The sequence below is a fragment of the Aegilops tauschii genome, chromosome 1 (genome assembly GCF_002575655.3).
Source record: "Aegilops tauschii subsp. strangulata cultivar AL8/78 chromosome 1, Aet v6.0, whole genome shotgun sequence".
NCBI lineage: Eukaryota > Viridiplantae > Streptophyta > Magnoliopsida > Poales > Poaceae > Aegilops > Aegilops tauschii.
The window spans coordinates 118,482,040-118,553,607 of record NC_053035.3 but is presented as its reverse complement, the minus strand read 5'-3'; the positions used below and the strand labels follow the sequence as shown (position 1 = coordinate 118,553,607).

The window sequence follows — 71,568 nt, the reverse complement described above, 5'->3', positions numbered from 1 at the left end:
TTCTCCTCAAGCAAGCCACTCCGACTTCACCGTGGACTACTCGTGAAGACCTCTACAAACAAATGGCACACGTTTGCCAAGTCGGCCTATGCCAAGCAGTCGGTCAAACGCGTCGAGGATTAGCCAGCTTCGACTTCAGGCACGTACTCATAGAAGTAAGAAGCACGCCTTGCACCAACATAGCCACACCGGCTTGGCATGTTCTAAATGAAAGAAACTCGAGGATCTTACTGTATGTCTTGATTATATTCTTGAGGATAAAAGATAAAGGCGATAATTGACAAATTGCGCCAAACACTTGAGTAGTCTAAGAGAGAGTAATCCTCTAGACGTTGCCCATATTGGTTTGTGTTCTTTCCTACTGTTTAGTCTGGTTAGGATTTCTGTATAGTTTCACACCTTATTAAAAGGAGGACAAAGATTTTGCCTTTTTTCAGAAAAAACTTTGTGTAGTCCCTTCAAGACACTTCTTATTCTAATAATTCCTTTATTATTGACTTACAACGACGTGCTCCACAGAGTCACTCGCTATCTTCATAGATGCCCATACAGTTTGCCATCAATCCATTGTTACCTCGAAATCCTAGTTATTTGCTTTCAGGGAAAAATAAAAAACCAAGTTGTCTCTGTTTTTAAGTTATTGTTTTCCACATTCACATGAAGGTTGCAAACTACTCCCTCCGTAAGGAAACATAAGAGCGTTTAGATCACTAAAATAGTTACCTAAACACTCGTATATTTGTTTACAGAGGGAGTAGATGGGAGGAGGAAGGGAGATTAACATGATCATCAACTTCTGGTCCATAAGCGGGTCGAGCCCTCGTCTGCATTGCCCCATGTTACTGGCCTAAATAGACTCCGCATGGGCGGTCTGGACTCACGTTGGCAGCGGCGATGGCAGGCGTCCCTAGACGCTGCTCGGCTGCATGTGTTGCGCAAACATGATTCTAGTGTGGCTAGGTCCAATTCACGACTATGCATGTGTGTGTCTGTGCAATGGTGGATCAACAGGTGACGTCAGCATAGAGCGACGTTGGCTACGTGGTGCTCTTTGAGTGTGAGGTCTCATTTTTTCGGGGCGAAAACTCTAGGTCCGACCTTCATTGTTTGAACCTAGCAATGTTGTGTTAATCTTTTTTCTTGGAGGCATTACATGGAGTTTGAAGATATTTCTCTTTAGTGTGAAAACTCATGATCTGACTAAAATGGTTGAGTTCAGCGATGACGACACTCATGCACCGCCCTTGTGCATCCTTGTCTACCGTGTTTATTCCGTTGATCGCTCTCTTTTTTTGCAATATTTTCATGTGCGTGCCCTTGATTCCTTGAGTGGCTTTTGAGATTGTGTTTTTCTTAAATAAAATCCTACACTTTATTCATTAGAAATAACCAATACATCATTTATGAGGATCAATACAATTTCATTTATAGGCTCCTCAAACTAGTCAGAAATCAAAAAAAATTCTAGCCAATCTAGCGAGCTCATGAGCAACTTTATTTGCTTCTATATTACAATGTTCTCATGAGCAACCCTTGAGTGGCTTTTGAGATCGTGTTAGTGTAGAGGTGGGGTGCAAAAGAAATAATGTTTAGGGTACAAGGGTATCTCTAACGGGCCCCCTAAAATGGACATGGTATTCGTCCGCGGATAATGATACAGGAGTCGTCCATCCAACCGTGCCTGCAAACATTTTAAACAGGAATTGAACGATTTTCATGCAAACTGAATGATTTTCATTCATATCAGAGCAAAATCATTATATTTTTGCATATTTCAACTAAAAAAACGAGGTGAGACTTTTTTTAACCAATCTAAATGATTGTTGGCCATGGCGGCGTTCGTATCCCCGTGTCCAGCAACCTCACAGACGGCGCTGACTGCTTTTCCGCCATGACGGCGTTGGGCTCTGGTAGGATCGTCGTGTACATTCAGCGAATGTTTCGATGCTCATTTTCCAATGCTGGTAGATCTCTCTGTTGATTTATAAAAAATGGTGAGCAACAGCTGGTGGAGGGGATCGAGGACACGGTGGGCGTCGGCAAAGGCGCGAGCAAGCTCTACGCCACCGTCGGCCTTGGCAAGGCCCGCATCGGCCGCACTCGCACGCTGAACGACGAGTCGTCGACCCCGCGCTGGTTCGAGTCCTTCCACATCTACTGCGCGCACCTCGCCACCGACGTGCTCTTCACCATCAAGGGCAGCAGCACCATCGGCGCCTCCGTCGTGGGCACGGGCTACCTCCCCGTCCGCGACATCTACGGCGGCGACGAGGTCGAGCGCTGGCTCCCGCTCTGCGACGACAGCCGCAACCCCGTCGAGGGCGGCGGCAAGATCCACGTCAAGCTCCAGTACTTCGACATCTCCAAGGACCGGGCCTGGGGCCGCGGCATCCGCTCCGGGAAGAACCCCGGCGTGCCCTACACCTTCTTCTCCCAGCGCCAGGGGTGCAAGGTGACGCTGTACCAGGACGCCCACATCCCCGACGGCTTCATCCCCAGGATCCCGCTCGACGACGGCCGCTGCTACGAGCCGCACCGCTGCTGGGAGGACATCTTCGCCGCCATCAGCAATGCCAAGCACCTCATCTACATCACGGGATGGTCCGTGTACACGGAGATCGCGCTGCTCAGGGACGCCAACCGGCCCAAGCCGGCCGGCGGCGGCGTCACGCTCGGCGAGCTGCTCAAGAAGAAGGCCGGCGAGGGCGTCAGGGTCCTCATGCTGGTCTGGGACGACCGGACCTCGGTTGGGGTGCTCAAGAAGGACGGCCTCATGGCGACGCACGACGAGGAGACGATGAACTACTTCCAGGACACCGACGTGCACTGCGTGCTCTGCCCCCGGGACCCCGACGACTCCGGCAGCTTCGTCCAGGACCTGCAGATCTCCACCATGTTCACGCACCACCAGAAGACCGTCATCGTGGACCACGACATGCCCCAGAGCGGCGGCGGCCGGCGCCGGCGGATCCTCAGCTTCGTGGGCGGGCTTGACCTCTGCGACGGTCGCTACGACACGCCGTTCCACCCCCTGTTCGGGACGCTGGACGGCCCCCACCACGACGACTTCCACCAGCCCAACTTCGCGACGGCGGCGATCGCCAAGGGCGGGCCGAGGGAGCCGTGGCACGACATCCACTGCCGCCTCGAGGGCCCCGTGGCGTGGGACGTGCTCTACAACTTCGAGCAGCGGTGGCGCAAGCAGGGCGGCAAGGACCTGCTCGTCCAGCTCAGGGACCTCGCCGACGACATCATCCCGCCGTCGCCGGTGATGCACGCCGAGGACAGGGAGGCGTGGAACGTGCAGCTGTTCCGGTCCATCGACGGCGGCGCCGCCTTCGGGTTCCCGGACAACCCCGAGGACGCGGCGAAGGCGGGCCTGGTGAGCGGCAAGGACCAGATCATCGACCGGAGCATCCAGGACGCGTACATCTGCGCCATCCGGAGGGCCAAGAGCTTCATCTACATCGAGAACCAGTACTTCCTGGGGAGCTCCTACTGCTGGAAGCGCGACGGCATCGACCCCGACGACGTCGGCGCGCTGCACCTCCTCCCCAAGGAGCTGTCCATGAAGGTGGTGAGCAAGATCGAGGCCGGGGAGCGGTTCACCGTGTACGTGGTGGTGCCCATGTGGCCGGAGGGCATCCCAGCGAGCGGGTCCGTGCAGGCCATCCTGGACTGGCAGAGGAGGACCATGGAGATGATGTACAGCGACATCGCGCAGGCCATCCAGGCCAAGGGGATCGACGCCAAACCCAAGGACTACCTCACCTTCTTCTGCCTCGGCAACCGGGAGGCCAAGAAGTCCGGCGAGTACGAGCCGCCAGAGCAGGCCGAGCCCGACAGCGACTACCTCAAGGCGCAGCAGAACCGCCGGTTCATGATCTACGTCCACACCAAGATGATGATCGGTACGTTCGTACGACACATTCAGTTTGCTCTCCATGTTGGTAGACACATTTGGGCTGTTCTTGATCGTTCGTGTGTTTGATTGCCAGTGGACGACGAGTACATCATCGTGGGGTCGGCGAACATCAACCAGAGGTCCATGGACGGGGCGCGCGACTCGGAGATCGCCATGGGCGGGTACCAGCCGGGCCACCTGGCGACGAGCCGGCCGGCGAGGGGGCAGGTGCACGGGTTCAGGATGGCGCTGTGGTACGAGCACCTCGGCATGATGGACGAGGCGTTCCAGCGGCCGGAGAGCCTCGAGTGCGTGCACAAGGTGAACGCCATGGCCGAAAGGTACTGGGACCTCTACGCGGCCGACGGCCCAGAGCGCGACCTCCCCGGCCACCTCCTCACCTACCCTGTCAGCGTCACCGGCGACGGCTCGGTGACGCAGCTGCCCGGGGTGGAGTTCTTCCCGGACACCGAGGCGCGGATCCTCGGCGGCAAGTCCGACTACCTCCCGCCCATCCTTACCACGTAGAGGCACCTCTGTCTGCATCACGTTGCACCGATCAAATTCTTCCTTCTGTTTGGTTTTTCCTCTGAAGATTTGGTGTTTCTTCTGAAAACTCTGAATAAGAACAGCCCTAGATTGTGGTTTTCCTTTTTTTTTAGTGAATATAAGAAATGCACTACTTGCATGGTGCATGGTGATGGGTTTATCGTGATTGTAGGTTAATTTGTTAGTGCTAAATATTGGTGAGCTTAACTTGGTTTAATTCGTGCATTAGTGTCTGCCTGTTTTCTTTTGACAGTTCAGTGTTTGTGCCACAGCTTGTCAGATAACTAACCATCTTCACGCCTATATGAGATCATGGGAATTACTCCCTCCGTCCCATAATATAAGAGCGTTTTTGACATCCATAATATTAAAAACGCTACCCATAATATAAGAGCGTTTTTAAAACTAGTTTAGTGTCAAAAACGCTCTTATATTATGGGACAGAGGGAGTACTAGCTAGCAATACTCTGCTACAACTACTTTGTTTTTTGCTAGATTTTACTGTCATATCTTCAACCATATGGACTCTCAAATTTCACGAATCGGGTGAAGAAAGATACATTTCCCCCATTAGTTCAACACTTGTTTTCAAACTATGCAAATATGTAAATTCTGTCTCCACTGGTGAAGCTACAGTGTTTGTGATGTTAACTGACATCGCAGACTTCGGAAAATGCTCACAAAAATTACACAAGTACTACGAGTTTATGTGGATTGATATCGCAGGTTTTTATGTCAAGCACCGCCACTGACTGTTTCTATCTCCAGAGCTATATGTGGTGCAAGGTAAATTTAATTGAATGGTTGCAGTATGAGCTAATCTACTGAAAGTTCTTTCTCGCCTCACCTGGAACATGAAGTTGTGGGAACAGATCCACTCTGAATTCACATATATTTCCTGTGATGTGTAAAATTTCTATTATTTTTTTATGGTGAATGTGTTCTCAACTCCTCATCCACAGGTTAGTATGGCTATCGATGGCCACCTGTCAATACCATCAGTTTCACTTTCACTCAGTCTATCCAGAATGTTCTATTCTTTTAAGCAAACAAAAGGAAATGATATTTATTTTTTTCTATTTGGTGAGGAATTGAATTGACCTGAATGTTTTTATCATCCATTACCGGCCTTTTTGTAGTGAATAAAATTCCCTCAGAAGTGAAAAGGCAATCTCGAACAAAATTGAAGTTTTCCACAAGACACGCAGTTTTTTAATGTATATTTGGCTAAAGGAAACCACACATGCACATGCAAATGATTAACCTATCTCGAATTTTTGTTTTCCATTTCCTGAATTTTTTCATTCCACTGATAGTGATCTTCAGGGAAAAAATAAGTAGTTCAGAAACTAGATCTGTTGGTTTTTCAAATGATAACACTACCCCTTGTTGAGATTTAATATTTATCTTTTCACTATGGAAGTTAGAATCTTGAACGTTATAGCACTGCGGTGCTTAAACAATATTTAGCAGAAGTCATGAAATGAATAAAGAAAAATGTACTAGAAGCTGACCAATAATGCATCTGGATGCACTTGACTTGAAAACAACAGCGACGTTGCATGCAGAGTGCACCAGAGGTATAAGTTTCATCAACATGTCAAGAGAATCACTGCAAAAAGGCTAATATTCTGTATCAGAACTTTCAGGAGTACATGCCAAAATTCTTATTCTCTTGAAAAGAGTTTTGACAGTGCTATTTCTTTGTCAGTCCACCACAACCTTCAGAAAAATCTTCTATACAAGGTACAAACAGCCAAATAAGAAGATGAGAGAACATGGTGGAGACAAACTGGGGGAAAGCCAAGTGTATGCTATCGGTGAAAGCAGTACATTCCCCTGATCCTGATCCTTCTGAAGCTAATTGTTGCTATATAAGCGGTCTTTATGCAGCCTTTGCCTTTGGTTTTGCCTTCTTAAATCTAGAGTACAGGAAAACACCGAGCAGAGCCAGACCAGTTCCTGCAGGCAAGGTAAGAATATATTTCAGAGAAACAAATTTTAAAGTGAATTGTTAGAACTTGCTGGTAAAATAGGATTGGTTAGTCATGAAGTTACCAAGTGCATTTATAGGTGAAATTGGAGTTCTGAAGAAGATAACGGATGACACAATGACAACAACTCGTTTGACAGAGTTTGCAACAGAATGGGTCACAGGTGATATTCTGGCCAATAAACTATATGAAACCTGCCTCGGCAACAAACAGAAACTTTGTTACAGGCAATCAGGGACAAAATTGAATAGAACTCATGGTAAATATCAAAGAGAAAAGAAAAAACAGATAAGTGGTAGAAGTTGAATTTCAGATCATGAAACCTATTATGCAGGACCACTCATCTAACATCACTGAAGGTAAAATAACATGTACACTGAAAGCAGTTGACCATAGTAATATAATATAAAATGGGCAAAGTCCAGCCCCTAGAGCTACTAAGTGACAATCCTTGGAACCTTTGTAGAACCTCCAAAACTTCTAAAAATATATTTCTGAAGGGAACTGATTCTTAGTGAAGATTAGCACACCTGTTGATAAAAATGGAAACAAGTGCCAGCAATGGCTGCTTTCACGCATAGTTCTTGAAGATTTACGCCCTACATAAAAGGTACAATGTTCGAAAAAGTTATGATTAGCTAAAAAAAGGGAGGCAAACCAATCCATTTCTACTTTTGGGAACTGGCAATACTCACAGTGCTCTGTACGTATGATGGGCTAAACTTGATGCCCTCTAAATATAGCATTAATGGGACCGACAACAAAAATGACATGACAGTCATAATTGAGAAGAGATTTATATCGTCCAACGTTTCCTGTAGGAAACGAAATGCGTAAGGGGAAGTGGTTCAGGATAGTTATCATGTTTGTACGGTGTGAATGCCCAATGGAACAAAATAAAGTAGTAAATCACCTCTTTGTCAGCAAGAAGTTTCTTGCTGAAAACATTTCGCGACTGATTTGTAACATTAGAAGCCATGGCACTCCAAAATCCAATCCTGTTTCCCCAAAGTACATATGCAGTCAGTATATATGATGGCAGATGGTTCTCAATAAGACCACAGGAAATAAACCAGTTGGGGGAGACTGAAGTACAACCAATGTTTTGGATTGCAAAATAAAATAAAATATATTTTGCTGCATTATTTTAGCTAAATAACTGGAAAACCAATATTATTATTATTTGCATTTTCGGTAATGTATACAGTTATAACCTAACCAGAGTCTATTCATAATTGACACCTCACTTCCCATTTTAGCAAGTTTTGAGTGATACAAGCATATAAGGCTAACTGGATTGCCAACAATGTGAACTACTGGTTTCTTTCTTTCTAGAGTGGTAGTGATAAGCTTGACTGAACTAATGGATAGTGTGATACATTCCATATTTATATAGCTTATAGCATCTATAGCTGGGCTCCTCAAACGTCCCCTATACGCCCGGGTGGACGGCCCGGTCAGTGAGTGGTCACAAAAACATGACCCAGCCGGGCTCCTCAAACTGGCCCTATATGTCTGGGCTGACCGGCATCCCTCGTATCCAGCCCAAATCTAGGGCGTATATGAGGAGGCCCAGACGCGCCTGGGCGCATCCGCCACATCGGATTGATGCCCGAGGGGTCAAATCTGGCTATTTAAGCAGGACGGTGACCCCTAACCCTAGCTGCACTCACATTTCCTTCCCCTCCGCGCCGCCACTCCCCATTCACTCGCAGCTCGGAGCTCGCCATCCGCCTGTAGCCATGGCTCGGCAGCGGATCACCACCTATGCAATGCTCACTCCGGAGCGTCGGTTCGAGCTCCTTGAGGAGATCCGGGCCCGACGCGAAGCTCGGATTGCAGCCGGCCTGCCTCCAGACTCGCCGGAGCAACAGGAGGAGGAGGAGGAGCAGGAGGAGGAGGATGCGGAGCAGCAGGCGCTGGACGCGGCCATGGAGGACGCAGAGCCAGAGGAGGAGGAAGACAAGGCAGATCCGGCACCTCCGGCTGCCGGATTCGGCATGGCCGATGCGCCCGGCGAGTTTGAGGTCGCCCAAGCGGAGGAGGCGGCGGAGCAGCAGGCCATCCTCGACTCCATCCGCTCAGAGGCAGAGGTGGGGGCAAACCTCCACAAGGCACAGGTGGAGGTGGAGTCCGACGGGGAACCGAAGCAGCGGGAGGCGGCCATCCACCAGGAGGCAGGTCCGTCCGGCACTACCGGCACGGAGGTCGTCTACATCTCTGACGACAAGTAGAAGTAGGCTAGGTGTTAGAGTACGTAATGGGCCTAATGGCCTGGGCTGGCAGTATAGCCCGTTAGTCTTAGGGTTAATTAGAGATAAGGGTCGCTTGCTTAGGGGTCAAGTAAGCCTTGCTTGGGAGTCAAGTAAACCTCTCTATATAAAGAGAGGAGATGTATCAATCTAATCAAGCAAGAATTAAGAAGGAAATCCCTTCCCTCTTGCCCGGCCGTGGGCGAGAAGGCCCCCGGCCGGCCCTCTCGCGCCCTCCTTCTAGCAGCCACATAACAATCTGGTATCAAAGCCCCGCATCGACCGCGCCGGCGGGAGTCCCGATCCACCAGATCAAGTTCCCGCCGTCGCCGTCACCGCTTCCGGCTTGGATCACTACCCGCCACGTGTCGGCGGCGGTGAGGCTGCAGGCTGCTGCGCGCGGCCTCCTAGCGCGTCGGTGTGTGCGGGAGATGCATGGTCTGCAGCTGCCGCCCTCCTTCTAGCAGCCACATAACACTAGGTTTATCTATGTGGTACTACGTAGCTTTTGTGTTGGATATGTAGTATGGATTTGAGGTGTGATATTTGAGGTACTCGGTTGCACCGGACGCAAAATGAGGGGTGACCAGGCCCTCTCCACGGACATGCCCGGAAACGTCCGCGAACCTATGAGGGGCTGGATTTGCTATATCCGGATGTAGATGATCTTACAAATATCTGAAGAGGTAATCAAAAAGTCAATGTTTCCCCAATCCTTTGACATTTGGAATATTAACTAATGGCAATATTACAACTAACCAGTTGAAAGAAACTTCAGTCATAGATGCCAACACAACTCCACCGACAACCGGCACGAGAGAACCTACTGCCAGTAAAGAAGGTGTCTGCAAGAACAGCACAATTAAGAACAACATATTCATCTGTTTCTGTACATTTCATTTGTCAGGACGGACCACTTAAGATGAAATAAAATACCTGCCCGAGGAGCAAGACTGAGAACAGAACAGAGAAGAAGGGCTCCATGGCCTTGATGGTGTGCGTGAAGGAGACAGCCACCTTGCCCAAACTCATGTTGGTGAAGACGTTGCCCATCATGTGTATTAAGGCCAAAGGCAGGATCTTTGCGTACTGCATCGATAATTAAAAGATTAATCCATTCATCTCAAAATTGAATTACTATACAATTTCACATGAATCATGAACGTGTTACCGAAAAGGAAAATTCATTTTTTTAGACGATCAGGGTATAATAAGAACTTTGCTTCGGTACACCCCCTAGAAAAGCTTACAGATTCCGATGCAGATTAAAAGTGAGGATTAGGAGTACACCCCTTCAATAAAAAATGGTAATATAGTCTTTTGTATCCAAATCAATCGATTGATACGCTTTGATCTGCCGGCTAATATGGCAATAGCTTTTTCAAGTAATTTTAAGATCCGTGCAAACTTTTAAGGGTAATAAAAGATCAGTGTTTATCCTTGTTGTTACCTGTTGAAGGGAGAGCCTTGGCTTGGGATGCAGATTGAGCAGCCACATGAGAGTGATGAAGAAGGAGCCGGATGCGAACTGGAAGGTGGTGATGGTGTAGGGGAAGGGCACTGCTTTCAGAACCTGTGTAGTAGCATCATCAATCATCATCAGTCACATGCAAAGGAAGATTGGATTAGGAGGATCAAGAATCGATTTGTATGTGTAATGATCCTATAAAGGAAGAAAGCGGAAATAAATGTCGATTAGGACTGACCAGCTTGTTGTAGATGTTGAAGTAGATGTTGAGGAGGTACCAGACGAGGATCATGGCGCCGAGCTGCAGCGTCCGCGGAATGCCGCCGGCCTCCGGCTTCCCGTCTCCCTCCGCCGACGGCGCGGCGGCCGCCGTCGCCCTTCTCGCCGAAGCGCCGTTCTTGCCGCCGGGCGGGAGCAGGGGGCAGGGGAGCGGCAGGCGGCCCCCGCGAATGCCGAGCGGCAGCACGGGCGCGCCGGCGCCCGCGACGGGGCAGCGGGAAGAGGACGAGGAGGAGAAGGCGACGTGCCGCGCGGACAAGGAAGGGGAGGGGCAACGTCGCACCGCCGCCCAGCCTCTCGAAGACGAGGAGGACGCCGCCATGCTCTGCATCTCGCGGCCCTGACTCCTCCGTCCGGTTCTTGGACTCTCACACGGGCGCCGCGCTAACTAACGGACCGCGGCGAGGAAATCTACTCGCGCGGCGGATCTCCTCTCTCTCCCTCCCGCTGTGCCGTCGTTGGAAATGCGGAGGGAAGGTGGTAGAGGCAGGCGCCGCCGCTGCCCGCCGAGCCGGCGCTATTTATGGAGGGGGGAGGAGGAGCTCACAATCGCGCGGTTGGCGTGCTCCTCTCGCTGCGCGGCTGCGCGACGACAGAAACGGAAGGTAATCAAAGCAGACGCTGGTGGAGGGAGGGAGCGGGCCGCCATCTCCCTCTCGTCGAGCGGCGGCGCTTTCTTACTTGTGCGGGTGCGGAAAGGAGCAGAATTAAACGGTACACTCGCTTTTTCTGGCCGTCGTCGCTCCGGTTTTCTCCGACGACGACAGCCCTTTCTTGGAACTTTCTGCTGCTCCTTTTTTGATAAAAACTGAAATTCCACCATGGAAAAGCCAAATCTGGCCGTTCGTGAGCATGTCTATTCCGCATGTTTTCGTCCACTCCGTGGTCACGTGGAGTGTTTTTTTATACTAATAAATGTGTACGTGCATTGCACGTTGGTATTACTAGGTAATATATTAATTACACGTAAATATTATGTACTAGGATATTATTTGCATATTAATTATATGATTAGCATTGGCATTAATATTTGATATTATATTAACTGCACACGAAGCGTGTTGAGCGCTCATCATTAGAGCAGGCTGACTCGTCGGATTGACCTGATTTGATGGCCGGGATTTGTTTGATCTGCCCCTTTAAATCTTTTTATATTGGTATGGATAAACCACGTGTATCATTAATCAACAATCAGAGTAACACATGTCTGAAAACTATGAAGAGAGGACCCTAAGACAGCTTGAAAACCGTTCTTATGTTATGGAACAGAGGGAGTAAAAAATTCAAAAAGGTCCATAGAGATCCCTGCACACCCCGAAACTAACGGTTGCTGCTAACATCCAACGCCGCCGAGGCGCTCGTCAGAGAAGAAGCACAACCTCCACCATTGCCCAATCTAAGGGGACACCATCACTATAAAGGCTTTCTGAGTCGATGAACATGCCTGCTGCAAAGCAGGAAGGCACTGGTCGTTGTGGCATGTTGACCGGTCAATATCCCCATGCTAACCTGGATACGAATAGCAAGCGCCAGAGAGAAAAGGAAAACCTAATCTCACCACCTCGACCAACGGTGAGAAGGCGAGGCCATCGGCTCTCGATGCCACCATGAAGAGCATCGTTGTGGTGAGGAGGAAGCCAAAGCAACTTTATTCCACGCGATGTCTTCCTCATCCTTCCAACGTCACCACACGAAAGACTAACTCCACATGAAAAAGTGCGGGAAAGAAACGGGACCCCTTCCCCCCATCCACCCGCCACCGAAGCAACGAGTAGAGGAGGAGGAACCAACCTCATCGGCTTTCAGCAATAGGAGAAACCGCCTACCCACGACCGCTTTTTTTCTGAAGTAGACAAGGTACGGGCAACTGACGTGATCACGTGGAGTGTTGTGCAATCTCAGATCTACTAATCAACATTTCTGATCCACATGCGTTAATGTGTTAGTTATGTCAGGATTAGAATTAACACGTATGGTTTTATCAATTAATACGTGTTACTTAAGAAACATCATTACGATAATGTGCGTGTCCAACACTAACTGTCGTCTAGTACGGACACATCTATTCGTACGGACGCGTCCCTCCCCTCTCTCGCAAAATCTGCAACTGACATCCCTACAAGGCATCTCTTCACAATGTATACATACATTCGTCAATCAATGAATTTGGTCACAGATTCATTCACCTATCCTCTTTACTTTTGTTAGGGATTCATTCATCTATCCTCTTTACTTTTGCCTGTAACAAGTTACACGAGAGCCCATCAATCATGCCCAATCAAAGAGCAACACGAACTTATAAGGGCATGAATTATGTTACACCGTGGACAGCTGCACCATGGATCCACGTCAGAAAAACTACTTATGTGGAAGAGAGGTGTTAGGTCATTTCCCATCTTTGTGTTTTGGATGATGATGACAACTCTCTGTTGGTCTAATCGTGTGATATGTGCTTCGGGTTCTCGGTGTTTAGGTATGCATCAATTAGTCATTCTCTCTGGAAGGAAAAGATCGAAGACGGTGTTTTTCTACATGTTTATCTTGTTGGTCGTAGGAAACCCGTACTATTAAGAGGGAATCCACATCGGAAGGATTTGGGGGAATCATTGCACGTACACATTTCTCTCTCCCACTCTTTTCTTCTGTTCCTCGTTTGAGAGAGAGGTCCCTTCTTTCCATACTGTTGTTGTGGCCCTTCCTTTCAGCGGTTATACCGCTCACTTGAGCGGTTGTACCGCTGGCCCAGTTATACCAGCCCAACCACCGCCCCAGGGGTGATACCCTGGGTTGGACCTCCCAGTATCTTGCCAAGCAGTTGTACCGCCGCCATGCTTGAAGATCTGGGTGTTGCATCCTTGGCGGTTGTACCGGCCAGGTACCGCTCTACAACCGGACTAGCTTCTGTTTTGGACCGGTACTTGGGTGGTGGTGGCCCGGTTTTTCCGGTCGTGCTTTGCACACTGGTACTACCAGTGCTCTAAGCGGTTCTACCGCTTAGGACTTAGCCATGCCCGGTGCCAGGGCCAGGCGGTAGTTCCGACGCACTACCGCTCGACCACCGCTCACAGGGGTGACTCCCTTCTGTTTCAAAGCGGTTATTGAGCGGTAGAGGAGCGGTTGTTCCGGTTGAACTTGTTTACCGGTACTACCGCTCGGGTGTCCGGTTGTACCGCCTATCAGGTTTTCTGCAGTGTAACCGTGAATCCCAGTTGTACCGGGATATGGAGCGGTTGTACTGTTGCAGTGCAATAACTGCGGTAACGGTTGGATTTTAGGGTTTCCTATATAAAGGAGGTTCTTCCACCTACCTCTTTCACTTCTTGCCTCTCTCTCTCCACCATTAATGCCTTTCAAGCTTTCTTGCCCGATCTCTCTCTCTCTCTAGCCACTCAAACTAGTTGATTTGCTAGGGATTGAAGGGGGAGACCTAGATCTACACTTCCACCAAAGGATATTTGATTCCCCCATACTTTCTTGTGTGGATTTTGTTACTCTTGGGTGTTTGAGCACCCTAGACGGTTGAGGTCACCTCGGAGCCACATTCCATTGTGGTTAAGCTCCATGGTTTCGTTGGGAGCCTCCAATTCGGTTGTGGAGAGAGCCCCAACCTTGTTTGTAAAGGTTCGGTCGCCGCCTTCAAGGGCACCAATAGTGGAATCACGGCATCTCGCATTGTGTGAGGGCGTGAGGAGAATACGGTGGCCCTAGTGGCTTCTTGGGGAGCATTGTGCCTACACACCGCTCCAACGGAGACATACTTCCTCTCAAAGGGAAGGAACTTCGGTAACACACCCTCGTCTCCATCGGCTCCACTCTTGTTTATCTCTCACCTTTACTTGTGCAAGCTTGTATTGAGTTGTATCCTTGCTTGCTTGTGTGCTTGTTGTTGTTGCATCATATAGGTTGCCCACCTAGTTGCATATCTAGACAACCTACTTTGATCCAAAGTTTAATTTGGTAAAGAAAAGCCAAAAATTGTTAGTTGCCTATTCTCATCCCCCTCTAGTCAACTATATCGATCCTTTCAATTGGTACCAGAGCCTCGTCTCTTTTTAAGGACTTTACCGTCCGAAGAGTATGGTTGACACCGTAAACGGTGGGGAGGAGCACCCCGGTGTGATTCTGTCCTCGTCTATGGTCGATGGGGGATCCTCGGTCTCTCGTGAGGAGTTCAATGCGGCTTTGGACACATTGAAAACCTCCATGACGACCGAGGTTGAAGGCATGTTCAACAAGTTTTTAGAAGGCCTTAAATTATCCACCGCACCAATGAAAGTGTGTGATCCCGCTAACAAGGTGACGGATGCTAACTCCGACAAGGGGGAAGCTACTAGTGACAAAGTTCCTTTATCTAGTGGTAGAAGTGGAAATGGCATCTTTGCCCATGTTGAACCTCCACTTACTTATGGAGGACCGGTTCCCTCCACTCATTTGAATCATGTTGGTCCTCCTCCTAAGTTTGTGAAAAATGAGGATTTTGCCTCTTGGGTCTATCGCTTTAAACGTCATTTAAATCATAGTAATACTAATTTTTGGAGAATTATTGAGCAAGGTTTCTACCCGCATGACCCAAGAAACTTCACCCCTAGAGAAGCCGCGGATAATCAATTCAACGAGCCCGCTCTCTTCATCATCCAAGATGCAATTCCATCCGAAGATATTGCGCATCTCTGACCTTTCACTGTGGCCAAGGAAGAACATGTTGTTTCCATTTACAAGGGAAGCGCAAGCATTCAATGCCCCAACTATGAAGTGGTGCAAGATGAAGTCGATGAGTTTGCAATGAATGAAGATGAAGAACCTCGTGAGCTTTACCGGAGATTAACCACTCTCGCGGTCTCACTCCGAGATCATGGGAGCAAGGATACATATGACAATTGGATCAAGCGCAAGTTTCTCAAGGCCATGATGCCTTACAATAAGGCCATGTCCTCCGTCATCCGTCAAAGGCCGGACTTCCACACCTTGTCCTCAAGTGAAGTGTTGGATGAGTTTGTGGCAATGAGGATCTTGGACAAGACCGCCGACAATGCGGTGTTGCGTTCTCAATGAGCAAAGAAGCCCAACCTTGCCTTGAAGGCCAAGGCTAGTGTGGAAGAAGAGGGCGAAGAGGAAGAAGAGGAGTGTTGCCCCGAAGATACCAAGTATGCATATCATGAGCACATGGCTCTTGCTTCACGGCAATTTTGGAGCAAGAAGAACTCAAGGCCCAACTTCGACAAGAACAACTCAAGTGGCGCCAAGGGCAAGCAACATGTGAGGACATGCTATAATTGTGGCAATGTGAGCCACTTTGTTGCGGATTGCCCATACGAGAAGAGGGACGACAATGGTGGCAAGCTTATCTGAAAAGACAAGGCCAAGTCCTTCCCCAACAAGAACAACTTCACCAAGAAGACTCCTCCCAAGGGGTTGGTGGCACAATAAGAGTACAATGAGGATGATGATGATGATGAAGACGGTGAGACGGTTGCCATGGCCTCCGTTGCCATTGCCTCAACTCCACGGGTGTCCCTCTTCGATTCACCCAATGAGAACATCACTGCCAAGTGCCTCATGGCCAAAGCCACCAACAAGGTAACCCCCAACATCAAAACTACCATCACTACGAATCCTTCTTTGACGGATTGCATAGATGAATGTGAGGGGTCAAATGAGGAAGAAAATGAATTTGAGTCTTTTATGAGTAAGCTCAAGTGTAAATCCAAGAAGCACTTTGTTGCTCTCTTGGAACAACTTGGTGAAGCCAATGACATGATCGAGGCTCACGAAGAAACCATCTCTAAGATGGAAGGGCATAGTCGTGACTATGCCGATGAGATATCGGATCTCTCTAATGCGCTTGAGGAAGAGCGTGGTCATCGTTTGGCTCTTGAGGAGTCACACAACAATGATCATGCTAAATTAAAGAAAGGTCTTGATCATGCTCTTGTTGTATCATGTGTGCTAAATTCCGAGAAGGCCAAACTTGGGATTGACCATGCTAGACTCAAGGAGGAGTTTGATATACTTGACAAGGCTCACAAGGCCTTGAAGGGTGCTCATGCTAGCCTCAAAGAGTCTCATGATCAACTCCAAGTGAAGCTAACCAAGGAGAAAGCCACATTTCCTCATATGGTTTTAATTGATAATGCAAATGCTACTAACCCGTGTTGTGAGCATGTGCATCTTGTGGAGGAGAATGCAAAGTTGAAGGAGCAACTTGAGAAAGGCCTTGTGTCTTGCATACAAGGTGAGAAGAACCTCAACGACCTTTTAAGCAATCAAAAGGAAGTTGTGGGAAAGGAGGGAATTGGGTTTGCACCCAAGTCCAAGAACAAGAGAAGAATGACAAGGCCAAACGACCTCCCCCTCTCAAGCAAACTTTTGTGAAGGAGGGAGAGGGTGCTCCTAAGGAGAAGAAGAACAATGTGAAGGGTGGTGGTGTCAAGAAGGGCAATGCCACCCCTTCCAACAAAGCCGGCGATGATGCGGCTGGAAGCTACGTCGGTATTTCGCCAAAGAGGAAGGGATGATGCAGCACAGCAGCAGTAGGTATTTCCCTCAGTGATGAAACCAAGGTTATCGAACCAGTAGGAGAACCAAGCAACACAACGTAAACAACACCTGCACACAAATAACAACTTCTCGCAACCCGACGTGTAAAAGGGGCTGTCAATCCCTTTCGGGTAGCGGCGCCCGAGATGGGCAAACGGACATGAGATAAAATTGTAGTAGATTGATAGATCGAACGCCAAATAAAATAAATAAGAATAAATTGCAACAAGGTATTTTTGTATTTTTGGTTTAATAGATCTGAAAATAAAAGCAAAGGGAAATAGATCGCAAAGGCAAATAATATGAGAAAGAGATCCGGGGGCCGTAGGTTTCACTAGTGGCTTCTCTCGGGAAAAATAGCAAACGGTGGGTGAACAAATTACTGTTGGGCAATTGATAGAACTTCAAATAATCATGATGATATCCAGGCAATGATCATTACATAGGCATCACATCCAAGATTAGTAGACCGACTCCTGCCTGCATCTACTACTATTACTCCACACATTGACCGCTATCCAGCATGCATCTAGTGTAATAAGTTCATGGAGAAACGGGTTAATGCAATAAGAACGATGACATGATGTAGACAAGATATATCTATGTAGAGATAGACCCCGTCGTTTTATCCTTAGTAGCAACGATACATACGTGTCGGTTCCCTTTCTGTCACTGGTGAAAGAACATGCGGTGCCCCCATGTTTGGTTTTGGTAATTGATGACAATCTCTATGGACTAATGGTTGCTTTGAGTTATATTTGAAGGATTTGTCCATAGTCATTTCTTGAAGTCCATGTGTTGGTTTCAAGGAGTTTATGTGGTGACCAAGGTGTTATTAAGGAATTATCCAAAGATTGGTCATGTGAGAGTTGAGCTTATTGCAAGCATGTCTTGAAGAAGAAGATTGTGTGATCATTCATGTTTACCTTCAAGACATCATCCAAATGAAGAGAGTTGGAAAGAGTCAAGGTTGATCAAAACTAAGTCAAGAGTGAATCAAGTTGATCAACACACAAAGCGACAAGATGTACCGAGGGATCAAGCGATCCCATGGTATGGTAAGCATTGTCAATTACGCTTTGTGTACTAACCCATGGCCTTCGTGAGAGTTCTTTGTGGGGTTAGGTTGTGGTGTGCAAGTTCAAGTGAAGCGGGCAAGTTCAAGTAAAGCATCACGAAGAGATCAAATGCTTGAAGCCATTGTGGTGACAATGGACTTGTGAAGATGTGCGGAAGGGTGGCTCACCCATAGTGGAGTATGGGGGAGCAATCAATTAGTCTTCATCGAGCCAACGCAATCAAGAAAGGTGGTCCATCTTGAGGGAGTCAAGATCGTCATCATCTAGCTCAAGTGGACCATGTGCAAGGCGAAGGTTTGCTCTTGATAGGTTTTCTATTTTACCGGTCTCATGATGGTAGTTGGGAGACCGGGTTATAGGATCGATTGCCGTACTATCAAGGGGGGCTCTCGATGAGTAGCTTGATCGTATCGTTCATAGAGAGCTCAAACCATTGCATCCTTGCATCATCTTTATTGGTTCTTGTTTGGTTCTTCTCTTTGTGAGTTTTGGAGCTTATGGTCATCTTGATGACAAGCTCGAGTTCATCGAAAATGGAGTTCACTCGCATCTTCTATGATGTTTTCGATGTTGGGGGTTATGCCGGTTCTTCTCGGTTGGAGGTTTCACTCCTCTATTTGTTGGAATACCTCCCCTGCCTCTTCTTACTATAACCAGTCGCTGTTTTGATGCTACTCGTCGTCTTGTATCCAACAAGCTTGAGTTTGCTCAATTTGGAGCTCATATGAAGAAGTTTTGGCAGTTCTGTTTTTCTCCCTGCGGTAGTACCGCGGTGGCAGCGGTAGTACCGCTTGTAGCGTCAAGCGGTAGTACCGCTCTACTACCGCCTCGATTTTGGGTCTGCTCTTTTTGTGTCGGGTTCAGCGGTAGTCGCGCGGCAGTAAGGCACGGTAGTACCGCCTATAAGCGGTAGTACCGCTCCGGTCGAGCGGTAGTACCGCTACTGCACTACTGCCACCGTATTCTGCTCTGTCCTGCCTCCTTTTGTCCCGTGTTCTGCTCCTCCAGCGGTAGTACCGCTGGGGTGAGCGGTAGTACCGCTTATCGGCGGTACTACCGCCCCAAGGTTCTTGTGTTGTTGCTCCTTTTCACTGCTTCTTCCGCCCGAGCGGTAGTACCGCTAGTGGAGCGGTAGTACCGCTCGTGTGCGAGCTGAGCACATAACAGGTGGATTTTCCCCCTCCTATAAAAGGGGGTCTTCTTCCCCAATGAACCTTATCCTTTGAGCTCGTGTTCTTCCCATTGTTGACCTTCTTCGAGCTTGCTAACTCTCAATCCCTCCATGGATTCTTGCTAGTTTTTGAGGGAAAAGAGAGAGGAGATCTAGATCCACATTTCCACCAATCACTTTCTCCTCTATGTGAGGGGAACCCCTTGGATCTAGATCTTGGAGTTCTTGGTGTTCTCCTTCTTGTTCTTCCTCTCATTTCCTCCCTAGCATTAGTTGCTTCGATGGGATTTGAGAGAGAAGGACTTGGGCACTCCGTGTGCCCTTGCCATTGCATTTGGTGCATCGGTTTGAGTTCTCCACGATGATACGTGGAAGTTACAAGTTGAGAAGCTTATTACTCTTGGGTGCTTGGTACCCTTGAGCTTGTTCCTCTTGGGTGCTTGGGCGCCCTAGACGGTTGGTGGTGTTCGGAGCTCAATCATTGTGGTGTAAAGCTCCGGGCAAGCGTCGAGGTCTCCAATTAGGTTGTGGAGATCGCCCCGAGCAATTTGACGGGTTCCGGTGACCGCCCCCAAGGGTTGCCAAAGTGTACGGGTTCGGTGACCGCCCCCAAGGGTTGCCATTTGTACGGGTTCGGTGACCGCCCTCAAGGGTCCCTTAGTGGAATCACGGCATCTTGCATTGTGCGAGGGCGTGAGGAGATTACGATGGCCCTAGTGGCTTCTTGGGGAGCATTGTGCCTCCACACCGATCCAAACGGAGATTAGCATCCGCAAGGGTGTGAACTTCGGGATACATCGTCGTCTCCGCGTGCCTCGGTTATCTCTTACCCGAGCCCTTTACTTATGCACTTTACTTTGTGATAGCCATATTGTTTCTTGTCATATATCTTGCTATCACCTAAGTAGTTTTTCTTGCTTAGCATAAGTTGTTGGTGCACATAGGTGAGCCTAGTTGTTGTAGGTTTTGTGCTTGACAAATTAACCGCTAGGTTTATTCCGCATTTGTTCAAGCCTCAACAGTAATTATTTTAAAGCGCCTATTCACCCCCCTCTAGGCGACATCCACGATCTTTCAACTGGGATCAAGCACCGTGAGATCGAACCCACTACAAAGCACCTCTTCCCATTGCAAGATAAATAGATCAAGTTGGCCAAACAAAACCTAAATATCGGAGAAGAAATACGAGGCTATAAGCAATTATGCATAAAAGAGATCAAAGAAACTCAAATACTTTCATGGATATAAAAAGATAGATCTGATCATAAACTCAAAGTTCATCGATCCCAACAAACACACCGCAAAAGAGTTACATCATATGGATCTCCAAGAGACCATTTTATTGAGAATTCAGCGAGAGAGAGGAAGCCATCTAGCTACTAATTACGGACCCAAAGGTCTACAAAGAACTACTCACGCATCATCAGAGAGGCACCAATGGAGGTGGTGAACCCCGTCTGAGATGGTGTCTAGATTGGATCTGGTGGTTCTGGACTCTGCGGCGGCTGGAATTGATTTTCATCAATTGCTTTAGGGTTTATGGAATATTGGGGTATTTATAGGGCAAAGAGGCGATCCGGGGGGCACCCGAGGTGGGCACAGGTTGTGCTCTCCTAGGAGCACCCCCAGGCATAGCCAGGGCCCATTATGTGTCTTCTGGTCCAAAAAAAATCTCCGTAAAGTTTTGTTGCATTTGGACTCCGTTTGGTATTGATTTCCTGCGATGTGAAAAACATGTAGAAAACAACAACTAGCACTTGGCACTATGTCAATAGGTTAGTATCAAAAAATGATATAAAATGACTATAAAATGATTATAAAACATCCAAGATTGATAATATAACAGCATGGAACAATAAAAAATTATAGATACGTGTGACGCCCCCGATTCAACCGTACACTAATCATACACGCAAATGTGTACGATCAAGATTAGGGACCCACGGGAAGATATCACAACGCAACTCTAAAAGTAAAAAAAAGTCATACAAGCATCATAATACAAGGCAGGGGCCTCGAGGGCTCGAATACTAGTGCTCGATCATAGACGAGTCAGCGGAAGCAACAATATCTGAGTACAGACATAAGTTAAACAAGTTTGCCTTAAGAAGGCTAGCACAAACTGGGATACAGATCGAAAGAGGCGCAGGCCTCCTGCCTGGGATCCTCCTAAACTAGTCCTGGTCGTCGTCAGTGGCCTGCACGTAGTAGTAGGCACCTCCAGTGTAGTAGGAGTCATCGTCGACGGTGGCGTCAGGCTCCTGGGCTCCAGCATCTGGTTGCGACAACCGAGAGGAAAGGAAAGGGGGAAAAGAGGGAGAAAAGCAACCGTGAGTACTCATCCAAAGTACTCGCAAGCAAGGATCTATGCTACATATGCATGGGTATCTGTGTAAAGGGGCAATATCGGTGGACTGAACTGCAGAATGCCAGAATAAGAGGGGGATAGCTAGTCCTGTCGAAGACTACGCTTCTGGCAGCCTCCATCTTGCAGCATGTAAAAGAGAGTAGATGGTAAGTTCACCAAGTATCATCGCATAGCATAATCCTACCCGTCGATCCTCCCCTCGTCGCCCTGTGCGAGAGCGATCACCGGGTTATATCTGGCACTTGGAAGGGTGTGTTTTATTAAGTATCCGGTTCTAGTTGTCATAAGGTCAAGGTACAACTCCAAGTCGTCCTGTTACCGAAGATCACGGCTATTCGAATAGATAAACTTCCCTGCAGGGGTGCACCACATTACCCGACACGCTCGATCCCCTTTGGCCGGACACACTTTCCTGGGTCATGCCCAGCCTTGGAAGATCAACACGTCGCAGCCCTACCTAGGCACAACAGAGAGGTCAGCACGTCGGTCTAAATCCTATGGTGCAGGGGTCTGGGCCCATCACCCATTGCACACCTGCATGTTGCGAGGGCGGCCGGAAGCAGACCTAGCCCCTTAATACAAGCGCAGGCTTACAGTCCAATCCGGCGCACGCCGCTCAGTCACTGACGTCACGAAGGCTTTGGCTGATACCACGACACCGGTTGCCCATATCTTGTCCCACGTGGTGGTTAGTGCGTATAAGGTCAATGACCCAACTCAGATCAAATACCAAGATCTCGTTAAGCGTGTTATTATGAAGTAACCGCGGACGCCGACCAGGGCCAGGCCCACCTCTCTCCTAGGTGGTCCCAACCTGCCCTGTCGCTCCGCCACAAAGTAACAGTCGGGGGCCTTCGGGAACCCAGGCCCACCTCTACCGGGATGGAGCCACCTGTCCTTCCAGCCCCCCACATCAGAATCACTTGCGGGTACTCTACGAGCCGACCCGACTTTAGCCACCACATGTATCATATAATATGTATGGTAGTATATACCCGTGACCACCTCCCGAGTGATCACGGCCCGGTAGTATAGCATGGCAGACGGACAAGAATGTAGGGCCATTGATGGAATACTAGCATCCTATACTAAGCATGTAGGATTGCAGGTAAAGGTAACAACAGTAGTAGCAAGGACAGGCTATGCATCATGATAGGATTAACGGAAAGCAGTAACATGCTACACAACTCTAATGCAAGCAGTAGAGAGAAGAATAGGCGATATCTGGTGATCAAGGGGGGGGGCTTGCCTGGTTGCTCTGGCAAGTAGGAGGGGTCGTCAACACCGTAGTCGTACTGGGTAGCAGCGGCGTCGGTCTCGATGTCTAGCGAGAGAAGAGTGGGAAGAAACAATAAATATAATGCAAACATATGCATGACGATGCATGACATGACAATGAGCATTGCTAGGTGTGCCCTAACGCGGTAGTAGGTGATACCGGCGAAGGGGGGAAACATCCGGGAAAGTATTCCCGGTGTTTCGTGTTTTCAGACAGATGAACCGGAGGTGAAATGTTGCATGTTTGCTATGCTAGGGATGTGCGGCAGAAGACACTACAAGAAATATGTCAACTAGTGACCTTCTGTCAGTGACCCTGGAAGAATTGGTCATAGATCTATGACCATTTCAGACCAATTGGTCAAAAGCTGTTCAGGGGGCTCGAAACCCTAAACTATAACGACTATTTTGGTCAGAAAGGTCGTAATTTCCTTACACGAAATGGTCATAAAGCAGATAGCACTGGTCCGATGCCTTATTTCTAGCTGATCATGACCAATATAGATGGTCATAACCTTGTAAATTGTGGTGGGTTGCTATGACTAGGCGCCACCTCATCAGTTTTGCCTATGTGTCATGTCCATGTGGCAGTTTTTGCCCTAGGTTGTGAAGCAACCTATATTTCTGTCATTCCCAAAATTCCCAAAAAAATCTCAAAAATTCTTTGGGTCATATCTTCGTCAAATATGTAAAAAACCATCCTTGCCTAGTTCAAAAATAATTCAAAAATATTCATTTTCCTATTCCGTTCAGAAAAACATTTTATGAAGGAAGTACCACTTTGGCATGTCCAAATGGTATCCATTTTCTACAGTGCTTTCCTATGCCCAAATAACCATCCTCCACCAAATGCCAGCTCAATCCCTTCATTATTTTGAGCCCAGCTTCAACATTTGTATTTATGTCCAGTGTGGTACTTTGCAAAGCAAGTACCACCTAGGCTCCTCCTTTTGAGCTAAAAATTTGTGAAGACGGTCTTCTTAGTAACTGATCATCCTCAGCCAAAACTCACGGCCATTAGCCATGTGCATTTCCCGTACCACTAATCAAACACTTGGCTGCTTATTCATGTTTGAGCATCGATCCGTCTCCTCGTGAGAATCTTATGTTGTGATTTTCTTCCTAGCACCTACCTGGGGAGTGCCCAACCCACTAGACATGCCTAGGCCGCCCAGAACACATGGCAACGCCACGGTCACGCGGTGACCACGCGGCGGGCATGCGAGTTTACGCGCTCTAGAGTTGGGGCCCTCGGCCAGTGTCCAAACCTCGACGTATCGCCACCAAACCATGTATTTATGATTAAATAGGTACTTATGTAACTAGAAATGATTTTTGGAAAAAATAAATAGCAAATTATGAGGCAGCTGCAGTTCAAATTTGACCCGCTTCCTACTGAATCAGCAGGAATTTGTCTTTTTCACCAGAGGTGGATCAAAACTTTTGACACCCAACCATTTTGTCAATTGTGCGTTAAATATGTCCTAGTATTTTAGAAAATTGATTTGGTCCAATTTTGCAACAAATATATGGTAGGTCCTTCACAAAAAAACTCATTTCAGGCACTCGGAAAATGGAAAATGATTTTTCCGTTCAAAGAAAATGAAAACTCCCTTATGCAACATTGTTTGGAATTCCAAGATGCACCCTCGTGCACAATATGAGATCATTTGAACAAACTATGCCATTAATGTGGCCATAAGATTGATCATTTGGCTTGAAAGTCATGAATCTTCACGCATGATAGCTCATTTCTGAGAACACTTTTCTTAAAATAATTGCCGTATTACAAGTTTATTATTTTTCCTGGAAACTTGGTCACATATAATGACACAATGCGAAGGTTTTCCAATTTTTTATTTTTTTATTTTTTATGCCCGTTTCAAAATGCGGTCAAAACGGCGGGCTTGACCGTTCCTAGCTAGTGGTTGAATCTTGAATTTTTTTGGTGTTTCTCTGATAAAATAGATACTTATGTACCTAGAAATGATTTTTGGAAAAAATAAAGAGCAAACTACGAGGTAGCTACAGTTAAAATTTGACCCGCTTCCAGCTGAATCGGCGGAAATTTGTCTTTTTCACAAGAGGTGGATCAAAACTTTTTACACCCAACCATTTGGTCCATTGTGAATTAAATATGTCCTAGTATTTTATAAAATTGACTTGATACAATTTTGCAACAAATATATGGTAGGTCCTTCACAAAAAAAAACTCATTTCAGGCACTCGGAAAATGGAAAATGATTTTTCCGTGCAAAGAAAATGAAAACTCCCTTAGGCAACATTGTTTGGAATTCCAAGATGCACCCTTGTGCACAATATGAGATCATTTGAACAAAATATGCCATGAATGTGGCCATAAGATTGATCATTTGGCTTGAAAGTCATGAATCTTCACGCATGATAGCTCATTTCTGAGAACACTTTTTTAAAATAATTGCCGTATTACAAGTTTATTATTTTTCCTGGAAACTTGGTCACATATAATGACACAATGCGAAGGTTTTCCAATTTTTTGATTTTTTTAAAAAAAATTATGCCCGTTTCAAAATGCGGTCAAACCGGCGGGCTTGACCGTTCCTAGCTAGTGGTTGAATCTTAATTTTTTTTGGTGTTTCTCTGATAAAATAGATACTTATGTACCTAGAAATGATTTTTGGAAAAAATAAAGAGCAAACTACGAGGTAGCTACAGTTCAAATTTGACCCGCTTCCAACTGAATCGGCGGAAATTTGTCTTTTTCACGAGAGGTGGATCAAAACTTTTTACACCCAACCATTTGGTCAATTGTGCATTAAATATGTCCTAGTATTTTAGAAAATTGACTTGGTACAATTTTGCAACAAATATATGGTAGGTCCTTCACAAAAAAACTCATTTTGGGCACTCAGAAAATGGAAAATGAATTTTTCGTCCAAAGAAAATGAAAACTTCCTTAAGCAACATTGTTTTTCATTCCAATATGCACCCTTGTGCACAATATGAGATCATTTGAACAAACTATGCCATGAATGTGGCCATAAGATTGATCATTTGCCTTGAAATCCATGAATCTTCACACGTGATAGCTCATTTCTGAGAACACTTTTTAAAAATAAGTACCGTATTACAAGTTTATTATCTTTTCTGGCAACTTGGTCACATGTAATGACACAATGCGGAGGTTTTCCAATTTTTTGATTTTTTTTGAATTTTTCATGCCCGTTTCAAAATGTGGTCAAAACCACGGGCATGACCGTTCCTAGCTACTAGTTGAATCTTGGAATTTTTTGTGTGTTTCTCTGATTAAATAGATACTTATGTACCTAGAAATAATTTTTGGAAAAAATAAAGAGTAAACTATGAGGCAGCTGCAGTTCAAATTTGACCCACTTCCTGCTAAATCGGCGGAAACTTATCTTTTTCATGATAGGTCCACAATATTCATTCATTTTAACAAACTATACATGGTTAATATGTTGAATGTTTGCCCTAAATAAGAGGATAAAAACTATAAGAAAAACATAAGCTGAATTCTGATTGGTGGAATCCGTTGTGGCATGGATCGATGAAGTGGCAAACATCCATCCATCCGTCCATCCATACATCCATCCATCCGTCCATCCAACCCGCTGCAGCCTCTCTCTCACACGCGCGTGAACCCTAGCCGATCTAGATCCCTTCCCGCCCCCACTCCTCTCCCCCGATCCAGATCCCTCCGCCGCCGCCCCGTCCTCCCCTTCCTTCCGCCTCCCACCTCTCCCCTCGCCTCCGCCACCCACCTCTCCCCTCGCCGCCGGTCTACAGCTGTCTGCACCCTCCCCTCCCCACCACTCATCACAAGACAAGAGAAGAAGAAAGGGAGGGAGCTCTATCACCGGCGGCCATGGCACGCCTCTTCCCCGTCCCAGATCAGATCCAGCACGCCCCCAACCGCATCCACAACCCACGTCGCCGCGGCTCCCAATCCCTCCCATGCAGCCGCCGCGGATGCCTCCTGGACCGCCACCTCAAAGGGACGACGACGGCGACTAGGACGTCTTCCTCCCCCAGCGACGGCGACGTTCTTCGCCACCGCCGTGGTCGGGCTGCGGCGACCAGCAGAGGAACTCCTCCGGCAGAGGGGGAGTCCTCCCTTGCTTCCTTGTCCACCACGAAGCACGCACAGGCAGGGGAGGAGCCGCGCCATCCAACCTCCACTGCCGCCCGAAGCCAACAAATCATCTGACGCGTGAGTGCCTTCTCTCCTTCTCCCTCCTCTGCTTCTTCCTTCTTCCCCCGAACTGATGCGTGATGTGCACGCAGAGGCAGTTGAAGGGGCTAGGCCATGGAGAGGCTGCAGGGCCATGGACATGCCGGAGAGGAGGACATTCTTGGCCGATGTAGAAGCTGCGGGAGAGGAGAGCAGTTTCAGTCATGCAGCCCTCCTCCCCTCCCCTTATCTTCTTCTTCTGGATTTGTTCTGATCCGTGCGTTTGGTTTGTGCAGGCCATCACCAAGCTGCTGCCGGTGTGCCCGCCAAGGTGCCTAATTTGGGCAGCTCGACAGCGGCAAGCAACCCCAGCCCGCTCCACCGAGCGCACCAAGGTGCCTGATTTGGCACCTCGACGACGACGAGCAATCCCACCCTTCTCCACCGAGCCCACCAAGGTGCCTGATTTGGCAGCTATGGAGGTTCAACACTATGCCCTTGTTCATCCATCTTCCCCTTGTCTTCTAATTCTGTAGTATTTGTTCATGGAGGTGCGGTTTGTGCAGGCCATCACCAAGGTCCTGCGAGTTTGAAGGAGCAGAAGGTCCAAGGGCCTGCCCACCAAGGCCGCCAATGTGGTGACTCCCCTCTCTCCCACTCTGTTGGTCCGTTTCCATCAAGTATTGCATTAGATGTTACTGATTTATTATGTCAAAGTGAATGTGATTTGGTCAAAAAATAAATAATAATCATGTCATACTGAATGTTGCTCTATGTGCACTCTGAAAACACCATGTACCAACGGATACAAAACCACAATTAGCCTCTCTTTATGCATAGTTCTGATGTTGAGCGTGTTCTGGGTAAAAAAAAGTATGGCATCAGACAAGTATTGCATTGCTTGTACTTGCATGTTTGCAGCCACGTATCAAAATACATGAGAGTTTTGGATTTTTTTTAGGAACAGGAACAAGTTCTGTCTTCTGCTATCTTCTTAACCGATAGAAAGTATAAGGCCGTGTGCAATACTATTAATTCTTCCTCTTCGGGTAAATAAATAGATTACATCAGCGAGAGGATGAAGAGAGATGCAGACTAACAACAACAGCACCATCTGTTGAAATTTGAGTTGAAAACTAAATGGGCGAGTGTGAGATTTACACTTGCTGACCTGTCCCGTCCTCTCCACTTTTGGATGATGGCAAAGTTCAAAACTCATGTTCACTTTGCAGGAATGGGATCTGTGTTATATTGTACCCACTTCTTTTAATTGTTATGATGATGAATAGTCCAGTCCATGAACTATGTGACAAATGCCTGATTCCATATTGCTCTCCATGCCCTCTATTTTTTTGCGTTTCATGCAAGGCTGAATTCTTCTTGTAAACTACTACCTATGCAGCCCAACTAAAGAGAGGAAGCTCACCAGCGAGTTGATTTTGAATGTCGGCCACTACAACTGAGTGATAGGAGGAGGTCCAGTAGCAGCCGCAGCTCAGGTTCCTCCCTCTCTTAAGGAGGTCCAGCAGTAGCAACAACTCAACTCCAGTGGCCTGGCTTCGCAGGCCCTCCTCCCGCACGTAAATCAGCGTTGTCCCGTGTCCGACCTCACAGCCTCCGAGTCCATGCTCGCCGTCACCAACTACCCAGAGCCCACCCTCCTCTCAAGGTGAGGTCAGCCAGATCACCTCCTCCTCTCTTCAAATCTCAGCTCTTCTGTTGTGTGTGATTTTGGGATGCCGTTGATGCCGAGATGCTCTCAGCTATATTGTTCATCACCGAGTCTTGATGTGTCGTGTAAATTTTGCCCATTGTGCCGTCTTTCCCCGACCTCTACAGAATTTGCCATGTCCCTCCGTACTTAGTTATTGTGCTATGCCGAGCTGTCTGCAAGCGTCAAAACAGGAAACAATTGAAGTTCTGTTGTGCTCAAAATTTATTTATTTTTAATTACTTATGTGGTTGAACAGTGTAAAAACGAAATTATCTAACAAAAGGATGTGATTTAAGTTCAGGGACGTCGTAGACTTCACACTAGTTAACACATGAAAGAAGCCCAAAGTAAGTTTATTTCCACTGCAGTCCAATCAATAAGCCTGTTTCTGGAGATGCTTAAGCTCAAAAGAAGTAATCATTGATGTCTTTGTCTTTAGTGGAGGTTATGTTTCTTTAAATGTTTGCTAGCTAGTCATTCATTCTTCAGTCCATGGACTATGTAGGCTTGTGTTTTAGCTACTGCCACTTTGAGCTGTTGTAGGCTTGTAGTTATCAATTGCAGCTGGGCTTATATATTGTATGGGTTTAATTCAGGTTTGAGGACAGTTACTAGTTTGTAGGATGTTATAGGAATGGACAGTTTCATGTAAGGGTAATTGAATTGTAAGAGTTCATTCTGTATGTATGAGAGTCCTTATATAACAACTGGATAGCACAAACCTTGTCTATTTTTACGTCTAGTCCTTTCATGCATGCTCTCTCTCACATCTGTTGAAATGTACTTAACGGCTCACCACACCCCCTGATTACATGGTGCTTTTTCTGGCAGCAACAATGCAGGGGTGATGGCTACACCTTTCTCCCTCAAAGGATGGCAAGATTGCAACCAACCATGTCGGTATGGCTACAAACTCACATCTACCTTTTACTAGCTGATGATGAACCATTTACATACCCTGATTACATCTCTTCCATAGGGAGATAGATCAATCCTTCACTTGTTATTGTGTCATTTGCTGATTACTTCTTCTATTAATCGCCTAGTGCTCTTGTTAGTGAGATTCATCTAGTATTTTTTTTGCAAAGCACGAAATGGTTTTGAGTAGTTGATCATTGCCTGATGGAACCTTCATGTCGTTAGCTTGCACTACAGTAACCAGATGCAATCCATTTTTATTAAATGCATTCTGGTTAGGATTTTGTCGCGGCTGTTCTGTTTCCTATAGATCTAGATCTGGTCACTACTGAAATTTCATTCTAGGACTTCATCATGTGATTATTAGTTATTTTTAACCAATGCTAGTCCTAGCATGTGTACACTCTAATCTCTAATGATGTTTGTCTTTGTGTTCAGGAGCTCGAGGTCTACAAAATTTGAAGTTCGAAACCATATAGCTCTACTCAGCAAAGAGTCGTCTCTTCTGTTTGATTGTAATAGAATGTAAATATTGTAATATTGTAATAGTAGGCATATCTGGGTTGTAATAACTATGTACAGATTGTAGTAGACTTAGTTAGTGTTATTTGATGTACTACATCTCTACTGTTCCATTTGAAATATTGATTATGTATGTGATTTGAAAACGTGTGGAATGGAAACCTGACTTGTGGGATCCACTTATGAAAATAATTTGAGCATTTTTTAATTTTCTATCAAGTGGGCCCAATGTATGAGAAGATGACAAGTGGGACCAGCTCCAAAATATAATGGCCCAAACAATGTTAAAAGGCCCCGGCCCAGAAATAAATAAAAGGCTGAAATGGGCTTGGCCTGTGTAACTTTCAGGAAAAATATATATTAAAAAGGCTGAATTAATGGGCTCGGCCCATCTAAAGCACTGAAATGGACCAGGCTGATTCTAAGTAACGACCTTTTGAATTGGTCGCAATTTTGCCACGTCAGCTTGCCACGTCAGATCCGACGTGGCCTGGGCAGACAGCTAGTGACCAAAACAAAACAGTAGGCATATTTTGGTCGTAAACGTCTACGACCTTCTCACAGAGAAGGTCGTTAATTTCAGTTTATGACTGCCAGCTTTTGACCTTCTGTTTTTGGTCACAAAAAGGTCGCAAATGAAAAACAATGACCTCTCAGTGACCAATAGTCAAGGTCACAAGTTTACATATTTCTTGTAGTGAGAACGGGCTACGTATCCGGATTCGTCTCGTCGTTCTGAGCAACTTTCATATATAAAACTTTTTCATCGGAGTTACGGTTTATTTTATATGGTTTATTAAAGTTTTAAATGATTTTCTAAATTTTCTGGAATTAATATTATTTCGAAATAAAAGATTAGAATACTACGGGTACACAGAGAGTGTACCCACAGAGGTGCATATGTGGCCGACAGCGGGCCCAGATGACTGGGTGAACTGCCCAGTAAGCAGAGGCTGACTTGTGGGCCAATGCCCAGTCAGCAGGGTGACTGGGTCAACCTTACCCGCTGAAACAGTGGACGGGTCCACCTGTCAGTGACTCTAGTTCATTTTGTTACTAAAAATAATCTAATTGAGTTAATTAGTTAGCAGGGCCCACTAGTCAGTGCCTAATTAGTTTAAATTAATCTTTTTAATTAGATTAAGTGAAAGAGCCCCACTAGTCAGTGACTGGGGCCTGCCCAGTCAGCACGTTGACTTAGTCAACCCGACCAACGGGCCCCTAGGACCCACTTGTCAGTGGCCCAGGGTGTGGCCCATGTCAGCCACGTCGACACTGGCAGCTGTGGAGCTCCGGCGAGCGCTCCCGCGGCGGAGACGCGCCGGATCTCGCCGGAATCCGGCTCCGGTCACCGGATCGGTGCGTGCGTGGGTGGGTTCTGACGTCCGCGGCGTTGCGCGTCGTTTGGCGACGGTGGCGGCTCGGGAGGCGCTCTGTAGCGGCGGGGGCAGAGGCGGTCGGCGGCGATAGGCACGGCCGAGTAGGAGTGGGCGCGGGCAGGGGAAGTCCGGGGCTCGGGGTAGCTGCAGCGAGCGAGGCGACGGCTGGCGCGGGACGCGCAGGACGAGCGGGTGCGGCCGGGCGTCGCGGGACAGTGGCAGCGGCGGTCGGCGTAGTGGCTGCAGCGAGCAGGCGGGGCGAGTGCCGGAAGTGGCGGCGGCCACGGCGGCTGTAGCCACGGGCGGTGCGGTGCAAGCACGGGAGCGAGGCGAGGCGTGGGCAGAGGCGGGCGCAGCTGGGCACGCCGTGAGCGAGCAACGACGAGGAGCGGCAACGGGCAAGCGAGCGGCGGCAGCAGGAGCAAGAGCAGCTCACAGTTTAGCAGAAATAGCAGCGGCGGCTGCTAGTCGAGAGCAGCAGTGGTGGCAGCCGGACGGGCGACGACGAGCGCGGGGCAGAGGGACTGCGCGAGCGGAAGCAGGAGTTGGGCGCGGACGCGAGCGGCGGAGGACGCGCATGGGCGCGACGACTGGGCCGGAGGCGCAAGCGTGGCGGGACGACTACGGGCACGGTGGGGAACATACATCAAGCTCGAATCCGAGCTCGGGGAACAATAAGGAGGAGGCGGGGCTCACAGAGGAGTGCGAGGGGCAGCTCGGGGAGGACGGGGATGCTTCGGTTGGTGCAGGTCGACGGTGACGGCGGTGGATCGAGCGGCGGCGTCGCGATCCGGCGCTAGGGTGGCTCCGGCCTTGAGCTAGTGGTCCAGGGAGATGAAGCAGACACTGGCGGAGCTTCTGGACACGGCGGTTGGGTGCGGGGTCGACGGTCGCCGCGACGGAGTCCGACGAACGACGGCGAAGACGCTCGGGATGGTGGGGGAGAGAGGGTAATGCGAGGTGGGGGGAAATGGAGGCGTCGAGTGGGACTAGGGTTAGCCAGGGGGGAGGGGACGGACTTGTAGTCGCAGGGGATGCGGCGGATTGCCGACACATGGTCGATCCGCGACGTGGTCGGGCATACGGCGACCACCCAGCCCTTGGTGAGCAGTAGGAAGAAGAAGGAGGTGGGGATGGTGTCCTGGGCCGTTTGGTTTAATGGGCTAAGGTGCCCAGTAGGTTTAGGTCTCTCTTTTTTTGTATTCCTTTTTCTGTTTCTTTTATTTCTTTACCGTTTTCATTTATAGTTTCTTTTATTTTAGTTTGAATAAAATACATGATTGGTTCCTAAATTAGTCTAAACAATTATACTACTCGCACATAACTTCGGGCATCCAAATAAAATAGTCTACTACTTTATTAATTGTATAATGCATTTAACTAATTGTTTTACTACGGTTTTATTTAATTTTAGGATAGTCAAACACTTTTAAAGATCTTGGTTTCTCCACCACTATTACATATGCATTATTTGGCACAACCCGAATATTTTAGTTTTAATATTTGAAACTTTTTATTGTTTGCCTTTAATTTGAAGTTGAATTCCGAATCGGTTTTGAACTAACGCGAGATTATCAACAGTAAAGGAGGTGAAGTGGCATCATTACCAGAGGGTTACTGTAGCTTAATTACCCGGGCTTCACAATACGTTGGAGGCGTATCAGACGACTTTAACCCTTCTTATGTGTTATGCCGTGCTAGTGATGGGCATGTTTATGCCAAATTTGTTGGTTCTCCTTATGAGTATATTGAATTGTCTATTTGGGTTCCTAAGACCCTTGTTACTAACATCAAAGGACCCATTACAAAATGGGTACCTAAGACCAAGCATTGATCTCTTGTAGGTGTTTGCTTCCGGTGGGGGATCATGGTTGCTCGATAGTGGAGCCACAAATCATATGACCGGAAGCAAGGACTTGGTGGTGGACGTGCACAAGATTTCATCTATGCCCACCAATGTCGAGTGGGGTGATGCCTCGTCTTCTAAGGTATTAGGTCTTGGCAAGGTTTTCATTTCTCACGATCTCACGATCGAGAAAGTCATGCTTGTTGAGTCCCTTGCATACAATTTACTTTCCGTTCGTCAACTTGCACTCATGGGCTTCGCCACGTTCTTTGATATTGATATCGTGGCCCTCTTGTGGAGCAAGATCTTAAAGTAGCCTTTGTTGGGCATGTCGAGAATGGTCTTTATGTGATTAACTTTTCGGAGCGACCCACTAAGACGACGACATGCCTAATGGCTAAAGTTGACATGGGATGGCTTTGGCATCACCGTTTAGCCCATGTCAATATGAGATCTTTGCAAAGTCTTCTCAAGGGGGACCATGTCCGTGGACTAACAAATGTTAGTTTTGCCAAAGATCGTGCTTGCAGTGCTTGTATCGAAGGAAAGCTACATGAGAAGGCTCACCCTCCCACGACTATCATCTACTCGAAGAGGCCCTTGGAGCTCCTTCACTTGGGTCTCTTTGGACCTCCATCCTTTGATAGTCTTGGGGTAGAAAGTATTGCTTGGTGATTTTTGATGATTATTCAAGATACACTTGGGTATATTTCTTCAAGAGGAAGAGTGAGACCCAACAAACTGTCATCGACTTTGCAAATGAAGCTCAATGTCAACACAATGCAAAGATCTTGACGATCAGAAGTGACAACGGCACCGAGTTCAAGAACTACACCTTGGATGAGTTTCTTAGTGATGAGGTGATCAAGCATCAATATTCCGCACCTTACACCCCTCAACAAAATGGTGTAGCAGAGAGGAAGAACCAGGCGTTGATGGATGCGGCAAGGACCATGATGGCGGAGTTCAAGTCTCCATACAACTTTTGGGCTGAAGCCATCAACACCGCTTGTCATGCATCCAATCGGCTCTATCTCCGCAAAGGCTTGAAGGTGTTCAGGTGTAAGTGTTTCATTCTCAAGAAAGATGTACGTTTGTCTAAATTTGAGGCTGGAGCTCATGAGGGCATATTTGTTGGTTATGCTACAAACTCTCATGCTTACTGTGTCCTCAACAAGTCCACTGGACTCATTGAGGAGACGTGTAACATGGAGTTTGATGAGAATAACGGCTCCCAAGTGGAGCAAAGTGATACTTGTGATGTAGGTGATGAAATTCCTCCCCAAGCCATAAGAAGAATGGGTGTTGGTCATATCCTACCCATTGAGGAACCCCTTGTGGCCGAAGGAGAAGGACAATGTTCCACTCAAGTGGAACCATCACCAACCCAAGACCCACACGCTTCCGAAGAACAAAGTGAAGGCCCTCAACCAAATGAACAAGATCAAGGGCAAGATCAACTTCAAGATGGTGGTGAACCACCAAGTGACACCCAAGGTAAAGTTCTCACCATCGAGCAAGTTCAAGATCAAGAGCAAGCTCAAGATCAAGAACAAGCTCAAGACGACGCTCAAGATGATCAAGTTACCGCTCCTCAATTCTCTCTTGAGGAGGAATTGGAGCGTCGTGCCGCCAAGATTGCCTCCAAGCTCACTACCAAAGATCATCTCATGAAGAATGTTCTTGGAGGCTTAAGAAAGGGGGTAAGCACTCGTAGACAATTGGCAAGCTATTGTGAACATCACGTGTTTGTTTCTTGTGTTGAACCCCAAAATTTCTATGAGGCGCTCGAGGATCCGGATTGGCTTAATGCCATGCATGAAGTACTCAACAACTTCGAGCACAACAAGGTGTGGAGATTGGTGCCAAGGCCAAAGGGGAACCACAATATCATTGGAACCAAGTGGATCTTCAAGAACAAGCAAGATGCTCATGGGATTATCATTCGCAACAAGGCTCGTTTAGTAGCACAAGGCTACTCCCAAGTCGAGGGTATCGACTACGGTGAAACCTTTGCTCCCGTTGCTCGCCTTGAATCTATTCGTTTGTTGATTGCCTATGCTTCTCATCATAACTTCAAATTGCAACAAATGGATGTGAAGAGTGCTTCTGTTAATGGTCCTATTAATGAGTTGGTGTATGTCAAACAACCCCTCGGGTTTGAGGATCCCGAGCTCCCCAATCATGTGTACCAACTCGATAAGGTACTTGATACGTCCATTTTGCATCATGTTTTCTTACTGTTATTTATAATGTTGTTATTCCCTTAGTGGTGTCATGTGAATGTCGACTACATGACACTTCACCATATTTGGGCCTAAGGGAATGCATTGTGGAGTAGCAATTAGATGGTGGGTTGTGAGAGTGATATAAGCTTAAACCCCAGTTTATACGCTATTTCGTAAGGGACCGATTTGATCCAAAAGTTTAATGCTATGGTTAGAATTTATTATTAATACTTTTCTCGTAGTTGCGGATGCTTGCGGGAGGGTTAATCATAAGTAGGAGGTTTGTTCAAGAAAGAATAGCACCTAAGCACCGGTCCACCCACATATCAAATTATCAAAGTAGCAAACACAAATCAAACCAACATGATGAAAGTGACTAGATGAAATTACCGTGTACCCTCAAGAACGCTTTGCTTATCATAAGAGACCATTTTGGCCTGTCCTTTGCCTCAAAAGGATTGGGCTACCTTGCTGCACTTTTGTTACTACTACCATTACTTACTCATTACAAATTATCTTGCCATCAAACTACTCCGCTACTTACAATTTCAGCACTTGCAGACATTACCTTACTGAAAACCACTTGTCATTTCCTTCTGCTCCTCGTTGGGTTCGACACTCTTACTTATCGAAAAGAGCTACAATTGATCCCCTATACTTGTGGTTCATCAAGGCTATTTTCTGGCGCCGTTGCCGGGGAGTGAAGCGCCTTTGTTAAGTGGAATTTGGTAAGGAAACATTTATATAGTGTGCTGAAATTTATTGTCACTTGTTACTATGGAAAACAATCCTTTGAGGGGTTCGTTCAGGGTATCTTCACCTCGTCCGGAACCACAATTAGCTACCCCTCAACCTACTGCACCTACTGAAAATATTGAATATGAAATCCCTTCGGGTATGATAGAACAACTACTAGCTAATCCTTCTGCAGGAGATGCATGGAACTGAACATCCTGATATGCACTTGATATATGTGGAACAAATTTGTGGATTGTTTAAGCTTGCAGGTTTACCCAGGGATGAAGTGATGAAAAAGGCTTTCCCTTTATCTTTGAAGGGAAAAGCATTGGCATGGTATAGGCTATGTGATGATATTGGATCATGGAATTGGAATCGTTTGAAATTGGAGTTCCACCAAAAAAATATCCTATGCATCTAGTTCATCGTGATCGGAATTATATATATAATTTTTGGCCTCGTGAAGGAGAAAGTATCTCTCTAGCTTGGGGGAGGCTTAAGTCAATGTTATAATCATGCCCCAATCATGAGTTCTCAAGGGAAATTATTATCTAGAATTTTTATGCTCGGCTTTCTCGCAATGATCAAACCATGTTGGATACTTCTTGTGCTTGTTCATTTATGAAGAAGACTATTGCATTTCGGTGGGATCTTTTGGAAAGAATTAAACGCAACTCTGAAGATTGGGAACTCAATGAAGGTAAAGAGTCAGGTATTAAACTTAAGTATGATTGTGTTAAATCTTTTATGGATACTGATGCTTTTCAAAAGTTTAGCACTAAATATGGACTTGACTATGAGACAGTAGCCTCCTTTTGTGAATCATTTGCTACTCATGTTGAACTCCCTAAGGAGAAGTGGTTTAAATATCACCCACCTATTCAAGAAGAAATTAAAGAACCAGTACTAGTTAAAGAAGAAACTATACTTTATAATGTTGGTCCAGTTGTTCCTTCTGCTTATATTGAGAAACCACATTTCCCTATTAGGATTAAGGAACATGCTAAAGTTCCAACTGTGGTTAACAAAAGCTATATTAGAACACCTAAACCTGATGAACAAATTAAAGTTGAACCTAGTATTGCTATGGTTAAAGATCGCTTGGAAGAAGATATGGATGGGCATGTTATTTACTTCTGTGAAGAAGCTGCTAGAATTGCTAAACCTGATAAAAGAGATAAACATAGACCTGTTGTTGGCATGCCTGTTATTTTAGTTAAAATAGGAGATCAATGCTATCATGGTTTATGTGACATGGGTGCTAGTGTGAGTGCTATTCCTTACACTTTATATGAAGAAATCATGAAAGACATAACACCTGCTGAGATAGAAGAAATAGATGTTACTATTAAACTTGCTAATAGAGACACCATTTCACCAATTGGGATTATTAGAGATGTTGAAGTCTTGTGTGGGAAAATTAAATACCCTACTGATTTTCTTGTTCTTGGTTCCCCACAAGATGACTTTTGTCCCATTGTCTTTGGTAGACCTTTCTTGAATACTGTAAGTGCATCTAGTGCCACCCCTAGTTGGTTTTGGAGTATTGACGACAAACCTAGTTAAGGGACTAATGTGTTTGTGAGAATTGCAGGATAACACAGGTAGTAGTCCCTCATTGATTCAGTTTACCTACCAGAGATGACCCTAAAAATGTGTGAAGACATTGAAGACAATGGTGGTATGTGAAGATATTCACAACGAAGATTATGACCCGAGAAGACATTCACGTGAAAACTATGGAGTACGAAGACATAGCTGTTTCGTAGTTTCCTTTTCTTCTTTGTGGAGTCATAGGAACCACCGTACTGTTAAGTGGGGTCCAAGTGAACAAGGTCAGAGTGACTGAAGTGATGCTCAACCAAATCCTATGTCTTCGAGCGAACACAATGAGAGCAAATCTTATCCAGAGCTGGATGAGTCAGCTTTACTTGTAGCCCAAGTCAAGCTGCCGCGTGTGTTTGAAATCTGACCGTTGGAACACGTGTTAGTTCCTTAGTGACCCAGGGTCATTTCGGGCAAATCAGGTCGAGTTGCCTAGTGGCTATAAATAGCCCACCCCCTACACCATAAATTGGCGGCTGCTCAGAGTTAGTGCACGACTTTTGTAGTTTGAGAGCAACCCACCTCGAAGCCTTTGAGAGAAAGATCCTTGCAAGGACAAAGCCCAAAACACCCAGAGCCAAAGAGTGTTAGGCATCACTGAAGCCTTTCTGTCCGTGTAACCTGAAGACTTGTTACACTTGAGGACTATGACTCCTCCAGCAGGTTAGGCGTCGCGTTCTGAGCATCCAAGAGTCATTGTGGATTGCCGGTGAACGAAGTCTGTGAAGGTTTGGGAGTCTACCTTGAAGACTTATCAGAGTGATTGGGCGAGGACTAAGTGTCCTTAGGTCAAGGGGAATAAGGTGAAGACGCGGTCTTCTGAGTTGAATCTCAGCCTCCCTAATCAGACGTACAGTTGTCACAGCAACTGGAACTGGTCCAACAAATTCTTGTCCTCGCCAAGCAACTAGTTCTATCTCCTCCCTCACTTATTTACAGTTTGTCTTCGTGAAGTCATTTGCATGCTTGCCTGATCTGTTTGACTTCACTGTGTGATGACTATTGTTGTTTGACTTCATACTATCTTCCATCATGATCTATACTACCTAGCTGCTAATAGTCTTCGTGCTTTCACTTCATTGCTTACTTGACTATGGCCTGTCTAGTGTAGTCTATCTTCCACTGCGTATCAAGAGGTTCATTTCTATCATTTGTCTTCAAAGCTCCCATGTTTTGAAGACTTTCAAAAAAATCACCTATTCACCCCCTCTAGTCGATAACTAGCACTTTCAATTGGTATCAGAGCAAGGTGCTCCCTTGTTCTGTGTGATTCGGTTTAACCACCTGGAGTTTTAGCTATGTCGACTGCAGGGTTAATCAAAGTCTCCGCTACGTGCCCTATCTTCGATGGCATTGATTACCCCTACTGGAAGAATAAGATGCGCACGCATCTTGAAGCCATTGATGTCGACCTCTGGTATGTCGTCAAGAACGGCGTTCCCAAGGGCGGTGAAGGTGTCACCCCTGCTGATGTCAAGAAGTTCATTCAACTGGACTCTACTGCCAAGAACATCATATGTGGTCATCTGACCAAAGGATAGTATGGCCGTGTGAGTGCTCTGGAAACTTTGAAGCTAGTCTGGGACTGGCTCTCTAAGGTCAACGAAGGCGTCTCAACCCAGAGAGACTCAAGGATCAATGTTCTTCGCAACCTCTTCACTCGCTTCAAGAGAAACGACAACGAGAATGTCCAGCTCACGTTTGATCGCCTCACTGATTTCACAAATGAGCTTCATGCACTTGGCGCCAGTGAGATCACCAAGCATGAAATCGTCAAGATACTCCTGAGATCACTTGACAGCTCGTTTGACACCCTAGCCTTGATGATCCAAGAACGCCCTGACTTCAAGACTCTCGATCCGTCTGACATACTTGAGAGGCTCAACACACATGAGTTCCAGTTATCTGAGAAAAGAGATATCTATGGTCCTAGCTATGGACGTACTCGCGCTTTGAAGGCAAAGGCTGTTTCCTCATCTGAAGAAGAATCTGGCTGCAGTTCTGGGAATCCTGAAGACATTGGAAAGGAGCTTGCTATGCTTGTGAAGAAGTTCCAGAAATTCACCAAGAAGAAAAACTTCAGAAAGTCTTCAAGATCCAGCTCGAGAAATGATGAAGCTTCTACCCATGACCACAAGAAGAGAAGATGCCACAAGTGCAAGAAACCTGGTCACTACATCTCTGAGTGTCCTCAGTGGGACAATGAGAACAACAAGAAGAAGAAGAGCAAGGAATATGATTCTGATGACAAGAAGAAGAAGAAATCCTCAAAGTGTTCTTCCAAGTCTTTGTCCAAGTCTTCATCACACAAGAAGAGCTCATCTGGCAAGGCTCGTGCTTTTGTTGGCAAGGAAATGAATTCAGAGGAGGAGTCTGCTTCTGAGGAGGCAGAGGTGGAGTCTGAGGAGGAATCTGACGCTGGCGTTGCAAGTCTGGCTCTAGCTACAGACAATGTTGCCAAGTCCATCTTCAACACTGAAGACAATGACTCCATCACCAACGCTGATGCTAATGACAAGGACGACTCTGCTCCCACCTACTGCTTCATGGCACATGGTGCCAAGGTAAACTCACGCGATGCTTACTTTCAAACATCAAGTGAATATGACTCTGACTGTGAATATAAACCCAGCTACAAAACACTTGCTAAAATTGCAACTGAACAACAGAAAGCTATGGAACATATTCAAAAATTGTTAGACAAAAACGATGACCTGTTGGACGCGGAAATGACCCGATCTTAGTCCTTAATTGAAAACATAAAAAATCTTTACGTTAAGTACGAGGAACTTGAAAGTCGTCATGAAACACTCTCAACAACTCATGAAAAGCTTTCCTACGATTATCTTCAAAGGAAGCAAGAACTTGAGAAATTGAGAGCGGCTCATGAAGATCTTCGAAAAGAGAACGAGTCACTTCGCGCTCAACAGATCAGTCCCGCTCAGGAAGGATTTGAACCACCATGTCTAAAATTCCTTGAGCGTGATAACGCTACTTCTGTTGCTGAATGTTCCACTACTGCTACTGTTGCAATATCTTCAACTGCTGATGTGGTAACTAACCCCTCTGCTGAGGATACCACTACTATTGCTGATGAAAATGCCAGGCTGAAGACATTGCTTGAGACTGGGATGTACAAAAGTCTCAAAGGGCATCAGACACTATGCGATGTCCTCAAAAAGCAGATTCTGAACCGAAACCCTAGGAAAGAGGGTGTTGGGTTCGAGAGGAAAATGAATGTTGATGGTTCTTACTGGAAGCCTGAGCAGTACCCCAAAATCACATGGGTTGCTGCAAAGGGACCTTCAATGGATCCATCCACCTTATCTGGCTTCACTTGTGCTAACCCGATTATCATTGATGAATCCTTTGATGCAAACTATAAACTGTTTAAGAATCAGAATGGTGAAGTGTTTGCCAGGTATATTGGTACTAACTGCAGGAATGGACCACCCATGAAGAAGATCTGGGTGCCCAAAAAGTGTCTTGAGAATCTTCCTGTGAATGTCATCATGACACCATCAGGGAAGAAGACAATTAAACCCCAGACCAAAGGCTTCATATGGTCCAAAGGCTTCATACAGACAGAGGACTCACCAGAGTCACCCTAACGCCAATGTTTTGCAGGGAAATCATACTCAGACTTATGAATATGAGCGTGTTTCTTCAAACCGCTATGTTCATAAGACCAAGAACTATTATGCTTATTCATATGAGTACTATTCACCTCCTGCAAGGCTATTTGCTAGGGCTCCAAAGCCGAAGTTCTCAGATGCTGCACTTAGACTCATTGCTTCTAAGCCACCCCTGAAGATGTGGGTGGTTAAGAAAAATCAACTTTTTTGCAGGGAAAGGTCTCCAGCCGGAAATCAAAGGCGTCCGATGCTTATGCTGGGGACCTAAAACATCTTGTAGGGCGCAAGATAAAATGCCCAAATGGTCTTACTATGTATTTCGTTCCTGGATCACTTGCCAATCATCCTATCAACCCTAACCTGGATCCGAGCTTTGATAATCCGCTTGTTCGTCAAATGTTTATGCTTCACAATACCCTTGGTGAAGCCTATCCCCCTAACTGTACTGTAGGGTATGACACCACATGCTTCAGAATGGATTATGGATAGTGGATGAACTAATCATATGACTGGTGATCGAAGTCTTCTCATGGACTCAACCTTACGTCCATCTAACAAGAGTCACATCACTTTTGCTGACACTGGTAAAAGCAAGGTATTGGGTCTAGGTAGAGTTGCAATCTCAAAGAATCAGCACATGGATAAAGTGATGCTTGTTGAATCCCTTGGTTTCAACTTAATGTCTGTCTCAATGCTTTGTGATTTGAACATGATTGTGATATTTGGAAAATGTCGTTGCCTTGTTCTAATGGAATCTGACAAGTCTCTAGTCTTTGAAGGGTATCAGAAAGATGATCTATATATAGTAGATTTCTCAGCAGGACCATAGTTGGTCGTATGTCTTCTAGCAAAAGCTTCAGAGTGCTGGCTCTGGCATCGCAGGCTAGGGCATGCTGGCATGAGGAACTTGTACACTCTCGCGAAGAAGAAACACGTCGTAGGCATCGAGGGCGTCAAGTTCAAGAAGGATCATCTGTGTGGTGCCTGCGAAACTGGAAAGATGACGAGGGCCAAGCATCCCTCGAAGACAATCATGACGACATCTCAACCCTTCGAGCTGCTACACATGGACTTATTTGGCCCTACTCATTACTCTACTCTTACTACCACTGCTTGCCTCTATGGCTTCGTTATTGTTGATGATTATTCAAGATATACTTGGGTGCACATAATCCTCTACAAGAATGAAGTGCGGGATGTCTTCATACGCTTCTCCAATCGTGCCATGACGAACTATGGAATCAAGATTAAGCACATCAGAAGTGACAACGGCACAGAGTTCAAGAACACAGGCCTCGACACTTATCTTGATACATTGGATATCACTCATGAGTTCTCTGCTCCATATACACCTCAGCAGAATGGCATCGTGGAGCGCAAAAACAGGACACTCATTGAGATGGCTCGGACGATGCTTGATGAATACAAGACACCAAGGAAGTTCTGGCCTGAAGCCATTGATACTGCATGCCATGTCATCAACCGTGTTTATCTTCACAAGCTTATGGAGAAGACATCCTATGAGCTCCTGACTGGTAAGAAGCCAAATGTAAGCTACTTCAGAGTATTTGGTGCTAGGTGCTGGATCAAGGATCCACATCACACTTCAAAATTTGCACCGAAAGCACATGAAGGTTTTATGCTTTGTTACGGAAAGGATTCGCACCCCTACAGAGTCTTCAACCTCTTTCACTATAAAGTGGTTGAAACTGTGGATGTGCGGTTCGATGAAACTAACGGCTCGCAAAGAGAGCACCTGCCAAATTTGCTAGATGAAGTCCCTCCTAGTGAATCAATCAAGCTTATGGGTAATGGAGAGATCATACCTTCTGAGGCACAGGCTGAAGAGGAACTTATCATTTCTGCGCCTAATCAACCTGAAGACAATGCTCAGCCTGAAACCAATGCCCAAAATGAAGACAATGATCAGCAAGAGCAAAATCTTCGTCCAGCTCATCCTCGTGTTGCAAATGAAGTACAGATTGAGAAGATAATCGATAGCATCAATGCACCTGGTCCACTCACTCGTTCAAGAGCAACACAACTAGCAAATTTCTGTGGGCACTTTGCATTTGTCTCAATATCTGAACCCAAGAAAGTTGCTGAAGCCTTCATGGAACCTGAATGGATTCAAGCTATGCAAGAAGAGCTTCAACAGTTCGAGCTGAACAATGTGTGGGAATTGGTAAAGCGTCCTGACCCTCGCAAGCACAATATCATAGGCACAAAATGGATCTATCGCAACAAACAAGATGAGCATGGTCAAGTTGTCAGAAACAGGGCTCGTCTCGTTGCTCAAGGATACACTCAAGTTGAAGGGATTGACTTTGATGAAACATTCGCTCCCGTGGCTAGGCTTGAAGCCATTCGCATACTGCTAGCCTATGCCAACCATCACAACATCCTCCAGTACCAAATGGATGTGAAGAGTGATTTTCTCAATGGCAAGATTGAAGAAGTGTATGTTGCACAACCACCTGGCGTTGAAGATCCAAAACATCCTGATATGGTATACAAGCTCAACAAGGCACTGTATGGCCTCAAACAAGCCCCTCGTGCTTGGTATGACACACTCAAAGACTTCCTGAAGAGCAAAGGCTTCAAACCTGGTTCCCTGGATCCCACTCTCTTCACGAAGACATATGATGGAGAACTTTTTGTGTGCCAAATCTATGTGGATGACATTATCTTCGGCTACACTAATCAAAAATATAGTGATGAGTTTGGACACATGATGCAAGAACAATATCAGATGTCCATGATGGGTGAGCTGAAGTTCTTCCTAGGTCTTCAAATTCGTCAGCAAAGCAACGACATCTTCATTTCTCAAGATAAATACCTCAAAGATTGCTTGAAGAAGTTTGGAATGCAATATTGCAAAGGTTACACGACGCCAATGCCAACCAAAAGTCATCTGAGTCCTGTCGCCAATGGTAAAGAGTTCGATCAAAAGTTATGCCGCTCCATGATTGGTTCTTTACTTTATTTATGTGCATCTAGGCCAGATATCATGCTTAGTGTTTGCATGTGTGCCTGATTCCAAGCGGCACCAAAGGAATCACATCACTTAGTTGTGAAGCAAATTCTTCGATATTTGGCTTACACCCCAACACTAGGATTATGGTATCCAAAGGGCTCAGAGTTTGATCTAGTTGAATTCTCGGATGCTGATTATGCTGGTGACAAGGTTGATCGCAAGTCCACATCAGGCACATGTCACTTTCTGGGACGATCACTTGTCTGTTGGTCTTCAAAGAAGCAGAACTGTGTGTCTCTCTCCACTGCTGAGTCTGAATACATTGCTGCTAGATCTTGCTGCGCTCAACTTCTATGGATGAAGCAAACTCTCAAGGATTATGGCATCCATATGAAGCAAGTGCCACTCTACTGCGACAATGAAAGCGCCATCAAGATTGCCAACAACCCAGTTCAGCACTCGAAGACAAAGCACATTGAAATTCGTCATCACTTTCTCAGAGATCATGTCATGAAGGTAGATATTGATATCATTCACGTCAACACTGAAGAGCAATTGGCTGATATCTTCACAAAGCCTTTGGATGAGAAAAGGTTTTGCAAGTTGCGGTGTGAGCTAAATATCTTAGAATCCTCAAATGTCCTGTAATTGGGCACTCATCCTAACACTTATGCATATTGATGACTTAGATGTGCAACACACGAAGTAAAGTATATCTTCAATCAATGAAGACATACACTCTAAGTGTGAATACATTAATGTGGAATTTGACTTCGGAGGGCCACGATAATTGTGCGTCGTGTCTGGGTCTAATACTTCCTATACGGTGGGTAACGCCACCACCAAACCCCTGTTTGAAGTGTTTCATCTGGCGTCACATTTGCAAAGTCTTCGCATTTGATTTGTCTTCAACATTGATTTGACTTCATGTTTATCTTCACATGTTGATTTGGTCTTATTTAGATTTATACATATAGTTGTATTCTGCCCTCCACAACATTCACTTATAGCCATGTCTTCTTACTTGAATCTTTTGATCTAAGTGAATGTGATCGGACCCTAACCTCTTCTATGCTTCTACCTCAAATTCTATCTATCCAAATCATATGCATTCTATTGAAACCGTCGAATGCCTTCTCTGCGTCCTTGTCAGCAGAAGATACAGAGACAAAGGTTGAATCTGTTTTAAATGCTATATCCTTATTGTCTGAAACCCGGAGAAGCCGGAACGACCACCTGACAGTCCAGGCATGCGTGGGAACATGGAACATCTTCCAATGTGTTGCATGTTTGCCACGTGTCCCTCAGATGTGAACCACCAGGGGCACCTGCGTAATTGCGCTGTGCTGTCCCTTTCCTTATAAATACACATCACATCACTACCTACTACTACTACTACTGTGCTGCTACTACTGGTACTGCTACTACTACTACTACTGCTACTGCTACTGCTACTGCTGCTGCTACTACTGCTGCTGCTACTACTCCTGCTACTGCTACTGCTACTGCTATTGCTATTGCTACTACTGCTGCTGCTACTACTGCTGCTGCTACTGCTGCTACTACTGCTGCTGCTACTGCTACTGCTACTGCTGCTGCTACTGCTACTGCTGCTGCTACTACTGCTGCTACTACTGCTACTGCTACTGCTACTGCTACTGCTACTACTACTGCTACTGCTACTGCTACTGCTACTACTACTGCTACTGCTACTGCTACTGCTACTGCTACTACTACTATTACTGCTACTACTACTGCTACTACTACTATTACTGCTACTGCTACTGCTACTACTACTGCTACTACTACTGCTACTGCTACTGCTACTGCTACTGCTACTACTACTACTACTACTACTGCTGCTGCTGCTGCTACTACTACTGCTACTACCCTCCTACTAATGATTAACCCTCCCGCAAGCATCCGCAACTACGAGAAAAGTATTAAGAATAAATTCTAACCATAGCATTAAACTTTTTGATCCAATCGGTCCCTTACGAAATAGCGCATAAACTGGGGGTTTAAGCTTCTGTCACTCTCGCAACCCACCATCTAATTGCTACTCCACAATGCATTCCCTTAGGCCCAAATATGGTGAAGTGTCATGTAGTTGACGTTCACATGACACCACTAAGGGAATAACAACATACACACTATCAAAATATCGAACATATATCAAGTTCACATGATTACTTGCAACATGATTTCTCCCGTGACCTCAAGAATGGATCAGAACATATAATCTTCCACCAAATAAACCATATAGTAATCAACTACAAGATGTAACCAACACTACTAGTCACCCACAAGCACCAATCTATAGTTCCGGTAACAAGATTGAACACAGGAGATGAACTAGGGTTTGAGAGGAGATGGTGCTGTTGAAGATGTTTATGGAGATTTCCCTCTACAAGATGGGAGAGTTGTTGGTGATGATAATGACGATGATTTCCCCCTCCGGGAGGGAAGTTCCCCCGGCGGGATCGCTCCACCGGAGGGTAAAAGTACTCATACCCAAGTTCCGCCTCGAGACGGCGGCGCTCCGTCCCGAAAGTCTCCTCCTTATTTTTTCTAGGTCAAAATCACTTATATACCAGAAGATGGGCACCGGAGGTGGGCCGAGGAGGCCATAACCCACCAGGGCGCGCCTGGGGGGCCTGGCGTGCCCAGGTGGGTTGTGCCCACCTGGTGGTCCCCCTCTGGTGGTTATTGGCTCCAGTATTTCTTAAATATTCCATAAAAAATCTCCATGAAGTTTCAGCTTATTTGGAGTTGTGCAGAATAGGTGGCCTAACGTTGCTTTTCCAGGTCCGGATTTCCAGCTACCGGAATTCTCCCTCTTGGTGTGTATCTTGCAAATTATGAGAGAAAAGGCATTAGAATTACTCCAAAAAGCATTATTATGGATAAAAACATTATAAATAACAGTAAGAAAACATGATGCAAAATGGATGTATCAACTCCCCCAAGCATAGACCTCGCTTGTCCTCAAGTGAAAACCGAAATCGAAAAACATGTCCACATGCTTTGAGAGAGAGGTGTCGATAAAAACAAAATACGGACATAGAAGCATCATGTTGATTATTATAACAGCAACAAAATTAAACATAGGAATTTTATCATAGAACTTTTATCATATACTTCTCATGAATAAGTAATAGTTCATCACACAATCGAAGTATAAAGCAAAAAATTTATTAGAAACCAACAAACTGTGTTCTCATTCAACTTTGCAACTACAATTCATCATCTTTTTAGGAAGGGTCACGTGTCGGAGCCTTTAGGAAAGTCCACATACTCAACTATCATATAGTCTTCTATGATTTCTAACACTCACCTCGTACCCATGAGCAAAACGTTTCAACCGGACACATAGAAAGATAGGGGCTTATAGTTTCGCCTCCCAACATATTCACCTCAAGGGTGGTGTCAACAATAATAACTCAGGCTATCTATATTCAACTGGACATATGTGCCTAGAACTTTCCTCAGCACATGAAGCTTACCAAAGGAGAAAAATAAAAAGGAATAGAAGGAAAACTTTGACTCTTTGCTTAAAAGTAAGTGCATAAAAGTAAAGGATAGGCCCTTTGCAGAGGGAAGCAGAGGTTTCCATGCGCTTATTTGTTTGTATGCTCAATCCCTTAGTGCAAGAGAACGTCATGTTGTATTGCCCCTAAAGATGACAACCTTTATTATGCAGTCTGTCGCTTTTATTCTTTGTCATCCAAGTTCGTACAACGCTCAATTTTCTCTTACACTAAATGATCTCACACTTTCAGAAGCAATTTTATTACCTTTTTGCACCGATGACAACTTACTTGAGGGATCTTGCTCAATCCCTAGGTAGGTATGGTGGACACTTGAAAGTAAGATTTGGGTTTATGGGTTTTTGGATGCACAAGTAGTATCTCTACTTAGTGCAGAATTTTTGGCTAGCAAAGATAGGCGGCAAGCATCACATGTTAAAGGATCTATGACAATATGACTTCTATGTGAATATAAACAAACATAAATCATTAAGTTGTCTCCCTTGTCCAACGTCAACAATTTTGGTATATAATATTTTGATGAGGGCTCACAATCACAAAAGATTTCTAGGATAGTATATCTATATGTGAATCTTCTCTTCCCTTATTAATTCTTTCATGAGTTGCATCAGTGACTAATGCTATGTTTGTCAATCTCTAATAAAATTTCCTACTTATACTTTTCCTTATGTGGTGCTATCACGGCAAATTTGACAATTTTGACCTCGGGACGAAATCATTTCACAGAATGAACTGGGTGCGAAACTATTTCACTCCCCTGACCTTTTTGTGTAGCGCCCGCCACGCCGGCGCCACACCCAATGGTGCAGCGCCTAGCGCGGCGGCGTTGCACTCCAGTCCACCGTGGCAGCCCTGGGCCCCGGACCCAGCAGTGCAGCGCCTACGAGGTAGGCGCCACACATGTAATGTGCAGCGCCTAGCATGTGCAGCGCCTAGCGGCTAGGCGCTGCACTATGACTTATCCAGCCACTTGGCTGGGGCCCCCTCTCCCACCCCCCACACCACACACTCTCTCACTCTCTCCCCGAGCTTTGCCCCCTCTCCCACTCTCTCCCCCTCTCAAATCTTCTTCCAAATCTTGCCGTGGATTTCGAAGAATTTGTCCTTATTTGAAGAATTTGTCCGTGGATTTCGAAGTCAAACCCCCCCTCAAGGTAATAATCTCCGATCCCCTTGTTTTGATCCAAGTAAAGTTCTCCCATTGCTCATTTGTTGCTAGTTTGGGGAAACCCTAGTTTTGTTTGGATCTAGAGATTTGCATGGAGATGTGAGATGTTTGTTTGCCAATTTCTATGATTAGGCTTTGTTAGTATGCTAGGGTTATTCTTATGGGTGTTCTTATGTTGGTGCTAGGGTTAGGTTTAGGGCTAGGGTTATGGTTATGGTTATGGTTAGGGTTATGGTTAGGGTTAGGGTTGTTGTTTCATATATATATTAGGGTTTGTATTCCGTGTTAATCCTTGGATTAGTACTCATGGAAGCAATGTTACCTTGTGTCCTTTGAATGCTTATAGGGATGGGAAGAACATGTGTGTTTGTTCATCATGGGGACAAAGACGCCTTTTTGAAAGGCAATAAAGAACCAGACCCGGATGAGCTTGACATGGTGTTTGATAGTAGTCCTAGCTATGCGGAGCTCTTGCAACAAGTTAGGAAAGATTTGAATTGGATGGACCCTAGTGATATCATTGATTTGGAGGGAAGGCATAATGTTGGTTTTGGAATGCACATCCGTTGGAAGACAATGCGTGTCAACTCGGAGCAACGTTGGGTTGCATACAAGGAGATGGTGGCCGAATCACTAGACAAGGCTCTTGAGTTATTTGCAACGAAGAAGGTTGATTCAAGTTTGCATTTGGACTTGAACCGGAACCCCTCCCCTTTGGTTGCTAGTAGCCCCCCACCCTTGAAGCGAGATGAAATTGTTGAACCTCTTTTGACCCAATAAGTGAGGCCAACATTGAGACCGTATACAAACAACCAAGATGAATCTTTGCAAGAGGACAATGATGAGTATGCGGACGATGACAATGAAGTGGATCTCCATGACAACAATGTGGGTGATCTCGACAAATATCATTTGCAAGAGACAATGGACCATTCCATCCCTTTTTCCCGTGCATATGCATTGGACTCGGATGACGATGGTCCCAATGAACAAGTTGATGCGGAGGGGTTCACGGTGAAGGAGGCCGAAGCTTTCGAGAAGGTATTTGGTCGGATCATCGGACTACATTGTTCAAGGATGTTAGTCTCGCGGATGAAGCCATGGTAGATGGTGGCCAATGTGTACCTCTTGGGGTTAGGCCAAGCTCTCACCGTGATTTGGTAGACGACAAGAACCGGATTGCTAAAGGTTCTAAGTTCGACAGCTTGTTGGAATTGAAGATGTGGCTCAACAACTACTCGGTTACGCATTATCGTCCACACAAGGTGGTGAACTCGGACGTCAATGTGCACTACACGGTTGCATGTGCATGTGAAGATGAAAAGGAGGTCCAACTTGGACTTATAAGAGGCCGTGGTGGTGGTAGAGCTCGTGGAAAGGAGGTCCAACTTGGACTTACAAGAGGCCGTGGCGGTTGTCCGTGGATTGTGCGTGCAAGACCATGGAAAGGAGGTCCAACTTGGCATGTAGTGAGTTGTGTGCCAACTCACATGTGCCAAGGCAAAAGGGTGGATGGCAAGATTGTGTCCCAAGACCACAAACAACTCACGTCCGAGTTCATCGCTTACAGGCTCTCCAACTCAATATCCACACTTCCAACAATGAGCGTCCAACATGTCATTGACCTTGTGAAAGCCATCTTTCATTACAAGGTGAAATACGGCAAGGCATGGAAGGCGAAGCAAGCCGCATTTAAGATGTTGTATGGTACATGGGAGGAAGCATACAACCGAATCCCTAGGTTGTTGTTAGCCATGGCCGCGACAAACCCGGGCATGGTTCATATGGTCGAGCCTCATGGGCACCAAACAACGGTTCATGAAGGAAGGAAAGTCAGAGTATTTGGCCGTGCTTTTTGGGCGTTCGAGCAATGTGTGAGGGCTTTCGAACATTGTAGGCCGGTCATCGCAATTGATGGCACGTTCTTGACCGGACAATACAAGGGCACCTTGTTGGTTGCGATAGCAAGTGATGCCAATAACCGGGTGTTGCCATTGGCATTTGCTTTGGTTGAGGTGGAAAACAATGACAACTGGGAGTGGTTTCTGCATCTTTTGAGGATAAAGGTGTTACCCACTCAAAGGGAAATTTGTGTCATATCGGATCGGAATCAAGGAATTCTTAATGCCGTGGAGATTGACATTCCCGAGCATGCTCCATTGCACCATTGATGGTGCATGAGGCACTTTTGTTCGAACTTCTATAGGGCATGTGGCCTTAAGGAGTTGGCCGATGATCTTCAAGATTGTTGTCTCGCTTTCTCCGATAAGCGCTTCGCCACTTTGTACAACAAATTGCTCGCACACAAAAAACTTGATCCCGGGGTCAAGAATTTCTCAATAGGCACATTCAATACCGGAACAAGTGGGTACATGCTTTTGATGAAGATGGCCGGAGATACGGTCAAATGACAAGCAATATGGCCGAATGCTTCAATAGGGTGCTCAAAGGTGCACGTGGATTACCCGTGACGGCAATAGTTCAATACACATTTGACAAGATGAATGCGTACTTTGTAAAGTACTCGATGGAAACCGATGCACAGATAGCGGGTGAGAACCCATGGAAGTACAAGTACAAGTTCCCACCCAAAATTGATGAATGGTTGGTATTTCAATCACGGAAGGCGGACTCAGAAGAAGCTATATTATATGACAATGAAGAGTGGAAGTACGAAGTGAAAGAGCCAGGAGGAACCACAAACGATGGCCGGCAACATGGAGGTCGGGCTTTCAAGGTGTCGTTAACACAATGTGATTGCACTTGTGGGAGGCCATTGTTGCTTCATCTCCCATGCTCACACTTGTATACCGCCGGTCGCGTTAGGAATGTGGACATCAATCACCCACGCACCATGAGGGAGTCGGAGTTCTCAATCATGACGGTCAAGAAAACATGGGCTCCCCGCTTTCACCCATACTTTGACCAATCACAATGGCCGGAGTATCATGGAGTTCAACTATGGCCGGATCCGGAGTTGAAGGTTGTTAAACGGGGTAGACGTAAGACAAAGCGTCTTAGAGGCGACATGGACAGATGGGGCCATGGTGGGCGCCGCGAAGCGGGCAACGACCAATTCCAAGAGCCTCGTGAGAGCTCCCGTTGTGGGGAGTGCAAAGGTCATGGCCACAACAAAAGAAAATGTACGAAACCAAGGAAAAGGTCCAAGAAAAATGATGCAAGCACAAGCCAACAAGGAGCTACACAAGGGAGCCAACCAAGTGGTAGCCAACCTAGTGGTAGCCAACCTAGTGGTAGCCAACAAGTGCCAAGCCAACCAAGTGGTAGCCAACCTAGTGGTAGCCAACAATTGCCAAGGCAACCAAGTGGTAGCCAACAAGTGCCTAGCCAACCAAGTGTTAGCCAAAGAGGATCTAGGCAACAAAGAGGTCGACAACTTGGACTTACAAGAGGCCGTGGTGGTGGTAGAGGTGGTGGTGGTGGTCTAGGCCGTGGTGGTGGTAGAGCTCGACGTGGTGGTAATGGCCGTGGTGATGGTCTCGGCCTTGGTGATGGTCTTGGCCTTGGTGGTGCACTTGGCCGTGGTGATGGACAAGGGCAAGTTCATTATAGAGGAATGTTTGGATACCTAGATGGACCGTTTCCGTATGTTCCTCACTAACTATAATGTATCATATGTTCTTGTTTTTTCATATGTTCTTCTTTTTCATATGTGCTTCCATTTGTTCTTATTGTCCTTACTAACCATTATGTTTCACTCATTGTAGGTATGGCGGCTTCCCAACCCAACAAACCAACGATGAAGGAGGATGGCGACATACCTCTTGGGTGACCACACCCACGTACTCATCCTCGAAAGGTTCACCATGGCCCTGCCCAAAAGGGGGATCTGATGGTGTCGCCGACCTAGACCGTTCTGGTGATACATACTCAGGGTCACGACAACCAAAAAGGTTTGGTAGCCGCCTTAACTTTTGGCCCTGGCACTGCAACATGTACAATTGAATGAGACATGGAAGGTAGCAACAAATGTTAAGTGCTAGTTTGAAGGAGATGTGAACCTTAATGAATGCTCGAAGTGCACCTTCCCCATCGCTTTTGCCAGCCGGGGCTGTTTCCAGAATAGTCTCGGTCTCATCAGCTGCTTTCTTGATCTGGGCACGCTATGAACAGAAACGGTATCAAAGTGTTAGGCAAGCGAATATGTGAATAGTGCGAATGGAAAAGCAAAAAGGGCTAACCACAAAGTTCATCATTGGAGCTGAAGGGATCACTGAGTTGCCTTTCCTGACTAATGCGTTGTACTGGTGCTGGGCTACCTCATCAAAAACGGTGGGTTCTTCCAGAATCTCCTCAGCATACGCCGGCTGGCATACCTCCACGCGGGTACTTGCAAGAAACCATGTGAGATAGTTGTTGAACGCGATCGGGCAGTGCTCACGAAGCTGGGCTCGTTTTCCAGCCCTTGCTTGCTCCACACTAAGAGCGAACTGCACGACATACTTGCTGTGATGCTTGGCCCAATCATTGATCTTCCGCTGCTTTTTCCTATCCAACCTGCAAGTTAGAAACAGAATATTAGCATCATAGAAACAGTCGAGAAGCTGCTAAGTGCTCAAGGTTAATTATATCTTACGCGTGTAGCAACTTGTCCGTGTCCTCCCACTCCGACGGGTGTGGCTGGAACAAACCAAACTGGCGGAACACCCGATGTGGCAGGTGAAGCTCAACCGCCCAGTTGCATATCAGTGGGCACCGCATATGCCAGAGATCCCTATCCCTAGTGCACATCGGATTCAGCCTGAACTCCATAGGGTTACCAAAACTCTCTCCTTTTCCATACGGCTCCCATTCCACCTGCAAAATGGGATTGAATGCAAAATTGATATCGAGTTACGATACAAGCATGATAATCACTTATGCAATGTCGGTTCACCTGCTCAGGCGTGATCGCGTCCAGCTCGCTCTTGTACAACTTGTACATTACCGAGGGATCATCCGTCGTCTCATTTAACACATCCCACTTGTAAGCCCAAGTGGGGAGCCGTAGTGGGTCGTCTTTATCGTCCCAATCCTCGTACTTCACGGTCTTCGGTCGTCCAACCGGCAAACGCTCCCAGCTCCATATGGAAAGTGCGAGCAGACAACCACCAATACCTCCAGTGTGCCTACAACAGGCTTCGTCCAACTGCACATAAAAGAGAACATGGTCAAATTTGCCGCAAGAGCGCATTGATAATGTATCAATGAAGTGAAAAGGAAACAACTTCATACCTGTCGATACAAGTAAGCCAGTGTCGCCGAACCCCAACTCCATTTGCTATCGAAGACGGTCAACGCCTTCAGCCACATCCATGGAGCATTCTTGCCTGTGCCATCAGCAAACATTGTCCTGGATATCACGTACCACATGTAGACACGAGCATATGTCTTCACCATGTCCTCATTAGCATCCTCAGGGCAATGACTGAAGTTCGATGATATCCACGTGAAAGTAGCGCCCGCTGCGACTCTTTCCTTCTTCTTATCTTCTGCTTCTGGTTCCCGAGGCTCCGGAGGAACCATACCAATAAGGGCATGCATCTGCGCGCGCCACCCATCTGAATCGGTGTTCATACATAAAGGATTGCCATCGTTAGGAAGACCGGTGATCATAGCAATATCCTGCAACGTCACGGTCATCTCCCCGGTCCGAAGATGGAAAGTGTGTGTCTCCGGCCTCCAATGATCAATAAGCGTGGTGAGTGCTGCAGCATTGTTGGGTGGCGTCGACCGGCGGACCAACTGAATGAAAGGGAGAAGTCCTGCCTCCCTTACATACGGTGTGTACCGCTCATCATAGCGCATCCATCCAAGGCTGATCCCGTGAGACCGAAGCTTCAGAGGTGCAAGCTCCTACAAACAAACAAATCATAACATTACATATGGGGCATTTGTGTTTGAAAAAAATTACGAATTTCATAACACCGGCCACTTTCAGTATTACCCGCTGCTCCACCAACATAGCGTACGACCGGTGTTGTTTGTCCCAATGATCATCGAGAAGCCAAACCATCCTAACAATTTCAACAAAGCATTCTTGTCAACACGATTATCTTTTCAATTCAAAAAAACTAAAGTAGGCCTACTACATGCAAGATTCAAAGCATATGTATCCAAAGCATTTTTCTCAATACGAGTATAATTCAAAGTATATGTATCCAAAACTAAACTAGGCCTACTTCATACAAATAACTTTTCCATAGAATAACATGTCAATCTATATATCCAACCATATATTTTCAATAAAATAAAATACACCAGGGTTCCACAAATCAAACAAACAAGGGTTGTAATACATGCAAATTTCTAATACATGCAAGATTCATATCTAATCAAATCAAACAAGGATTCCCCAAATCTTTGAAATACCATATTTTGTATGGATAGAAAGAAGGGGATCGGAGGAGAGTACCTTCTAAGATGGATTGGTGAAGAAATGCACGGACCAAATCGTCGGATCTGAAGGATTTGGGAGAGGGGATTGAGAGGGGGAGAGGAGGAAGCCGCCGGTGCTGTTTTGTAACTCCTGGAACGAATGGGTGGGGTGGGGGGAGGGGGAGCGGGCGGCTGGCATCTAAGTCACAGTGCAACGCCTAAGGGCTAGGCGCTGCACATTACATGTGTGGCGCCTACCTCGTAGGTGCTACACTGCTGGGTCCGGGGCCCAGGGCTGCCACGGTGGACTGGAGTGCAACGCCCCAGAGCTAGGCGCTGCACCGTTGGGTGTGGCGCCGGCCTGGCGGGCGCTGCGCAAAAAGGTCAGGGGAGTGAAATAGTTTCACGGGCAGTTCATTCTGTGAATTGATTTCGTTCTGAGGTCAAAATTGTCAAATTTGCCGTGCTATCACCTACCATAGGATTAGTATATAATATTTTCTTTATCTTTTTCCTTTCTTTTTTTGTTTCCTTTCTCTTTTTCTTTCTTTATTTCTTTTCTTTTATTTGCAACATGAAAGTAAAGAAAGCAAAAACTCAAACTAACTTTATTATATAACTTGCACACGATTACAAGGATAAATCACTAAGCAAACTCTCAGAGAAGAAAGGATCGAACTAAACTTTATTTCATCTAAAAGCAAATGATCGAACTAAGATAAGTAAAAGCAAAAACATAGTGGGGTGATACAATACCGGGGCACCTCCCCCAAGCTTGGCGGAAGCCAAGGGGAGTGCCCATACCCGATACTCAATTCTCCTTTGGGTGGTGAAGAAGAGGTCTTGTACTCGGATTTCCATGGCAATGGTGGTGGTGAGAAAGTGTGGGGTTTCCCTTTTGCTTCCTCCAGCTTCTGACGGAGAATAAAATTTTCCATCATCAACTCACAATTATCTATCTCGAGTTTTATTATCCTCTTGCATAATGCCTCCATGCCTCATCCTTGAACCGGGAAGGAACCGATTCTTCTTCTTCTTCTTCGGAGGTCCAGCTATAGTGCCCCTCATCCCCATAGGACTTGGAGTTTGCGATGAGATCGGCAACATAGCTCTCACCCTCAGAGTCTTGGGAGGACATATTTTCAGATCTACGCAGAAAACAGCAAGAAAAGAGGACAAAGGATTTCTTCACGATACGGTGGTTAACAGGTTCGGGAAGTATATACAGATTTTTTTTCTTGGAGGACAAGCATATGGAAGAAAACGGAGTACAGAAGGTGTACCAGGTGGGCACACCTTCCTGGGAGTTTCTTTATTTCCAAAATTCTAAAATATTCCTGGCGCGCCCTGGTGTCTTGTGCCCACCAGGGGACGCTTCCTGGGAGTTTCTTTATTTCCAAAATTCTAAAATATTCCAAAACTGATAAAAAAACATTTTTGTGGATTTTCGGAGTCCGTTTACTTACCGTATCACATACCTCTTTATTTTCACGATTCTGGAGTGTTCCGGAAGGACTCTTTCATGTGTTCTTCCGGTGCCAAAGTTTGGATAATATTACTTTAAACATTAATAGGCGTACCCAAGATATAATGCTTTATTCGTTGCCCATTGACAACCTTCAGGTTAGTACCTTCGGAGTTATTTATTTTGATGGCTCCAGACCGGTAAACCTCCTCGATGATATATGGGCCTTCCCATTTTGGGAGGAGCTTCCCTGCAAAAAATCTAAAACGAGAGTTGTACAAAAGAACATATTCTCCAACTTTAAACTCACGCTTTTGAGTTCTTTTGTCATGCCACCCTTTAACTTTTCCTTTAAATAACTTTGCATTTTCATAAGCTTGGGTTCTCCATTCATCTAAAGAACTTATATAAAATAACCTCTTTTCACCAGCAAGTTTGAAATCATAATTGAGTTCTTTAACTTCCCAATATGCTTTATGTTGTAACTCAAGAGCCAAATGAAAAGCTTTTCCATAAACCATTTTATAAGGAGACATACCACAGGATTTTTATATGTTGTTCTATAAGCCCAAAGTGCATCATCTAATTTCTTAGACCAATTCTTCCTTGACCTATTAATAGTCTTTTGCAAAATTAATTTTATTTCTCTATTGCTAAGTTCAACTTGACCACTAGACCGAGGATGGTAGGGTGATGCAATTCTATGGTTAACATCATACTTGGCAAGCATTTTACGGAAAGCACCATGAATAAAGTGTGAACCACCATCAGTCATTAAATATTTAGGGACTCCAAACCTTGGGAAAATAACTTCCTTAAGCATTTTAATAGAGGTGTTGTGATCAGCACTACTGGTTGGAATAGCTTCTACCCATTTAGTAACATAATCAACAGCAACCAAAATATGTGTATACCCATTAGAGGAAGGAAAAGGTCCCATGTAATCAAATCCCCAAACATCAAATGGTTCGACAACAAGTGAATAATTCATAGGCATTTCTTGACACTTGCTGATATTACCTATTCTTTGACATTCATCACAAGAAGATACAAACTTACGGGCATCCTTGAAGAGAGTAGGCCAATAAAATCCAGATTGCAATACCTTGTGAGCAGTTCTATCTCCAGCATGATGCCCTCCATAAGCCTCGGAGTGACATTTCCGTAGGATTTGTCCCTGTTCATGCTCAGGTACACAACGTCTAATAATACCATCTACTCCTTCTTTATAAAGATGTGGGTCATCCCAAAAGTAATGTCTTAAATCATAGAAGAATTTTTTTCTTTTGCTGGTATGTAAAGCTAGGTGGTAAATATTTATCAACAATGTAATTAGCATAGTCAGCATACCAAGGAGTACTATTAGCAACATTTATTGCAGCTAACTGCTCATCAGGAAAACTATCATCAATAGGTAGTGGGTCATCAAGCACATTTTCAAGCCTAGACAAATTATCAGCTACTCGGTTCTCATCTCCTTTTCTATCAATGATATGTAAATCAAATTCTTATAACAAGAGAACCCAATGAATAAGTCTAGGTTTAGCATCTTTCATTTCCATAAGATATTTAATAGCAGCATGGTCTATGTGAACAGTTACTTTGGAATCAACAATATAAGGTCTGAATTGTTTTTCAGTAGTAGCATAATTTCTTTGAGCACTGTCTAGATTTTTACTAGCATAATGAATAACATTCAATTTATTATCAACTCTTTGTCCTAGAACAACACCAACAGCATAATCACTAGCATCACACATAATTTCAAAAGGCAAGTTCCAATCAGGTGGTTGAACAATAGGTGCAGATATTAAGGCTTTCTTGAGTGTTTCAAAGGCTTCAAGGCAATCTTCATAAAAAACAAAAGGAATATCATTTTGCAAAAGATTAGTAAGAGGCCTATAAATTTTAGAAAAGTCTTTGATAAATCTCCTATAGAAACCAGCATGACCTAGGAAACAACAAATACCTTTTATATCTTTAGGACATGGCATTTTCTCAATTGCATCAACCTTAGCTTGGTCCACTTCAATACCTCTTTCAGAAATTTTATGACCCAAGACAATGCCTTCATTAACCATAAAGTGGCACTTCTCCCAATTCAAGAGAAGATTTGTTTGTTCACATCTCTGCCAAACTCGCTCAAGATTGCTTAAACAATCATCAAAAGACTTCCCATAAACAGAAAAGTCATCCATGAAAACCTCAACAATCTTTTCACAAAAATCAGAGAATATAGCAGTCATACATCTTTGAAAGGTAGCAGGTGCATTACATAAACCAAAAGGCATACGTCTATAAGCATAAGTTCCAACGGGACAAGGAAAAGTGGTCTTTTCTTGATCAGGTTGAGAAACAGGTATTTGTGAACAGCCAGAGTATCCATCTAGGAAGCAAAAGTGTGTGTGCTTAGATAATCTTTCAAGCATTTGATCAATAAAAGGCAAAGGGTAATGATCTTTTCTAGTTGATTTTTTTAATTTTTTGTAATCAATTACCATTCTATAGCCTGTAACAATTATTTGTGGATCAAGTTCGTTCTTATCATTAGGAACAACAGTTATACCTCCTTTCTTAGGGACACAGTGAGCAGGACTTACCCATCTACTATCAGCTATAGGATAGATTATACCTGCTTCCAGAAGTTTTAATATTTCCATTCTTACCACTTCTTTCATCTTCGGATTTAACCGACGTTGGTGGTCAACAACGGGTTTAGCATCAGGTTCCGTATTAATCTTGTGCTGACATAGAGTGGGACTAATGCCCTTCAAATCATCAAGAGTATATCCAATAGCAGCCCGGTGGTTCCTTAGAACTTTCAATAATCTTTCTTCTTCATGTTCTGAAAGGTTAGCACTAATAATAATAAGATATATTTTTTTCATCAACATAAGCATATTTCAAAGTGTCTCACAATTGTTTTAATTCAAACACAGGATCACCTTTAGGTGGAGGAGGACCTCCTAGAGTTTCAATAGGAAAATTGTGTTTAAGCAGAGGACGTTGTTCAAAGAAAATCTTATCTATTTCATTTCTTCCATGCATATGTAAATCATTTTCATGGTCTAGCAAATATTGTTCCAAAGGATCAGTAGGTGGAACAGCAATAGAAGCAAGACCAATTAATTCATCCTTACTAGGCAATTCTTTTTCATGATGATTTCTACTAAACTTGGAAAACTTAAACTCATGAGACTCATCACCAAAGCTAACACCAACAGTTTGTTTCTTACAATCTATATTAGCATTAACTGTATTCAAGAAAGGTCTACTAAAGATAATGGGACAAAAGTCATCTTGTGGGGAACCAAGAACAAGAAAATCAGTAGGGTATTTAATTTTCCCACACAAGACTTCAACATCTCTAATAATCCCAATTGTTGATATGGTGTCTCTATTCGCAAGTTTAATAGTAACATCTATTTCTTCTATCTCAGCAGGTGTTATGTCTTTCATGATTTCTTCTTATAAAGTGTAAGGAATAGTACTCACACTAGGACCCACGTCACATAAACCATGGTAACAGTGATCTCCTATTTTAACTGAAATAACAGGCATGCCAACAACAGCTCTATGTTTATCTCTTTTATCAGGTTTAGCAATTCTAGCAGCTTCTTCACAGAAGTAAATAACGTGCCCATCCATATCTTCTTCCAAGAGATCTTTAACCATAGCAATACTAGGTTCAACTTTAATTTGTTCATCAGGTTTAACTGTTCTAATATAGCTTTTGTTAACCACAGTTGAAACTTTAGCATGTTCCTTTATCCTAACAGGGAAAGGTGGTTTCTCAATATAAGCAGAAGGAACAACTGGATCAACATTATAAAGTATAGTTTCTTCTTTAACTGGTACTAGTTCTGTAATTTCTTCTTTAATAGGTGGGTGATATTTAAACCACTTCTCCTTAGGGAGTTCAACATGAGTAGCAAATGATTCACAAAAGGAGGCTACTATCTCAGAGTCAAGTCCATATTTAGTGCTAAACTTTTGAAAAGCATCGGTATCCATAAAAGATTTAACACAATCATACTTAAAATTAATACCTGACTCTTTACCTCCGTCGAGTTCCCAATCTTCAGAGTTGCATTTAATTCTTTCCAAAATATCCCACCGGAATTCAATAGTCTTCTTCATAAATGAACAAACACAAGAAGTATCCAACATGGTTTGATCATTGCGAGGAAGCTGAGCATAATTTTTTTGGATAATAATTTCTCTTGAGAGCTCATGATTGGGGCATGAATATAACATTGACTTAAGCCTCCCCCAAACTAGAGCGATATTGCCTCCTTCACGAGGCCAAAAATTATATATATATAATTCCGATCACGATGAACTAGATGCATAGGATAATTTTTTTTGGTGGAACTCCACTTTCAAACGATTCCAATTCCATGATCCAATATCATCACATAGCCTATACCATGCCAATGCTTTTCCCTTCAAAGATAAAGGGAAAACCTTTTTCATCACTTCATCCCTGGGTAAACCTGCAAGCTTAAGCAATCCACAAATTTGTTCCACATATATCAAGTGCATATTAGGATGTTCAGTTCCATCTCCCGCATAAGGATTAGCTAGCAGTTGTTCTATCATACCCGAAGGAATTTCATATTCAATATTTTCAGTAGGTGCAGTAGGTTGAGGGGTTGCTAATTGTGGTTCCGGACGAGGTGAAGATACCCCGAACAAACCCCTCAAAGGATTGTTTTCCATAGTAACAAGTGACAATAAATTTCAGCACACTATATAAATGTTCCCTTACCAAATTCCACTTACCAAAGGCGCTTCACTCCCTGGCAATGGCGCCAAAAAATAGCCTTGATGACCCACAAGTATAGGGGATCAATTGTAGCTCTTTTAGATAAGTGAGAGTGTCAAACGCAACGAGGAGCAGAAGGAAATGACAAGTAGTTTTCAGTAAGGTAATGTCTGCAAGTGCTGAAATTGTAAGTAACGGAGTAGTTTGATAGCAAGATAATTTGTAACGAGTAAGTAATGGTAGTAGTAACAAAAGTGAAGCAAGGTAGCCCAATCCTTTTGAGGGAAAGGACAGTCCAAAACGGTCTCTTATGATAAGCAAAGCGTTCTTGAGGGTACACGAGAATTTCATCTAGCCACTTTCATCATGTTGGTTTGATTTGTGTTCGCTACTTTGATAATTTGATATGTGGGTGGACCGGTGCTTAGGTGCTGTTCTTACTTGAACAAACCTCCTACTTATGATTAACGCTCCCGCAAGCATCCGCAACTACGAGAAAAGTATTAAGAATAAATTCTAACCATAGCATTAAACTTTTGGATCCAATCTGTCCCTTACGAAATAGCGCATAAACTGGGCTTTAAGCTTCTGTCACTCTCGCAACCCACCATCTAATTGCTACTCCACAATGCATTCCCTTAGGCCCAAAATATGGTGAAGTGTCATGTAGTCGACGTTCACATGACACCACTAAGGGAATAACAACATACACACTATCAAAATATCGAACACATATCAAGTAGACATGATTACTTGCAACATGATTTCTCCCGTGACCTCAAGAACAAAAGTAACTACTCACAAATGATAAACATGTTCATGATCAGAGGAGTATTAAATACCATAATGGATCTGAACATATAATCTTCCACCAAATAAATCATATAGTAATCAACTACAAGATGTAATCAACACTACTAGTCACCCACAAGCACCAATCTATAGTTCCGGTAACAAGATTGAACACAAGAGATGAACTAGGGTTTGAGAGGAGATGGTTATGTTGAAGATGTTGATGGAGATTGCCCTTCCCAAGGTGGGAGAGTTGTTGGTGATGATGATGACGATGATTTCCCCCTCCGGGAGGGATGTTCCCCTGGCGGGATCGCTCCGCGGTAGGGCATAAGTGCTCCTGCCCAAGTTCCACCTCAAGACGTTGGCGCTCCGTCCCGAAAGTCTCCTCCTTATTTTTCTAGGTCAAAATCATTTATATACCAGAAGATGGGCACCGGAGGTGGGCCGAGGAGGCCACAACCCACCAGGGCGCGCCTGGGGGGCCTGGCGCGCCCAGGTGGGTTGTGCCCACCTGGTGACCCCCCTCTGGTGGTTATTGGCTCCAGTATTTCTTAAATATTCCATAAAAAATCTCCGTGAAGTTTCAGCTTATTTGGAGTTGTGCATAATAGGTGGCCTGACGTAGCTTTTCCAGGTCCGGATTTCCAGCTGCCGGAATTCTCCCTCTTGGTGTGTACCTTGCAAGTTATGAGAGAAAATGCATTAGAATTACTCCAAAAGCATTATTATGGATAAAAACATTATAAATAACAGTAAGAAAACATGATTGAAAATGGACGTATCAAAGGTCAAAGGGGAGTTGTCTGTATGCCAACTATATGTTGATGATGTTATCTTTGGTTCCCCTAACAAAGCTTTGAATGAGGAATTTGCCGCTCTCATGACCTCGAAGTTCAAGATGTCCATGATGGGAGAGTTGAAGAGAATGAACCTTCATCAACCAAGCCAAATACACTCAAGACATGCTCGAAAGATTCAAGCAAAATGATGTCAAGCCGGCTTCCACACCAATGCCCGTCAAATGCCAACTTGACATAGATCCCAAGGGTAAAGCCGTGGATCAAAAGGTATATCGCTCCAGGATTGGCTCCTTGCTTTACCTTTGTGCATCTAGACCGGATATCATGTTAAGTGTGGGAATTTGTGCACGGTTTCAAGCCGCACCTAAGGAAAGCCGCTATGTGGCGGTCAAGCGAATCTTTCGATATTTGGATCATACCCCAAACTTTGGCTTATGGTACCCAAGAGGAGCTAACTTCAACCTTGTGAGCTTTTCTGACTCGGATTGGGCGGGAGACAAAGTGGATAGGAAATCAACTTCCGGAGGGTGCCAATTTCTTGGTTGCTCTTTGGTGAGTTGGTATTCTAAGAAGCAAAGTTGCGTGTCTCTCTCGTCCACCGAAGCGGAGTATGTGGCCGCCGGTAGTTGCTGTGCACAACTTCTATGGATGAGGCAAACTTTAAAGGATTGCGGTGTCATTTGTGACAAAGTGCCTCTTTGGTGTGACAATGAAAGTGCCATCAAGATTTCTCTCAACCCGGTTCAACACTTCAAGACGAGGCATATTGAGATTCTGTATCACTTCATCCGGGATCACACTAGGCGAGGGCAGATTGAGCTCAACTATGTCAACACTCATGATAACCTTGCAGATATTTTCACGAAGCCCTTGGATGAAGCAAGATTTCGCGAGTTAAGGCATGAGCTAAATATCATTGATTTGAGCAATGTGGCTTGAACCTTTGCACACCCTACCACACTCTTCTTGAGGTCTTGTTATAGGTGTAGGCATGGACATAGGGGGAGTATTGTTCTCTCAATGAACTCTCCCCCCTATTATGCATAAATTGATCAAGTCTTTCACATTAGCCATCTTTGATGGTACCTGTGCTTTAAAGATGAGTTTTGGTCATGGGCTCAAGGTTAAAATCTTTGCGGTGCCATACCTTTACACTCAAACATAGGTGTCCTCGGCCATCGAGCTTTTCTTTAGAAGGGGAGTTGGTTTCTTTGGATCTTATTTGCTCTGCTAGTTCTCTGTTAGGTCCTAGGTGTTGTGATCTCCAAGTGGGGGGTTTTCTCGTTGGTTGGTTCTTGCTCTCTTGGAGGTCATCACACCCTAATTCAGTGTCTTGCTCCATCCCAAACCCTTCTCTACCTTTTAACCATCTAATCCAATTGCGCACAACTTGATCTTGGTATGGGTGATGTTGACTGGGCGGTACAACCGGTGTCCCTGGCAGTTCAATCGCTGGTACACTCGTTTGTGCTATCCCAGGAGTACTACCAGGGGTGTCTGGGCGGTTCCACCACTGCCCCCCAGGTCGTGCTTCTGGCCGGTACTACCGCTTGGTTACAGGCGGTACTACCGCTGCCTTCCAGGCAACGGAAGTACCGCCCGCAACCACTGGTATGTGCTAGGGAGCGGTACAACTGCTTCGCGTCAACGGGCATATTTAAGGGTCTGGGCCGAAGGGATTTTCTCTTCTCCCTTTATCCCCTTTCTCTTCTCCTGCCCTAGCCGCCAGTCGCCATTGCCCCTGCCTTAGAGTGCTCTTAGGCGCTCCGGATCCGTGGGCTCTCTGTGGAGGCCCCCTCCTTTCCGATCTCTTCGCATGGATGCCGGTAATGCCCCGTTTTCTTCTTTCTAGGGTTTCCTTTCCCTCCTCCTAGGGCATGGCTTGACATTCCGCGTTTATTGTTCAAACTATTGGGTGGAAGAGATATATATGCCTCCTGTTTTGTTTGCGTTGCCTTAGATCTTAGAATACTGTTAGGTTGATTCAAATCTCATGGGCATTTGTTCTCAGGTTGGTAGTGCTACTCATTCAGCGGTTCTACCGCCCCTATGGGCGGAACAACCACTTGGGCGGTACTATCGACTGTAGAACCGGTACAACCGTGATTTATGAACCACATAGCACTGTTCTACCTTCTCTGATTCGCAAGCAATTTATTCCTTCGCTCTTGTGTGCAATCCTCTCATCTTTGTTGGGTTCCTTGTGTTCTTCCCGTGTGTGTGTGTGTGTGTGTGCAGGAGGCTCTGGTTCTCGCTCTACTCCTCGTAGCAAGACCAAGAAGAGGGCTCGGAGATGCAAGCGCCCAGTTGAGACTGATGAAGAAGAAGAAGAAGTTGTGATTTCGACCAAGCCTACTCGTCGTGAGAAGTCTGCCGCTGCCAAGCAACGTGTGGTCATGCCTCTGCACAAATGGAAAGCCAAGGAATGGGAAGCCTTCCGGTCAACGAATCCATACTTGGTTCCTGTTGTGCCTCGTCGGACCATTGTTCAGTCCGGAATGAGATGCAAGTAAGGATTGTTCATGAGCTGTTTGAGCACAACAAGAACCGGTATGCCAAGTAGTGTACTATTGATCTTGATCACTGAAGGAGCAACTTGGATTACTTTGGGGAGGCCTTGGCTCTTTGTGAGGAGTTTGACTTGGTCAAGCTCATGTCTGTCAACTGTGACTTTAATGTTCAGCTTATCCATCAGTTTTATGCCACTGTTCATTTTGGAGAAGATGATGCTCGCACTCTCTCGTTCATGTGCCGTGATGAGCTCTTTCAAGTTCCCTGGAGGGCTTTCTGCAATGCCATTGGGTATGTGGATACCGGTCTCGAAGGGAATGGTGGCATTCATCCTCACGACCATCCCTATTCTATGCCTAAGGAGAAACTTGCTCCTCTATACATTCGGGGACAGGGCATTATTGGAGAATCCAAGGATCTTGAGAAGGTCTATGATATCATGCATCGTGTGTTTCGCAATGTGCTTTTGCCCAAGGTTGGAAATCAGGATGAGGTCTATGGGTACCTTGTTGACTTGCTTGTTGCTATGAAGACCAAAGTGGGTTCTGGTGCTACTTTTGATGTGTCCAACTGGATGTGGCACGAGATGTACAACATGGTCATCTACAGAGAAGTCCCCATTTATGCTCCTTTTGTCATGTGCTTTCTAAACTCAGTTTGGGCTATTCACCGCCCCGGAGAGCTTCTCACTTCTCCAGATAACCTCACCGTGCATGAGGCCAAGCAACTCACGAAGAATAAACATGCCGAGCCTCGCTTTCCTTCTAATGATCCTGAGGATGTCTATGCCACTTCAGATGATGAGGACTTTGAGATGGAACCAGGGGCCAAGCCTTCATGGGTTACCAAGCTCACTGCTAAAGTGAAGAAGACTTTTTGCCTTCAGACCGACATTCAGAAGAAGATGTATGAGGCCCATGTCAATGAGAAGCTTGCCCGGCATCGTCAGATTTCTATGATGAAGCACCTCAACATGTCTGTAAAGAGTGGATCTGATAAGAGCATCACCCCTGAGGACCGGTGGATCTCTGCGCATAGCACATGGTCGGATGATGAGGCTCCTGGCTAGCCTTCTTCCTCTTCTGCTGCTGCTGATGATCTCATGGAGGACGTTGATGAGGACGATGATGAGGAGTCTGATGATGAGGATCCAGATGCGACCGAGGAGTCAGAGGAGGACTACTGAGCTCTGGGGCGCTATCTTCGCTCTTTTCCTTTTTGGTGTCTTGATGCCAAAGGGGAGAGAGTTCTATTAGGTCTCGGGATTTGCATGGGATTTGCTTGGGTTGCGTTCTCTTCTTTTTCGTGCTGGGTGTTGAACTTTAGTTTGTGGACCTTGTTGGTTGTCTCGTCTTGCATGGTGTGAGACATTCGCTCCTTCATTTACTATCTTTCGTATCGGTTATCCTTTAAGTCTTTACTTTCTTGTTATGCGCTTACTGCTTATCTTCTCATGTCTAGTAGGAGTGGTGGGTCTATAAAATCTAGGGAGGAGTCTTGCTCCTAATGTGTACCTTTGCATTCCAAAAGCAAAATCTAATTAGGGCACACATCTAGGGGGAGTCCCGTCTATATTTTCTAGACCTCTTATGCAAATTTTGTTGTTGTCATCATCCACCAAAAAGGGGGAGATTCTTAGGTCATCTCCCATCTTTGTGTTTTGGATGATGATGACAACTCTCTTTTGGTCTAATCGTGTGATATGTGCTTCAGGTTCTTGGTGTTTAGGTATGCATCGATTAGTCATTCTCTCTGGAAGGAAAAGATCGAAGACGGTGTTTTTCTATGTGTTTATCTTGTTGGTCGTAGAAAAGCCGTACTATTAAGAGGGAATCCACATCGGAAGGATTTGGGGGAATCATTGCACGTACACATTTCTCTCTCCCACTCTTTTCTTCCGTTCCTTGTTTGAGAGAGAGGTCCCTTCTTTCCATACTGTTGGTGTGGCCCTTCCTTTCAGCGGTTGTACCTCTCACTTGAGCGGTTGTACCGCTGCCCAGTCGTACCAGCCCAACCACCGCCCGCGCTTACTGCTTATCTTCTCATGTCTAGTAGGAGTGGTGGGTCTATAAAATCTAGGGAGGAGTCTTGCTCCTAATGTGTACCTTTGCATTCCAAAAGCAAAATCTAATTAGGGCACACATCTAGGGGGAGTCCCGTCTATATTTTCTAGACCTCTTATGCAAATCGTGTTGTTGTCATCATCCACCAAAAAGGGGAGATTGTTAGGTCATTTCCCATCTTTGTGTTTTGGATGATGATGACAACTCTCTTTTGGTCTAATCGTGTGATATGTGCTTCAGGTTCTTGGTGTTTAGGTATGCATCGGTTAGTCATTCTCTCTGGAAGGAAAAGATCGAAGACGGTGTTTTTCTACGTGTTTATCTTGTTGGTCGTAGAAAACCCGTACTATTAAGAGGGAATCCACATCGGAAGGATTTGGGGGAATCATTGCACGTACACATTTCTCTCTCCCACTCTTTTCTTCCGTTCCTTGTTTGAGAGAGAGGTCCCTTCTTTCCATACTGTTGGTGTGGCCCTTCCTTTCAGCGGTTGTACCTCTCACTTGAGCGGTTGTACGGCTGCCCAGTCGTACCAGCCCAACCACCGCCCCAGGGGTGATACCCTGGGGTTGGACCTCCCAGTATCTTGCCAAGCGGTTGTACCGCTGCCCCCGGGCGGTTGTACCGCCACCATGCTTGAAGATCTGGGTGTTGCATCCTTGGAAGTTGTACCGGCCAGGTACCGCTCTACAACCGGACTAGCTTTTGTTTTGGACCGGTACTTGGGCGGTGGTGGCTCGGTTTTTCCGGTTGTGATTTGCACACCGGTACTACCAGTGCTCTAAGCGGTTCTACCGCTTAGGACTTAGCAACTCCTGATGCCAGGGCCAGGCGGTAGTTTCGGCGCACTACCGCTCGACCACTGCTCACAGTGGTGACTCCCTTCTGTTTCAAAGCGGTTATTGAGCGGTAGAGGAGCGGTTGTTCCGGTTGAACTTGTTTACCGGTACTACCGCTCGGGTGTCCGGTTGTACCGCCTGTCAGGTTTTCTGCAGTGTAACCGTGAATCCCGGTTGTACCGGGGTATGGAGCGGTTGTACCACTGCGGTGCAATAACTGCGGTAACGGTTGGATTTTAGGGTTTCCTATATAAAGGAGGTTCTTCCACCTACCTCTTTCACCTCTTGCCTCTCTCTCTCCACCATTAATGTCCTTCAAGCTTTCTTGCCCGATCTCTCTCTCTAGCCACTCAAACTTGTTGATTTGCTAGGGATTGAAGGAGGAGACCTAGATCTACACTTTCACCAAAGGATATTTGATTCCCCCATACTTTCTTGTGTGGATTTTGTTACTCTTGGGTGTTTGAGCACCCTAGACGGTTGAGGCCACCTCGGAGCCACATTCCATTGTGGTGAAGCTCTGTGGTTTCGTTGGGAGCCTCCAATTCGGTTGTGGAGAGAGCCCCAACCTTGTTTGTAAAGGTTCGGTCGCCGCCTTCAAGGGCACCAATAGTGGAATCACGGCATCTCGCATTGTGTGAGGGCGTGAGGAGAATACGGTGGCCCTAGTGGCTTCTTGGGGAGCATTATGCCTCCACACCGCTCCAACAAAGACGTACGTCCTCTCAAAGGGAAGGAACTTCGGTAATACACCCTCGTCTCCACCGGCTCCACTCTTGGTTATCTCTCACCTTGTGCAAGCATGTATTGAGTTGTATCCCTTGCTTGCTTGTGTGCTTGTTGTTGTTGCATCATATAGGTTGCCCACCTAGTTGCATATCTAGACAACCTACTTTGATGCAAAGTTTAATTTGGTAAAGAAAAGCTAAAAATTGTTAGTTGCCTATTCACCCCCCTCTCTAGTCAACTATATCGATCCTTTCAAGAGGGAAGGGAGGGAGGGAGAGAGAGAGAGAGAGAGAGAGAGAGAGAGAGAGAGAGAAGCTAGTGTTGTGAGAGTGAAATGACCTCTTGCAGAGGAGGCAATTGCTTTGTCCAAAAATAGAGGGAGAGATGTATTGCAGATGTGAAGACCCATTGAAAAGGTAATAGAAAAACCTAGGAAAGAAAGACCCATTGGAAAGGTAAGAGAAAAAACTAGGAAAGAAAGATGAAGCGTGGTCCGGTGATGCAGCATTGGCAGCCGGGGTAGCATCAAGGTGTTGTCACCATAGCTCATGCCCTAAGAGGTTTTGAACCCTTTCCTCCAAAGATTAGAAAGAGGCACCCTGTTCTTATAGGTTGTACTCTCCCTCCTCTCACAACCGACATGGAACTAAACCCAACCAATCTTTCGGTCACATATGGGTCACCATGAGTCCGCTAACACCAGCATCTATCCACAGGGGAGTATGATGCGGCGTGGGTAGCCGGCTGTGGCGGATCAAGGCTGGTGGCAGCAGTAGATGTGCGTCCAGGCGACAAAGTTGCATGTGCCAACGATGTCCGGAGCTCCCCGAAGACAGGCCGTAGATAGCAGTGGTCTTGACCTATGGCCTGGATTTGGCGTACATCGGCATGAACGTCTTGGTTTAGGGTGGTTTTAGGGAGTCTCTATGTCTTGGCCGGAGCGGCAAGGCTGCAGCGTTGCCGTGGTTTAGGAATAATGCCCTCCTCGTCCTAGCCTCGTTTCGTCTGTGAGTTTAGCGTCGGTAGAGAGCGTGTGGAGGTGCATCTTTGATGGATTCCTGGATACCTCCGTCTTTGGTTTCCGGTTGATCTGTTTGGATCCAGTCAGTGTTCGTAGTATTTGGAGTATCTACAGGCTCTTATCGGCGTCTTCTCTCCAGGATGACGGTTTGCTATACAGATCGCGACTGCCGGTGTCTTCTCATCCACATCGAAAACTTTCCAAACGCTGCTCCTACAAGCTATTGGGCTTAATCAAGTTTACTATGCCGAGGTGGAGGCTCAGGCATCGAGTTTTGTTCATGACACGCCACGTGTAGATGTGGAGAAGAAAAAAAGATGCCATCTTTCCTAAGGATTTGGATGTAAGAAAAAAATTATGTAACAGCGTGTTTGTAAAGACTTGTGATACTTAATACTCTATCCGTTCACAAATATGTGTTTTAGATATTATAATTAATGTGGGCTGCATAAAGAACTGAAATGAAATGAATGACCGAACACACTAAAACATATCTATATACATCAGTTTTACAAAAAAGTTAGAACATGTTATATTTGTTCAAGGGGGGTGCACTATATAGCCTTAGGCCTTTCTGGAAAATGAAATAAAATAAGATGTATTGTTTCGTGTATCTATTTTTCATGTTTGGTCCCTTAAAAGTTTGGTGATGAAACACCAACACGATAAGTAACATTGACATCTTCTGACCTAAAAAAAGAACCTAGACGCAGATAAAGATCCAGATTAACTACTCAAATACTCATACAAATATGACACCAGATAGACACAGATAAAACCTAGATTATTAATTACTCAGATACGCATACAAATATGACACAAATTCTGTAGGTAAACAGTTATCATGGAGGCGCCAAATAAGATTTAG

At 45.6% G+C, this 71,568-nt stretch overlaps 3 protein-coding genes and 1 long non-coding RNA gene across 4 annotated transcripts; 2 read left to right on the top strand and 2 right to left on the bottom strand.

Annotated features, from left to right (window-relative positions):
- The first annotated feature begins 1,831 nt into the window (after window positions 1–1,831).
- Window positions 1,832–4,705, top strand: LOC109738906 (phospholipase D alpha 1). The gene is made up of 2 exons (XM_045231598.2): window positions 1,832–3,911; window positions 3,999–4,705. Exons 1-2 carry the CDS (start codon window positions 2,720–2,722, stop codon window positions 4,430–4,432), a joined length of 1,626 nt encoding a protein of 541 aa, XP_045087533.2. The 5' UTR covers window positions 1,832–2,719; the 3' UTR covers window positions 4,433–4,705.
- Window positions 4,706–6,036: 1,331 nt separating this feature from the next.
- On the bottom strand, window positions 6,037–11,192 carry LOC109738908 (phosphoenolpyruvate/phosphate translocator 3, chloroplastic). The gene is made up of 9 exons (XM_020298004.4): window positions 10,406–11,192; window positions 10,150–10,272; window positions 9,636–9,788; window positions 9,459–9,544; window positions 7,361–7,445; window positions 7,143–7,262; window positions 6,978–7,046; window positions 6,512–6,641; window positions 6,037–6,415 (listed from the first exon to the last, which is right to left on the bottom strand). The coding sequence occupies exons 1-9, from the start codon at window positions 10,775–10,777 to the stop codon at window positions 6,339–6,341; spliced, it is 1,215 nt and encodes a 404-aa protein (XP_020153593.2). The 5' UTR covers window positions 10,778–11,192; the 3' UTR covers window positions 6,037–6,338.
- A 15,260-nt stretch (window positions 11,193–26,452) lies between these two features.
- Window positions 26,453–30,232, top strand: LOC109739257 (uncharacterized). The gene is made up of 6 exons (XR_005769378.3): window positions 26,453–27,089; window positions 27,164–27,532; window positions 27,617–27,685; window positions 28,453–28,719; window positions 29,596–29,664; window positions 30,121–30,232. It is a non-coding gene; the product is annotated as an uncharacterized lncRNA (long non-coding RNA).
- A 1,320-nt stretch (window positions 30,233–31,552) lies between these two features.
- On the bottom strand, window positions 31,553–54,974 carry LOC141027786 (serine/threonine-protein phosphatase 7 long form homolog). The gene is made up of 7 exons (XM_073505198.1): window positions 54,567–54,974; window positions 54,229–54,480; window positions 53,929–54,149; window positions 53,534–53,849; window positions 53,354–53,455; window positions 53,114–53,278; window positions 31,553–32,044 (listed from the first exon to the last, which is right to left on the bottom strand). Exons 1-7 carry the CDS (start codon window positions 54,972–54,974, stop codon window positions 31,553–31,555), a joined length of 1,956 nt encoding a protein of 651 aa, XP_073361299.1.
- Window positions 54,975–71,568: the final 16,594 nt, after the last annotated feature.

Bases quoted from the DNA above. Each gene is read 5' to 3' on its own strand.
- LOC141027786 (XM_073505198.1), bottom strand. From the start codon at position 54,974: ATGACCGTGACGTTGCAGGATATTGCTATGATCACCGGTCTTCCTAAC. The intron at 54,150-54,228 runs GTGAACCGACAT...CCCATTTTGCAG, and splicing joins ACGCGATCACGCCTGAGCAG to GTGGAATGGGAGCCGTATGG. The intron at 32,045-53,113 runs GTATGTCGCCAT...CTCGACTAGCAG, and splicing joins TGGGTGTGGTCACCCAAGAG to CCGCCGCTGCTATTTCTGCT.
- LOC109738906 (XM_045231598.2), top strand. From the start codon at position 2,720: ATGCTGGTCTGGGACGACCGGACCTCGGTTGGGGTGCTCAAGAAGGAC. The intron at 3,912-3,998 runs GTACGTTCGTAC...TTTGATTGCCAG, and splicing joins CCACACCAAGATGATGATCG to TGGACGACGAGTACATCATC.
- LOC109738908 (XM_020298004.4), bottom strand. From the start codon at position 10,777: ATGCAGAGCATGGCGGCGTCCTCCTCGTCTTCGAGAGGCTGGGCGGCG. The intron at 9,789-10,149 runs GTAACAACAAGG...TTATCGATGCAG, and splicing joins CAAGGCTCTCCCTTCAACAG to TACGCAAAGATCCTGCCTTT. The intron at 7,047-7,142 runs GTGAGTATTGCC...CCTTTTATGTAG, and splicing joins CATCATACGTACAGAGCACT to GGCGTAAATCTTCAAGAACT.